The following is a 60,011-nucleotide window of genomic DNA, read 5'->3' as shown; positions in this document are numbered from 1 at the left end:
ATTGTAAAGATGATTATAACCACTCCGAGCAGTGTATATGCCTCTTTTATCACTATTCCAAGTAATTAGATCCTCTACTCCCGGAGAAAGATTGCCTAAAGAAGATATCTCTTTTACAGAACATTCATCAAACAACATCCTGCATTTACTCATGTTCCAACCCCCACTACTATCCATCAGAGTGGAGACACTATCATCAGAGTTCGTAATGTGGTTATTCCAAACAGGCCTCTTGCCATGAATCCACGGGTGGTGAATTTTTGCTAGGCACCCATCCCCTATGGACCACGAGCAGCCTTGTTTAACCAACTGTAAACCCCACTTAATACCTTTCCAGCCCCACGAACCTAACTTCTTAGCACACCAACTGCTGTCAAAGAGGGTGTCCTTTCGAATACCATACTTTGCACTAAAAACTTTGCTAACCATTGTGTCTGTATTCATGATTATGCGCCAGCCTTGCTTAGCAAGCAATGCTTGGTTAAAGAATCTAGCGTCAAGAATGCCTAGCCCCCCATCTTTTTTTGAAGCAGTTAAATGCTTCCAACTCTTCCAGTAGACACCTTTGTTGTCTCTACTTCCCAACCACCAAAATTTAGCAATTATGCTATTAATCTTCTTAAGTAAACCCAGAGGGCACTTAAAAACAGAGAGAACATAAGTTCCTAGGCTCGAAAGAACTGACTTTATGAGCGTAAGTCTTCCTGCATTAGACAGAAAAAGGGAGTTCCAAGCATTCAACCTTTCCTTCACCTTATCCACCATAAATCCAAAAATCTCTCTTTTACTAGCACCAAAATCTGCTGGGATTCCCAAGTAAATTCCAAAATTGTTAATGCTGCAGAAATTGTTAACAGTCTGATCTTCTAAATTCGGGCTAGGAAGAAGCACAGATTTTGTCTGATTTATGATTTGTCCAGAGACCTTGCAATAGATATCAAGTACTTTCTTGAGGTTAGTCACATTACTCTCTTTCCCTTGTAAGAAGAAAGCCGAGTCATCCTCAAAGAAAAGGTGACTAATTTTTGGTGCTCTATGACTTACCTTCAGACCTGAAATGTTACCAAGGCCTTCTTCCTTTCTAATCAGACCCGACAAAGCTTCCATACACAAGATGAATAAGTAAGGTGATAAAGGGTCTCCTTGTTGGAGACCACACTTTGGTTTGAAAGGCTTTTGAGTGCACCCATTGATGATCACAGAGAAGGAGACTGAGCACGCACAACTCATGATAGTTTTTACCATCAAGCTAGGCAAACCAAATTTGCGTAGTACACATTCAAGAAAATCCCATTTTATCCTATCATATGCCTTACTCATGTCAGTTTTAATGGCAATCTTACCTTTCACCCCTTTCTTAGTTAGCCTGATGTTCTCAAGTAATTCATGGGAAAGTAAGATATTATCTGAAATAGCCCTCCCTGGTATGAAAGCATTTTGTAGAGGACTAACCAAGTCATTTATCACCCTCCTAAGCCTATTGGTAATACATTTTGAAATGATTTTGTAGATCACATTACAAAGGCCTATAGGGCGCATATTATCCATACTTTCCGGAGAATCACATTTTGGGATTAGAGCAATATTAGTGAAATTTAATTCTCGCAAAAGATTATCTGAGGTGAGAGCCGATTGCACACCTTTGATAACATCATCCTGTACCCAAGCCCAATTCTTTTGATAGAATCCTGCTGGTATCCCATTAGGTCCCGGTGCCTTCCAAGGCTTCATTGCAAATAAAGCATTCTTAATTTCATGCTTTGAATATGGTTTCGAGAGCCAGTCCCTTTGGTCTTCGGTGAGATGAGCAGTAATACCTTTTAACCCAAGATTAATTTCTAAGGCCCTGTTCTGCGGTATGTTAGAGGTGTTGCAGTCATACAGATCTCGAAAATAGCTAACAGCAATACTACCAATCTGCTCCTGATCAGTAGTCCAATCCCCATTACCATCTTTAATGCCTGCAAGGTGATTTCTCGCCTTCCTACCTTTGACAAAATTAAAGAAGTATCGTGAACAAGTGTCTCCTGCATAATTCCAATTTAATTTTGCTCTTTGCCTCCAATATAAGGCCATGTTCTTAGAGTACTCTTTTAATTGTCTGCTTGCTCTTATAAAATCCTCCATCTCACCCTCTTCTTCCAAGAGCAATTGTGCTTGCAGGAGGTCCTTCTCGAATCCATCCCAATCCCCATTCCACTCACTCCTTTTATTAAGACTCCATTTTTTGATACCTAGTTTTGCCTGTTGAATTTTCCGTGCCAAAGTGTACATAGGTGATCCAGAATGAGTCTTATTCCAATTTTCTCGGGCCACATCTATACAATCTACATAATTAAGGCTCCACCTCTCTAGTTTATACCCACTTTTCTTCTTAACAGGCATGGTGTTGGTTTGGAAAATTATCGGGGCATGGTCTGAAATTTGGATGGCCTGATGGTTGATGATCGAGTGTGGGAAGAGGTTTAACCATCTTGTATTAGCATATCCTTTATCTAATCTTTCAAGAACCAAGTCATCTCCCTCCCTACCATTTGACCACGTGAATCTTGGTCCTTGGAAAATAATATCATGAAAATTATTTTGATCTTTCCATTCATTAAAGATATTTGCCCCCCTAATGAGACAAGAGTGTTGCCCCGTTTTATCAAGATTAGAATCCACTTGATTAAAGTCCCCTAAAATTGCAATTGGCAAATCAGTAAGGGGATTAGTCCATTGATTAAGACTATCCCACACTTCACCTCTTAGGGAAGTACAAGGCTCACCATAAACCAAAATCAATCTCCAATTTCCATCAATGGCATCATTGATGTTTACAACGAGGAAATTGACACAAACAAAAACCACATCAAAAAGGGATTTATCTTTCCAACCTAGCCAAATCCCACCACTTAAACCCCTAGCATCTACTCCTTTAAAGAAATTAAAACCTAGACAATGCAACAATGGAACAATGGAATAAATATTACTAAAATTGATATACTTAATGCAACAATGGAATGGGGCTTTTAGATGACAAATGCTCCCCCCCTCCCCCCCAAATAGAAAAGCTAGCAACAGATTGTTTAGTACAAGGGCGGATCTAGTAAATTTTTTATAGACCGGGCCGAAGTTATAAAGAATTTCAAATAATAAAGTCATATGGAAAAAAAAAATGTGCAAGCAAGGGGAATTAAACCCTTAACCTCCAAATCTATACAACTACTCGTAGTAACTTACCAACTAAGCCTACTATAAAACTTGAATAAACTTTTTTTTTTTACTTATATAATATCAAAATCTGGGCATTTGGGGGGCCAAGGCCCGGGTAGGCCCCCTTGGATCTGCCTATGGTTTAGTATGTTTGTTTAGATCTTTGATCGTTAATATTTGTAAAAATATATGGGTAAAAATCATACCAAGTTGAAATGATGAAAATAGAACAAACCATCCTACATATTCCTTCTCGAATCATTAACACAGTCAAACTTGGCGCACATTGTAAGTTGATACATCATATACAGTAATACTTACAAAAATATTTTTCATAATATTACTTCGTATTTATTTTTATATGTTACTAAAATATGATAGTCAAAGTTAGTATATATAAATGGTGAAAAAAGTCGCATGTATAAACTATTTACAAAAAGAGGGGGTGTTAACATGTACTTCCTCCGTTTATTTATAGTTGCAACACTTTTCTAAAATAGAAATGTCAAAATAGTTGCAACACATTATAAAAGGAAGGTTTTAATAAGTGGAAAATGTACTATTATCTTTATTTAAAACTCATGGCCCACTTGATTATGCTCATATCAACCTCCTAAGTCCTAACCCCATTTTAAGTGCATTGCATCATGTGAGGTCCACTTTTCTTGAATACTATGATAAAGTGTGTGTTGCAACTACTACGTAGTATAAAAGATGGAGGAAATATATATATATATATATATATATATATATATATATATATATATATATATATATATATATATATATATATATATATATATATATATATATATATATATATATATATATATATATATATATATATATATATATATATATATATATATATATATATATATAATATATATATATATATATATATATATATATATATATATATAGATACATACATACATATATATATATACATACATACATACATATACATATATTGATTTTTTTTTTAAATGCATCACTTTACGTAGGATTTTAGGATTTTTAGGAGTGTATTTCCTCAAATAATATATTGAGCATTTGGGACAAGTAGAGGAATAATTTATTTGCTCAAAATACAATGAGGATCTTGAAACAGTTTAGAAGGAAAGCATATGAGAGAAAGTTGTTTTTATTTAATCATTTAAGTAAGGACCATGAAATAGGGAGAATTGCTAAAATAATTTTAAGTGTGGTTTTCGGAAAAGAGAGAAATAATAGTAACAATTAGGGGTGAGCATGGGACGGGTACCCGTACCGTTAATACTAACGGTTCGGGTACCCGATAACCAATATCACTAAAAGTGATATTCATAACTCGAACCAATAAGTTCGGGTACCCGAATTTTTGAAACGGTTATCGGGTATCCAATAAAGTATCCAATAGTGATAATTAAACTTAAAAAATTAGTTATTATGATTTTTTTTAACAGCAATACCACATAATCTTGACCAAATTATTAATAACATTACTAATTATTGATATTAAATAGTGATTATGAAGTAATGTAAAAGTTTAAATATTGAAAAGATAGATTTAAGAGGAAAAAAAACAAAATAATTGCTTATTAGAACGGAACGGGTAACCGTTAATTTTAAAATGATACCCAAAAACCATACCCGATATCAAATTATCGGAACGGGTACCCGAACCGTTATGGTTATCGGATCGGGTACCCTAATTTTCGGAACGGTAACGGAACAGGTTTTCGGGTAGTTTTGCTCAGCCCTAGTAATAATAATAATAATAATAATAATAATAATAATAATAATAATAATAATAATAATAATAATAATAATAAATGTTCTTAAGTTACCAAATATAAAAGTGATGAATTAAAGAAAAAATGGTCAAATAAAACAAGTGCATTGAAAAGACAAAATGAGTATAATATTTTCTCGGTTCCATAATTAAGTGTTTGTGTTAATTTTATTTTTTTAATATAAAAAGATATATTAATTGAATATGTGCTTAAATTTATTTATTTATTTATTTTTTTTGAAATATACTCTATAAACTTAATAAAAGTATTACAAACTACATAAAAAGATCACTAAATTACTCAAAGATGTTGTACTAGCTTTTTTCTTACAAAAAGAACAATATAGACAAAATACATACATCTCCGAACACAGAATTTTATCAGCAATTATTACAAGTTAATACTCCCTCCGTCCCTTAATACAAAGCCTCTTTTTAGCATTTATTCCTCACATAATAAAGAGAAAGAGGCGTTGTATTAAGGGATGGAGGGAGTATGAATTTAGTAATTGATTTGTTAATATAAATGAACCTTATTACTAATTATTATCTTCATTATTTTTTTATTACAGGACTTAGGCCTTGTTTGGTTCACCTTATTTTTGCTAATTTCATCTAACCTGGTCTGGTTTGATCTGATTTGATAGTTTGATTTGACTTAACTTTGACCTTAAGTGTACGATAATATATAAGGAAAAAGTATATCAAGTGAGATCTTGTTAGATTCGTAATAATGTGTAGTTTATTAATATGTAATTTTCATAATTTTTTTATTACGAAATTAAAGATATTTAGCGATAAATAACTGCACATAAAACGATGTTATGATCTGAACTTGTCTTGCAAGGGCACTTTACTACACGTGAATACATCTTATGGAGTTATGGTAATAGTAATCGCAAAATACTTAAGCCCATAGGAACACCCACAGTTCTAATGTACAGCCCAATAACCCATACGTCATTAATTCTAAAATACTATTTCCTCTATTCCCAATTGTTTGTCCCAAACCATAAATTCACGTTATTAAGGCTTTGGCAAAAAATGGTGCACATGGGTTGACACAAATATCAATGAGGAGAGAGATAGAGAGAGTGCAAGTGGAAAAACATGCCAAAAGTATTATGGGGCAATTTTTTTTTAGGACATCTTAAAAAGGAAAGTGAAGCAAATAATTAGAGAAAGAGGGAGTAACAACAAATTAACGCACGACTTGACTTCAGGTCGTTGAAACAAACTGAATATGTTGGAGCAAGAAACGGTAACCAAGAAAAGATTATTGGTAAGAGACAAAAAGTGGTGCACAAAAGGCAAGAGAAAAAAAAAAAAGAAAAACGTTTAATTCAAAAACAAGGACAACAATATAATTCGACCGTTGAAACATTTTCAACCCACTAATAGAAATAAAAACTTTGTTATATACTTTTATCATTTACAACCCCAAAATTAAACATCAGATTAAGGTACTCTTCCTTTCTTCAAAACCCCTCTCTAAAATGGCAAATTCATCAGAAACAATGCCTCTTAAAGAACTAAACACAATTACAATCAGTTGTGAATCACCGCCTTCTCCGAAACATTACCAAAAAATTGAAGATACACAAAATTCTGCAAAGAAAAATGAAGACACCAAGAAGTGTATGCAGAAAACTGAAGATGTACAAAACTTAAGAAATTATACTGATGATAGCTGCAAGTGCAAAGTTTCAACAGGTTTAGGCACACCGGATCGCCTTAAACTCCCGAAACCATTCAAGTATCCTGAAAGGTATGTACCAATTTGTATTACAGAATGTACCTGTGTCAATGCACGTGATAAATTAACTTGAGTACTTGCGGTTTTGCAGAGTTGTGGTTAAAAGCTTGAAAACTAATATTCTTATTTATGTAATTGAATTGTTTTCAATGTCAGGTATACTAGTCCTACAGACAATATATTATCTCCTATATCTAAAGGTCTTCTTGCTCGAAAAAGCCGAAGAGGCGGCGCACTCTTGCCACCTTCCATCATTCAGTCTAAGGTACGTTACATCATTCCACAATCTTACTCTATTGTGGTATGTGGTAATTCTATTGTACGCGTTACATAATTGCCCATTTTTTCGAAATTTCGTACTCTGTATGATTTAATTTTTTTCTTGCTTGCAGATTCAAGAATTACGATCTCCAATTACTCCAAATGTAGAGCAGTGTCAATTGAACACGGAACAATGAATTAAGTGAGTATCAAAGGAACTTCTTTCGCGGTACATTCGAGTTCCAGGCCTGTTGAAAACATTACTTGTACAAGTATTGTATTTGTAACAATTGTACCAGTTCTCTTGTGCAACTTAGTTTTACTTCTTCTAATTAGAACCTGTTCTTTTTAATGTTGCAGTATTATTTTATTGTTGAAACTTTTAAGTTACATATAAATTCAATTCTTAATGATAAGAAAAGAAGAATCTTAATTTAATAGGTGGTCTAAAAACTCTGAATCATATATAAAATGAGAAAATCCAAGTTAATATCTGATAGAAACAAGGAGTGTTTATATCAGGATACGTTCGTCCTTTCGCTTGTAAAAGTAAGGGCAATTTGGGCAACAAATATTGGACGGATTTATAAAATGTACTAATAAACATTGTTAATGAACATTATAATGAAAATTACAGCCAAATGTGAAAATTTAGAGTACATACTGTGTGTTTTTCATTTCTAGTGAAAATTACAGTCTCATAGAGGCTGTGATAAACTTATTATCTTCTCTGTATCATTCCAATTTTATCGAATCTTCTGAGGAAACACGAAATGACAATTTAATAGTCATTCTTGCGTAGAGGCTGGGAAATTTTGTTAATCTTCTCTGCATCATTCCAAATTTATGAATCTTCTAATGAAACGCGACATGATAACTTTACTCAAGACGGACAGCATACCATTGGATTGAACCAACATCTCCATCAACTTCGAGCTCACATACAGATTTCACTAGAAATGTGACTGCATCATCTAGTGTTTCGAATCTAGCAAGGTCGGGTGGTAACGTCTCGTTGGGCCAATTTTCTAGCCACCCTTTAAGCTTATCTTTCAATTCTTCCTCTGAAATAAACTCCTCACTTTTCCCTGGTTCCAAGTACACATAAGTATCTGTGTCCATGTAATTCGCCCTGCGCCGTCTACCTGCATAACTCTGTAAAACACCAAAGTATTTCTTGCAATAAGAATTTTCGAAAGCTATAATTGGCCTAAGAAAAAGAAAATACAGAAACAACATTGTATTTTTTTTTTTGGACTTGCCTTAACTGCATCACTCCTGCATGAAAGCAGTTTGCTATAAGCTGAAGTATTCAGCTGACCAAGACAAGGCTTCTGTGATGAGATTTCCGGGACACGGTGGTAGAACCGTGTGGTTGATTCATCTGAAAGGAAACATCAGAGTGATATTGCTGTTAGAATTCAATTGTATTAAAGAAAAAAAAATATGTTAATGGTAGTTGTTTTGTACCATGAGTTTGAGTGAAGGCTTACAAGAGAGAATTGGATGATTAGTAATGTAAATGTTTTGTAACTGAGAGTTCAATAATCTGGTTATTGGTGTCATTCTTTAGCCTTCAAATCTTGGGTATTGAGAACTATCTGTAGGATGTGTAGTGTTGAAGTATAATTTTAGATGAATGGCTTTAGTTTGGATAAGAAATTTGAGTTGGTGTGTCTTTTAGTGTAGAACATTTGGTGCAATTGATATGTTTGACTAAAATCTAACTTAAAATTATAGGAGTCCTCAAATGGTCTAAACCCAAAACTCATGTTTGGTTGCCTTAACACAATTAAAACTAAGGCCCGTCCTCTGAATAAAAAGGAAAGGTATGAGGTTTGTGAACCTAAACCCGTGACCATAAATATAATTAATTGTTAGAGGACCAACTCGACCAAAAACTTAAGCTGATGGTTGAGGTTTAGCAATATGTTTGATACTCTATCATTAATTAAACTTTACATTAATCACAAATATCCATCCATCATCGCCCCACCAGCTACGGTCTCTCTCATTGCCACCAGGAACACCAATCATGTGGAGGAGTTAAAATCTTGTTTATGTAGTATCTACTACTGCCCCTTTAGACTTGACAAGGTGATATTATATATGTCTTCTTCTACCTTCTTGTCTAGGACCTTTTTGACATTTCACCATAATCACCTCAATTAGATTGGGTTAATTTAGACCAAATTTATTGTGTATGGTCATGGGAAAAATATCTCAATTATGACATTTTCGGAAACAAATCACAACACAAATAATTTCACAAAAAACACGAAATAATTTCAAGTATAAAATCTGGTACTCCATAAGAAAGGATACAAGTTTCCGAAATTGGATATGAATGAAGGGTGTTGATGGTTAACGTCTTAAACCATTTAAAGCTATTATGGAGGTTAACATCAGTAGAAGAATACAATGTACACGAACTAACAACAACATGAATTTCATAATCCAAACAAATTCTTCAAATTTAATTTTAAGACCTTAAACTTCATAATCCAAATGAAAACAACAAGTTTCTTAATCCAAATATAAGCAACAAGTTTCATAATCCAGACGAAAAAAACACATTATATAGCTTAGGAACAATGTTACAGAATGGAACAAGGCGAGCTAAAAAGCTAAGAAACATTCAGCATGGAGGATACTGCAGCGTCTGCAGGCGATGCAGTTGCAATACTGCACCAACAACGACATCCCTCATTAGTAGAAAAATGAGGCATCACAATAATAATAGAAACACCATTCAGATTCCCATCACAGCTTTATCAAGAAATCTTTTCACCCATCCTTCATCCTCTTCGAATCCTATGAATCCTTGTTCCTCAACAATCTTAAAATCCCTTAACGAATGCCTCCAACAATTGATAGGTTGAGATGTATAGCATCCACAGGTTGTCTGAGGTAACTCATTAGTTGGCTCCTTGTAAATTAACTGGAACAAATAAAAATAAATCAAATGAAACAAGAAGTTTATGAAAAAAGATCTCATATGACTATGTTTACTTTGTTCTTATACGTAAAGAGAAATTTTATAAAATTCCCTCATTATTAAAAATAAAACAATTCTAAATAGTACTGACATTATGAAAGGGATAGAATATTAGATATGGAGTGATGTTTTATTTCAAACGGAGAATATTAAACAAGAAAAAACATACCTTGAGCAAAAAATTAGATAATTTTTTTTGGGGATGTGCGTTAGAAGAAAAGCGAGGAGAGAAAAATTCCTTAATGCAAAGAGTCTTTAGCCGAGGACAAAGCCAAAGCATGGCTTCAATGCATCTTGTAATATCAAAACAGCTCATTGAATTAGCACAGGCTACCTTCAACTCGTCGATTTCACAAAGTGGAGACTCATATCTCTGCCTCCTAAGTCTTCCAATTATGACACTCTTCAACATATAAAAGCAATATAATGTTAGGTTCATCATAGTATAGTACAAATAAGAGATCACATAATTGAATCATTCATGAATAGCTAGGATATGATGTACCTCAATTGTTGCTGTCTCAATACATAAGTACTTACAATGCCTTAGTTGCTTGAGCATTCTGATTATACGTACATCCCATGTACTTGAAGGGTATTTCATATTGAGCTTAATGATGATGCTCGAGGGTAGTATTCTAGTTTCTGAACAAAGAGATTTTAAGTTCCATTGCGAGCAAAATGTGAAGTCGTACAGATTTGCACAAGAAAATTCCAACTCAGTTTTATTGAGTTTTAAACTTTGTGGACGGTCTGATGTGATTTGGAGATAATGTTCTAAACCAGAGTTATAGACAATCTTCAAAACACTAATACATAAAAGTTGGGAGAGATGTTGGTTTAACCAGTAACTGGTAAACCGGCATTTTGACAGTTTTAAATCTGATAAACTTGGATAGATGCAGAAGCCCAATTCATCATCAACATTACAACCTGAAATCGACACAATTAGAATCAAGGGGCCGCAAAAATTAATGTGTTTCAGGCAAATAAAGATCGAAATGGTAAATGATAGAGTATTACCAACTAGCTCGATATTTGTTAAAGTTCGACAACATGAGGCTGACAACACAAGCTTACACCGAGCACCAGAATTTTCATGCAAGAGTGAGCAAAGATTTTCTGAGTCGATCTCAAGCAATTCAAAACCGCCGTTACTTTTATGTATAAGATGTTTTAGGTTAGGATGCTGTAAAAGTTGAAGCGATCCATAACCTGAACAGTATGTGAAGCTCAACTTCTGAACTCTGGTGCAGCTAGCTATCAAGATATCAACCATCTCCTGACTCATTGTGACATAGCTTATAGAAAGTTCGGACAATACAGGGAGATTAATTTCATTGACAGATATATCCTCAAATAGCTTGCAACCTTGGATGTATAATTTAGTCAAAGAGTTGAAAGATAAAACAAACTTTGGAACACAGTACAAATCATTACGAGTCGTTTCTGTTGAATAGCCAATGACCTCAACTTCAAGCTCATCAACTATAAATCCGTCCAAATAAGTTGGACTTAACTCTTGTATTGGGGGTATATAGAGCCTTAGCTTTTGGAATGTTTTCCTTTTGCTTATAAAAGTGCTATTGAGAAACTCCATGAACCTCTGCACAACTTCATGGTTTGGAACAATTGTAACACTTTCTAGGAAATCATTACTTTCACTATTAATCGAATCCCTTCGTTTGAGTAGAAATTTTCGTCCAAAGTTGAGGTAGGGGATGTTAAGCCATTCATACCTCCAAGTCTTGGATAAGGTGCTTGTCTGCATGGCTTCTCGCGTTGTTAAAAAAGAGAGTATGTGCCTTCTGATATCAGATGGAAGTGCTGATATACGATCATTTGATTGCTTTATCGATTTCTACATAGAAGAAGTGTAAACATAAACATCAATAATTATCCTTTAATTTATCCGGATAGGTAAACCATCAAAGCTAAGTTTTTAACTAGTAGATAATTCGACTGTAAGAAGAGAAGTAATCATGCAAACCTTTTCTATGTATGAAAATTTTGATGACAATTTCCCATGAAGTATCAGATTTAGCAACATAAACAAGATAATCATATAAACATTACAAGTCTGGCTCGACTACAACTTGTACTAGAGTCCCACTCGAGTCACACCTTAGGGACACTCATAGTTTTAAAGTATAACCACAAAACCTCCATATTCGATTTTTGGCCTTGTATTGTGCCAATCACTTTTATTAGAGCATGCATACATAAATGAATGTAAGGAATTAAGGATTAGGAAATATTAATAATTTTCTCACATTAGGATTTACACATAGAATATATGTGTCCATGTTATTAGACTTTAGGCACCACATAAATTGAATCCTAATGTAAGGCTATATACAAATGAAAGTCTCATTTATTAATGAATTTTATTTAAAAATTAATGGCGTTTGATTGATTAAATGTAAATTTTAAAAAAAGAAAATAAAAAATTGAGGTGTGGTTGATAGAAACTTTAAATTAAATTGGATATTTGATTTAACAGATGAAATGGAATTTTTATTTTAAAACAAGAATTTTAGGTGCAAAAAGACCTTCATAAGGATGGAATAAATCATTTAACAAAAATTAATTAACCTACAAATATCTGCATAAAATATTCAACAATGACAAACCAAATTGAATTTCAACATTTCAAAATTAACTAGTGAGTAGCTCAGACGTTGTCCTGGGTTGCTATTGTTGTAGATATGCAATTGATAAAATTTTTAAAGCAGGCTTTTCAAAACTGCAGTATGTTGTCACTGTCAAACTAAAATTAAATTATTCTTTGAATATTTTTTTTAATTAAACCTTGTATTTTGCACTTATATGATTTTTTTCCCCCTTCATATAAGTGACATATTTGATATTGGCTTAGATAGTTAAATAGTCATATGTGTTATAAGAGGTTGATGGTTCAAATCTCCTTAACCTTATGTTTTTATATGGAGTAGAAATGGGGGAATTGAAAAATCATGGAAATTTAGAAATTGGGGGTTTGTTTGGTTGGCTATAAAACGTAAAATGTGTAGGAATTGCAAATTCATGGGAATTTCCAATTTCTATAAAATGTGGGAAATGAATTACCAAGCCCCCCTTGATAACTCAAAATTCCCATGAATTGCAATCTTCTTTATAGCTAAGCCCCCCTTGGTAACTCAAAATTCCCATGAATTGCAATTTTCTTTATAGCTACCAAACAAATTTATGCAATTCATAGGAAATTGAATGTGGGAATTTAATTCCAATGAAATGCAATTGCTTATGGGAAATAAAATCCCATATCATCCAAACAACACCTAATTCTCTAATTTTTTTTTTTATTTATTTATAAAAATTTGACTTTCTGGTCAATGCATTATATATTTCAATTTTAATATCTTTTATTATCGATTATAAAAGTTGTTTAATTTTAATTTTCATTTTTACCACCTATATAAAATTACATTTAAACTACCTTAACAATTGTTTTCATTTAACGATGAATAAAAGTAATTGATTTTGCCACAAATCATTAATACATTTAATTTGTCGATGATAAAGCTAGGATTGTTTTATCTTTTACAACCTTTAAATAAAATATGTTTTGATTGCATAAAAAAAAAATGTTTTGAATATATATATATTTTGCACTATCGATCACGTTAACGAGCTTGTGGTCACGAAAATGGCTTACTCCCTCCGTCCCCGAAAGAATGGTCCATTTGGGTTGATTACGCGGGTATTAAGAAAGTTTAATAAAAAGAAGTAAAAGTATATTGAAAATATAAATTTACATGGGGTTTGTAAAAAAAATAGAGAGAGAAAGTAATAAAATTACATGGAAAATCAAATTTTTGTATGGGGAAGCTAATTTTGCACAAATATTGTTGTCAATTGTTGGGTGTTTTAATGCAAATGGGTCATTTTTTTTAGACTAAAATTAGGCCAAATGGGTCGTTCTTTCGGGGATGGAGGGAGTATAAAAGATGAATAGGACGAATCGCATATAACACAGTATAAACTTTTCAAAAAATTCACATAAATGGTTTTATGCCTTAATTACCTCTTAAAATCTATTGTAATAAAGTAGTTTTTAACATAATGTAATTATACTATCATAATTTTTTTTTTTGAGGGAATAATTATACGGAGTCCTATCATAATGAGTCAATTACGTATAAAGAAAAATAACAATCACTTAAAATACGGAGTACCATTTTCATAGAATAAATACTTAATTGCTAAATTACTTTTATTGCTTCAAAAAAAAGAATAGATTTAATGGGAAATAAAAAAAGTGACATGGCAGATGAATTGAAGCAAGGTAAAAGGATGTTTTTTTTTTCTTTTTGAAACCAGAAAAAAAAAAAAAGGATGTTTTTCGTTGAACACGACAAATAAAATATTCGTTGATAACCGAGTTCTAATTCCATACATCTACCTTAGATAATTTCATTTAATTGACCATCTAGGAAAAAAATTAGTTTCCCACCATTTAACATATTCATAGATGAAGGCATTTGAACAATGAAAAAAATTAGATAAAAAAAATTTGGCAGTTAACAATAATAAAAAAATTAGTCATCGTCCACCATAAGAAAATTACTACTCCGTACATGATATTGCCTGATGCATGTTTTTTTTTTTAATATGTAAATCAACAAAAGGATCATTTTCTTAATTAGAAAATACGATACAAAGTATTTTAATTAATTTGCTATTATTTGTTAGAAATGCGAACATAATTTATTGTCTATCAATTATTACTCTTATGTATATATAATGACCTTATTTATTGATGTTAATTTATAATTAATAGATAAATTATAAATATCATTCATCGGTTACTAAAATAATTTTTTTTTTTTTTTTTATATTTTAACACCAAAAAAAAACCTAAAAGTGGTTTTTAACAACCCCAAAAAAATTAAATTTTAAAACCAATTTTTATTTATTTATTTTTTTTTTTTTTTACAAATTTGATTAAACCACTTAATAAATTAAGTCCAAGAATCCGTTAAGTGAGGTCCATAGTGCCACGTGTTGCTTTGAATTCGATCTAAAAAAGAAAAATTAAAAAACCTAAAACTACTATTCCCAGCCACCCTAATGCCACCACTGCATCCCTGTTCTCCGACCTTACCTAGCGCAGTCGTCAGCCCTCGCCCCATCGCCAACACACCACCTCCCCCAACCTAACCCAGCCCCACCGGAACCACCCCCTCCCTTTCCCATAACCATACCTACCACACCTGCGCCAAAATCGCAACTTCCTTCCTTAAGACCATGATTTCGGCCACCAATGGCCGAAATAGGCCAGTTTATGCCACTCAACCCCAAAATCGGCCGATTTCGTGGTCGTTTTAGAATTTATGGTTTCATTTTGGATGATTTACATGTGTGGGAATAGGAGGGGATGGATTCCAATATAATGGTCGGGGGTTGGGAGGAGGGTGGGTTCTAGTGGACGGGGCTAGGGTTACGGTGTCGACAGGTTGAAGCATTGCGTGTGGGATGGGGATGTGTTGTTGGTGGTGGTTGGGTGGTTGTAGGTTTTTGAAATTTTCTTTTATTTTAACCATTGTATATCGACACGTATCAATATTGTGGAATCCACTTAACGGATTCTTAGACGAAATCTGTTAAGTGGTGGTAAATTTTTTTTTTTTTTTTTAACTTTACTTTTTGGTGGTAAATTTTTTTTGTCGGTGTTAAAAATAATTTTCAGGTTTTTTTTGGTGTTGAAATACAAAATTTCCAAAACTTTATTTAAAGCGTTTTTTTTTGTTGTTTATATATAATTTATCCTAAATTACTATTTGTAATGTTTTACCTCGCACTTAAATTACACTCTCAAATCTTATTCATTCATTTTGCTTATGTGGTGATTGATTTATTATAATTTATTTTTTGGTCAATGTCTTTGTATATGGTATCTCATTCGTCGGATATTAAGTTAAAAAATTTCATGTGTAAAGATAATCTTTTGATTTAAAAAATCTTAAAGGAAAAATGGAAATGAATAATCCCACCATTGACATTTCTGCTCCAAATAATCCAACCTTTGAATAATCTGGAAACAATCCTACCATTTAACCCCATTTTCTTAAAACAAGTCATTTTACCTAAAACCTATTGAGCCAGTAATTTTTATTTATTTTCTATAAAATTATTCTTTATTCTCTCTTCCCACCTAACCATCTTCTACCATGGCCAATCCACCATACCACCTAGGGATGTAAATGAACCAAGCCAATCAATAAACTACTCGTGTTCGGGCTCAGTTGAAGCTCGCTCATGTACGTTTATTTAATAAATGAGCCGAGCTTGAACAATTTTTGAAGCTCGTTTAATAAATGAGCTTGAACACGAACATAGATATGTTCGTTCAGATAAGTTCATGAACAACTCGTTTATTTATGTTCATGAACTACTCGTTTATTTATTTTCATGAATTTTTGATTATTTACAATTGTTAATTTAGTCATTAAATTTATAATTAAGATTCAATTATTATGCTAATTTTGAAATTTTCAAATATCAAAAGTATAAAGCTCATTTATTGGAGAAACTCGATTATTATTAAGTTCGTTCATGAAAGGCTCGGAAATTGTTAAATGAACCTGGTTCACACTAATTCATTGTGGACCATTAATATTAGGGAAAGTAAGGTTGTTTCATTAAAAAAAAAGGGGGGGGGGATTATTATAATAAAAATAAGATCACTATGTTGAAATAAATGTCATTTTGGTAATATATAGGCTATAAGAGGTTAATTTTTTTAATGAAATATTTTATATACTAGTCAATATGACAAATAAAGTTCACCATGTTAAAATTAGGGTCATAACGTCGTATTCAAGTTCACAATAATATTAAACGTTATACAAGTTTTAATAAAGGTGACTATGTTAAAAATAAGGTTACTATGTTAAAAATGAGGGTCACTATGTTCAATATAATGTCAGTTGCGTGTGTATAAATCTCGGGTCCACAATAATATTATTGTGGACCTGCCGTTTGTGAACATATAGTGTACTAAATGAGCCAAGCTTGAATAGAATTTTGAGCTCGCTTGAAAGCTCAAACTCGCCTAAGTCAAATGAACTTAAACATGAACAAGGTAATACTCGACTCGACTCGACTCGGCTTGGCTCATTTACGCCCCTACCTACCTTCCATGATCACCACCGCATCGCAACCCCACCTGCCCCCACCCCACCGGACCTCCATGGCTTCATCCCGAGATTCCCAATCCATTGGACCATCGAAAACCCACCTCCACCCTCCTCCCTACCCGACTTCTCATACCTTCCCACTTGATTCCCACGTTGTCCAACCAAAACCTCACTCTAGGCCACTAGACCATCGCGCATCGAACCGTAAACCTTCACCGTAGTTCGAAACCCACCGCACGTGACTAAACCCCGCCGATATTGGAACACTTGCGCACAACGACACAGGACCAAAACCCCACCCCACGCCACTTTGAAAATCAAATTAAAACCCACTTTTAGCATCTCTAATTCTCTATTGCGGGGAAAGGAGGAGTGTTTCTGTTCGGCGAGAAATGCGAGGGGATGCTCTCTCCGGCAACTAGCAGGGAAAGGGGGTTGATGTTCAGATAGGGAATACTTTTTTTTTTTATTTAGTTTTTTAATTTGTTTTTAATTTTGTTTTATTAACTAACTAAAAAGGGGCCAATTAAAATATGACATGTGGCATGTTACTCTCTTCAACCGGTTTCCAATTTCACAAACCGGTCATGGGACTGTTTGGAGTAGATGGAGTATAAAGGTGGGATTATTCCGAGATAATTCAAAAGTGGATTTGTTTTGAGCAAAAATGCTAAAGATGGAATTATTATTTTCCATTTTTCCAATCTTAAATAACTATTTAAGTTTTTTATTTTTTTTTTTATTTTTTTTTACCTACGTGGCATATTAGAATAAAATATATAACATTAAAGGATAGTTTTTGGTTTTATTAAATGATTGAAATCCTAAATTATAATTTGTTGTTTTTTATCTGACACTTGAAATTATCTCTCAAATCTATGTGTCAATTGATGTATTTTTTTGTAAATCGAAAATTCTAAATCATTATTTGTGTATTTTTTTAACATAACATAAACTATTCAATCTCATTCATATATTTTGCTTATGTAGCGATTGATTTTTTTAATTCAAAATTTTTAATTGGTAGAAATAATATTTTTCCTTATGTGGCGCATTAAATCATCTTGAAAAATTCTTATGTCTTACACTAAATGCTCTTGATAAATGCATCCTTAATTTATATATATTAGGTAGATTCTTAGTTGTTAAATGATGGGAAAATATAAATTCCTAAATTATTTTATTTTTCGAAGCGGTTAGTCGGTAACTAATAAAATCTAACATATGTTTTTCAACAACATTTGACGTGCCACATAGGCATGGAAGTTTTTTTGACCAATCATAAAAGAGATTTATAATATTAATTAGAAATTTAGAATTAGAAGACCAATCCGTCACATATGAAAAATGAATGAATCGGATTTGAGAGTTTTATATTTTAAATTCCACGTTGGTAAAAACAATGTATAGTGATTGAAGATTTAAATTATTTATGAAAATAAAAATTATCTTTTGATATTAATGATTCTATCTTAACATCCAGCAAATGAGATAATATTTTTTAATACTTATTTAAATTTAAATTAATCCAAGTTCTACATAAGTAAATAATGAATTATGTAGGAAAATTAATCAAAAAATCTAAAATGGTCAAAGATATTTATTTTTAATTACTTTTTTCTATAAATTTATATAAAAAAAATTAATATATATAAAAATTAGAGATAAGGCATCACAAATAATTTACAAAATATTAGATAAAAATAATCGTGCACTGTACGGGATTCAATTAGCTAGCATTTAAAATAGTCTAAATCAAAATTGAATTTATTTAAAGGTAAGAGAACTAGAAAAAATTAAAAAAGAATTCTTACAATATTAATTTTCTTAATACAAGTTCTTACATGATTATGTTTTAGAATAACTTATCAAACTTCATCAACGTTATATTGTTCAAATCTTGCGGTTGCAAATTTTTTTTTTTTTTTTTTTTTTTTTTTTTTGAAATAAAACCAATTTCAACCAAAGAACAATGAATAATAGAGCAATTAAAACTAATCTTTAATTACATAACATCAATGGAAAAATTGCCCCGAACAATCCCACCTTTGGGCCACCCGCTGAAAATAATCCCACCTTTGGATTATTTTTTAATAGTCTCACCTTTAACCCCTCGATCTTTTTTAATGGTCCCAACCAGTAACTTAACTTGCTGTAGCAAGTTACTTGACACTTGTCGACACCCAATTAGTCCAAATAACAAAATTAAAAAAAAAGTTAAAAAAACAATTAATTAATAATAATTAAACCACCCACTAACCAAACCACCTCCCTGCCACCGATCCCGGCCCACCGACCTTCCCAGCCACCAATCCCGACGCGCCAACCTCCCAGCCACTAACCTCGACGCGCCGGTCTCCTCAACCACCAATCCCGGCACGCCAACCCCCAGCCACTAACCCTGATGCGCCGACCTTCCTTGTCTCAAGTATGCTGTTGCCCCACGAATCCGACCACCCCCATCGCTCTATTCAGGCCTCGCAACCATGCACCCCTATCCCCCAATTTTGGCTTTGTCGACATCCCTAGCCCTCCTCTGGCCCGCATTGACCTTCCCTTTTCTTGAATTCCAACCGCGTCGAATTTCGTTGCCTCGATTTCGCGTGTCGAACCTTCCCTGATTCCAGCCGCGTCGGAATTGGTTTGGTGGGTTTCGATCTCCCTCCCTTTTCCTGGTTCGAGTTCAGCCTCCCTAATGATTGCTTCGATTCGAGGAGCTCTGATCTTATGGTTGCAGCAAAACGGCAATCAAAAGGTGGTTGGGGCTGGTGGAGGGGTGGCTGGTGGAAAGGTCGCTGGCTGACTTTTTATATTCTTTTTTTTTATTATTAAAAATTTTGGACAAATTGTATATTGAAAGGTGTACTTCAAACCAAAAAAAAAAAAAAAAAAAAAAAAAAAAAAAAAAAAAAAAAAAAAATTACCTTTTTAACAGGTAACTGGTCACCTGGGACCATTGAAAGCAGATTAGGGGTAAGGGTGGGATTATTAAAAAATAATCCAAAGGTGGGATTATTTTCAGCAGACTGCCCAAAGGTGGGGTTATTACGGGCAATTTTTCCTAACATCAATATACATGGATCAAAACAATACCACAAAAATGAAAAATTATTATCCTCATTGGAAATTATTTACAATAGAGAAAACATATATCATAAAATTAAGTTGGTAGCTATTAAACATTAAATTTAACGGTGAAAAGAAAAGGGCAAGAAAGTTACCATAGCTTTATGACTTGATTTGTCGGACGAAATGCTTTCTGAATGCTAGTTTTATTATATACTTTACGCAACTATAAGCACAGAGAGAGAAAGAGGTGAGAGAATGCAAGCAAATGGAGCTAAGGTAACCCTTATATATATGATGAAAAGTAAGCAAAGTATGGAAATAAATCAAATGATATCATATAAAATAATGACAATTAATAATGGAAAAACAGTATTATGTAACATGTGGCCAGGAAGTTACTAGTCTGGCAGTCTGACACGCGTCAATGTCAAACCTTTTGATGACGACAACATCATTTTCCAATGCACATAAAATTCATGTGCCACATCAAAGATTTTTTTTTTTTTAATAAAAAAAGGCCACTGTAGGCATCGTTCGAAGTTCGCCTACTTAAAAGCATGTTGTGAATATGCTTGGCACTCATCGGAAGTGAAAATTGACATAACGATTAGCGACACGATTAGGGACACGGAAAGTAGGGAGCCGCCAACAAGTTTTTAAGGAACTTGTAAACCGTTCACAAATCATAAAAGGCAACCACGAAAAGGGACAACGAAAGGCAACAACGATTGACCCGTGAAGGTTACACCCCATTCATAATCCATGAGATTACTAACTCCATATGGTTCGGAACCACGAAAGGAGGATCGGGGATGATGGTACGAAGTGAGTCATGGAGTCACATTCGCCCGTATTGGCCTCTACTCAATTCTTATTGTGAAAAGTATTCCTGCAATCTCAATGGCATACAAACAAAGATTCAATTTGCTCCAAACCATTATTAATCTATATTGGTTGAATATTAATGCAACATATTATTCTAAAATATTGGTGACCACTTTGATTAAACAACAAGATTAAAAAGGAACCTAAACCGGCTGTCCAAATTATCTTATTAGTCGTGATATTCAATTACATATTCCCTTTAAACATGCAACATGGTGATCATAATAAATATAAGAATAAACATTAATATTGGAAGCAATTCAACAATAACAACGTTAGTCAAATCAAATAATAACCCTAATCATGATACTAGCAATAAGAATAATAATAAGAGTAATTAAGTGATTAATTACTCACTCTCCGCGTTTCCTTGAATTGCTACATCATGAATAAACTGTTAGTAACTTCAATAAAAATAATAAATCAAATGTAAATTAAATTAAATAAAAAGTAGAGTTGATTTGGTCCAAACCCTCAGTTAATTCTACCTTTCACGCCTTGGTTTAAGTATAGAATTTCGGGTATTGTATGAACTCCTTAGAGTGCTTAAGGGATATAAAATGAGAGAATAGGGTAGCTAGGGTTTAGGCTAGAGCAAGAGAGAGAGAGGAGAGAATATTTTAGGTGTAGGGAGAGAGGATGATTTTTGGTGGAGAAGAGAAGAAGAGAGAATGATTTGATGATCAACCTTGTTGATGATCGAAAAAGGGGAGATATGACCTCTATTTATAGGGAAAAAAGAGGGGTCGAATCAAGAAAAGATAAGAATTCGAATCGGATAAAACTCTTGCGATAGACAGCAGTTTTTACGGTTTTTATTTTTATCATATCTTTTGATCCAGAAATCAGAATAAGATGAATAAGATATCGTTGGAAAGGTCTTGAAGTCTACTTTCTAACACAATTTAAATCAGATTAAAATATTTTGTAGAATAAAATATATGGCCGAAATAGTGGGACGGTGTCAGTTTTGGATAGAGTTTCGTATTTTTTTTATATCTTTTTCGTTATAGCTCCGAATTAATATTATAATATATCATTGGAAAGGTAATTTCAAGATCTATCCAACCATCTAAAAATTAGATATAAACAGTGATGTACGAAAATAATATCTGACAATCTTTGAACGTCTTTCAATTCGAATAGAATAAGGACTTTCAAAAAGAAAAATTTTATTCAATTTCAAACTCTTTAATCTTATCTTTTCAAAAAGGATAATTAAGATCTTTTAGAAGCTTATAGAAGCTTCCAATTAATCCTAATTGGTTTAGGAATGAGATAAAATCCTTTGGACCCTCCACATGATCATTGGGTCGTAGGTAAGGTGGGCTTAGGTTCGGTTTAGACCCAGTTTAGTATTTTGGCCATAATTTATTCGTTATACTCGGATTTGAGCTTATAATATATCGTTGGAAAGATATTTTCAAGCCCCATCCAACTATTTAATCATTGGACCCAGATTATGGACCAAAATAAACTGGTCTAAACGTTTTTATAAAAAGGACACGAAATGAATGATTTTAATGGACACGAAATGAATTATTTTGGGTTTAAAGGCACGAAAAGAGAATTGCTCATAGTCATAGCCATGGAATTACTAAAGTGAGTAACGAAAATCAGATTGAGTTGTAAGTTGTTTCAATTCTCTTTGCACTTTCAATTATCAGATTAATTGCATACTTTGTCGTTTTTTGGTATTAAAAAACACTGTTGCAGTTTATTACTTCCTCCGTTTCTATTTAGTTGATGCGTTTGATTTAGGCACATATATTAAGGAGAGGAGAGAGAGTGATAGAGAATGAAAAAACAAGTGGGGTAGCTTGTAATCCAAGGTAAAAAATTTACCCAAAAAGGAAACGTGTCAACTAAAAAGAAACTTCCTAAAAAGGAATACGTGTCAACTAAAAAGAAACGGAGGTAGTATAATTTTTTTTCTTTTATGCCTCCCAAAAGTAAGTACTCTATGAGAAAGAAAAAAAAAATGAAAGAGTTAATCTCAAAGAGGAGTAATTTTTATTGTATTGGGAAATTAATTATACGAAGTACTGTATTATTTACTGTACAATTTAAATAAAGTAGTTTGAGTTTTGGGTTTGATTTAAAAATGTAAATTATTTCATCTATGATCTCTTAGAGATAACTTTAATATTTACTAGGGCCTAATTTCTAAGTTTAGAACAGGGCCCCTAAAATGGTTGGGACGGCCCTGGTCACTCCTCACATGACGGGTAGCTAGTCTATCCATCATAGCTAGAGAAGAAGTACAGACCCTCCACAGAAAAAATTTTAGATTTGGTGGTCCCTGAATATTCCAAACCAATCTCCACCTTTTCCCATTTGCCTCATCAGATTGCTGAGCCCAACCCCTCGCATGACCCATACGTCCCAAACAATAACCCGACTTAATGGTATACACCCCATCTTTAGTCGGCCACCAATATAGTAAATCCGATGAATCATGAAAACTAAGTGTGATTGCTTGAATGACACTTGCATCTGCTTCATTTAAAACTTCATGTAACATCTCCCCCTTCCAACTTTTTTGCTCAGTATCAATTAGCTCTCTCGTACATTCAAGTTTGCAGAAAACTCCAAGTTAGGATTAGGAACAGCCACCGAGTTCTCCCCAGGCATCCATGTAGGGTTTTAGGTACTATAATGCGGAATTTCACGAATCATATTCGTTCGCACCTAAACAGGATCTACAAGCATAACACATAAAGAATCACATAATACATACCTTTGACACGTGATTTCCACGTTGCAATTGACTACCAATTAGGGAGAGAATAGAGCCTCAAGCGTTGCTCCTCTACTTAGTTCACGGGATTCGAATAAGTCGTCCACCAATACTATATTGGTCTAGTGAAGGAGGAAAACTAAGATCACTACCTTTGCGAACAACCGGCCACCACCACCACCGTGAATGCACCGCCGACGCACACCAAGGAGGACGGACGAGAGTGAGAGAGAGTTTGTGATCAGGGGTTGGCTTGTGTTTGCTAATTAGGGTTTGATCTATGATCACTTAATGTTATGTTCAACCCTAGGCGCCTATTCTATTTGTAATCATATTACAACTAGACTAGGAAGCAAGCCCAATCCACCTAAACTCTTCCATATGGCCGATCACCTAGAGGGAGAAGGCCTATCATGGGCCTCTTCCTCTTATGCTCAATCTAGGCCATTTGTGTGACTTTATAGGATCCGTTCAATTCGGGTTTTAGGCTATTTTACTAGCCTAAATATCGTAAGTACCTCAGCTATGATAATACAACGACCCAAGAGAACGAACTTTATTATCTTCATAATTTAATCCATTATATATCTAGTAATTACACTTGACGAAGACATAAATCCTTCAATGCATCGCTCCAAACGTTAATCATGCTTCCGTCCCCATCCCTCCACTATAACCCAACAAGTAGCTTAACAATGCTTTCGCCCCTTATGTTCTCCTCCAAACAAAGCTCGGATCAAAACCCATATGCGATGATAGGAAATCCCCATTTTTACAATATTTGGCTTTCAATACTTAACACGTAAGAAAAGACTTGTTACACAAAAGTTGCCACCCAGGGGCTTGATTAAAGACTTTTACATCCCTAAACCCCATTCCTCCCAAAGATTTCGGCAAGCAAAGCTTCCCCCAACTAACCAATTGCATCTTACGTTCCGTTCCTTTTGCACCCCACCAAAACCAAGCTAACATGGAATGAATCTCATCAATTAAACGTGCCATATCAAAGAATAAAACAACATAACTGGGTTTGATTAATAAAAAAGTAAAATTTTGATATTTTATATAAATAAAGGTTGTGTGTACTTCCTTCCTTTTTTAAAATTACATTAAATTCCTAAATTGATCATTTTTTAAGTGCATCATTCTCTTGCTTAAGAGTTTTTTTCTTCTTTTTATTTTATCTCTCTCCTTACATGGTCTCCATTTCTACATTTTTTTTAAATTATTAATTTTCTCTTAACTTCCATTCCTTTTAATAAAATAATATTATTCCCTTTGTTTAGTATAAGGTTATACTTTGACCAACATATATATTGTCTAATTAAATAATAAAAGTAAATGAGATTATTGATAATCTCTGAACTTTTATTTTGTTACTTGATTGTTTGAAAATTTTGACTTATACAAACAAAAAAATCTCAAAATTTCTCTTACTACCCAATCAAATAAAAGTTTTATTTTACTGTCAAAAATAAAATTAAAAATTAAATTTTTGACCAATTAACGAGTTCTATCTATAAATTAGTTAGTGGGGCCTACACGTTAAGCTTTTCCTCATAATTCACACCATTTTTCCTCTTTCAGTTTTGTACCTCAATTTAAGCATCAAATTAATCTCATTCACTCTAGTTATAAAAAAAATAAAAAATAAAAATAAAAATAAAAAATAAAAATAAAATAAAATAAAATAAAAAGACATTTGATACGGGATTTTTAGGAGTATCTGCAACGGTTTTGAACCGTATAACTAGTGGGCCTAGCCAATGAGGAAAATTATTTGCTACGGTTCAGAATCGTAGCAATTTTAAGTTATTTGCTACGGTTATTTTATAAAAACCATAGTGTTTTTGTACTTTTTGCTACGTGTTTCTTTTTTAAAACGTAGCTTTTGCTATTTTATGGCTCCACAGTCCACACATTAGAAGCATCTCCCTTATGCTTGAACATCTCCATATCACACCATCTCCCTAATCTCCACACTAAGACCAAAGTACAACGCTATTTTCAGTTGCTTAATCCAACGTTTCGAGTAAGAATTAATCTAACACGAAATAGTCAATACCATAAGATTAGGAAAGGATAACAGTAATGCTATTTGATAAATCATGAAGATAGGGCGTCACAAAGTCACATGGATTTAAGACTATTATAAAGAGGAGCAAATTAAACCACAACAAAAATGAAGTAAAATTAATTTCATAATCTTGTGTCCTCCGTAGACAAAAAATCTCAAGACAACTATCACGGCATCACAAAACTAACAATCAACATAGGCCACAATAGGTAAAATTCTGCTTTACGTCCCTCAACTAGTTTTCAATTTTGAGTCAAAAAAACAATCCATTGATGCATTTGTAAGAGTGCAACCCAGCCTTCTTACACCTCAACGCCAATTCTACCAGCCACTTGATCAAGATCTCGCTGGCCACTGGATGTGATTTTCCTTCCCCTGCAAATAAAAAAGTAAATGTCATTAGACTCTCAAGACAACCAATTACATCTTCGATGAAAGAGCTCAAATAATAAAACCAATGATGAGATTTAAATCCATAATGTTGGTAATGCTAATATCAAGTAGCTTGAATTGGTTGTATTACACTCAGCTTGTTAAAAAATGGCACACTGAACAGCCATGCTCTGAGTTACCAGCTGATTATAATAACAAAGAACAGCTTACCCTTTAGGATCAATTTCGACAATTTTCACTTGCTCTAATTGCTGAAGAATGTGACGAGCAACAGAACCACTGCTCTTGCAGAAATGAGGAGGGCGACTACCGTTTCTCTTGCTTCCTCCATAAATCCTTCTGAATCCACCAACACCAAGTCCACCCCTCAAGTAGATTTTCCTTGCCATTGAAGCTGCCAAAAAGAAGAACAATTAACAACTACCAAAAAATACAAAAAGTACCCAAGTACAATACAAATATCAAATTCTTCAGCAGATACGAGAATTTTTACACACAGCCTTTCACAATCTTACTGTAGTAAAACGTAGAATTTTTATTTTGTATAGAAGGAAACATATAAGATATTGGAAAGACTAAAAAAGCTACAAAAGGTGTAAGCCAACCTTCACTTCACTGGAAAAAATGCCAGTAGTTAATCAAAAAGCAAAGCATCAACAACCATCATTATCTACTCACGGTCTACTACTTCATATTACCTATCATGCTACCACACTTTCACAACCCACATGATTTTAATCACTTGTCATGAAAAGAAAACCTCTTTAGCTCTCCACTTATGAAAGGTCAAGCTGATACAATAAGCATTGCGAATAGACGTAAGAGCGTGAAGACCTTGCTACACCATGTTAATAAAAGTATGGATTAAATAGAAAGTGGCTCCTCTTGTTTTTTTCACAAGAAAATCAATTCACAACGAACATGATCAAAAACTTATATATCCATCAATTCAATGCCTTCTGTGCACTAAAAAAGAACAAGTAAATAATGGTGACCAACAAATTTATTACCTAAGAGAGAAGAAAAAAAGGTATCATTACTTTCTCCAGCAACAACAGCTTATCCAAGAAACCAACAACACACCGTTCACTAGGCATTATCAATTTGAAATTCTACATTCACTTGACAGTAATAAGCCAAGGAAGGAACAAACCATACACTCAATTATGTTTATCACACGTAGATTCAAATTTTCAATCTCAAGAGACAAGCAAGTGAAGATTCCCAGAGAAAATCTGACTTACCAGCTCTGATGTAATACCAGTCGGGGTCGTATGGAGCAAGTTCCTTTAGCTTACCAGTCTTGACGATGTCAGTCCAATGAGGCAACTCCATCTACAGAATGCAAAGAACATATAAACAACCTATCAAAATCTAGCTTTACGTCAAAGATTGCAACTTTACTAGCATCTAATGCCATAAAAAATTTAGCAAACTGATTTTTCACAATTGCGAATGGGGCATCATTATAAGCAATAGCATCGAATATCATTCTATCGTATATCATATCCAAAGTATGCAGTAAAATAATAGCTAAACTCGCCTCACTATTGTATCATTGATACTTATTATAATCTCCTCCTGATGTATACAAATTAGCAACTTATGCCATTCTATAGTATTAGAAAAACAAAATGCAAGTCACCCAAATGGCTAAACTTGCCCTTATTAAATCATATTCGCCTCTTTATTTTAATTTACTTCTTATGTTTCAGATTAATTGCGATATTAGAGCGTAAATGACAGAAATTAAATCATCTAATGCTACATTCTACAGAAAAATACCCCATTTCCAACCCAATATAACTCGGAATACTCCAAACTAATCATAAAATTTCAAATTAATCAAACAGAAATCCCTAGAAAACCAAAAATCATACAAAAAAAAAAAACATAATTATGGAAAATTGAAGCTCGAATCTTCAACTAATGTGCGAACAAATTTCCTTAATCAAAACTCAATCACAAAGTATAAAATTAACATTGAATCGAAAATCATGATTTCAAAATCAATAAATTCGATAGCAATAAAGAAGAAGAGGAGAACCTTGCCGGAGCGCTTAAGATGAGCAGCATAAGCTTTGACGAAATCGTGAGGAGAAACATCTTTAACAGTTTTGCCGGCCTCCATTGTTGTTCAGTTTGTTTCTCTCGCAGCTGCTGCAGAAGAAATGGGGGGCAAAGGTGAGTAAGGCTTTATTAGGGTTTTGTTTTGGTTTTTAAATAAGACACACAAACCTCTATCTCGTTTTATTGGGTTCTTCTTCTTATGGGCCTAAGGGTACACTTCATGTTTAGTAACCAAACCGTAATACGGAGTACTTGTTTAGGGATGGCAATGGATCCTGAACCCGTGGACCGGACGAATTCGGGTCTGGTTCGGAAAAGAATGGATATGGGTATGGATTTAAACAAAATACATGTACCCATACAAAAAAAAAAATACCCGTTTATTATTATTTTTTATTCTTTTAATATTGATCTATACTACAAGAATAAAAAACAGAATAAACGGATAAATAAAAAAGAATACCCATACCCGTATATATTAAAATGTGCTCCTAAAATTGTATATGTGTCACATGTACCCCTTCTTACATAAGTATCACGTCACATCATCATTTAATAAATCATCTTAGTTGGAAATGAAACTTGCTTTATTAATTCACATTATAAATAAATGGATCTTGCTAACGAGCGCCCCGGGCGTTAGATAAGGATAAATTATATTGGTTGAAATGGTATTAAGTTAGGAATTCATGACAAAATCATGCGTCGTTCGGTGTAATTAATATTAATTTTACTTTAATATTTGCAATTTAATTCTCTTATCTAACGCCCCAAGGGTGCTCATTAGCTTTTGCCTAAATAAATACATAAACATATTAAAATGTACAATTAAACTATACACAAAAAAAAAAAAAAAAAAAAAAAGGAAAGATACACTTTAATAATTCCAACTATGACGATTTACTTCTAATAATCCTAACTAAGGTTTATATTATTATAATCCCGACTACGGGGTCAGTTTTCCTCCAATAGTATTTAGGGGGCGTTTGGTTCGCGGAATATAGGAATGATGTATGGGTTTGTAATGACTAAAACCTACCGTATGTTTGGTTGTCAAAAGTATGAATTTTAAACCCATACCTCAAACCCATGAGGTATGGGGTTTGAAAATCTTGGGGGTATGGTGGGTTTGGCTCATTCCATTCCCTTAAGTATCAAATACATGGCATTAAGGGGATGAGATTCTATTCCAAAATTGAACCAAATACATAGTATTAAGTATCAAGTTTCAAACCACATTCCTGATTCCAAACCCATACTATTATGCTAACCAAACGCCCTCTTAGCTGTTGATTGCATGGATAGGTATGATATTTATTGTTTATGTAGTGCCTTGATTCTATTAACTAACTTTTCAAAGTGTAAATCTTATTGTTATGAGAAAATTTAGTCAGTAGTAGCTAGTCCTTATTGAGAAAAATCCAAGTTTATCTCCTTCATAAACAAATTATGTTTATCAAATGGCAAAAGTGTAAGTAATTCAACAACTTTTTTTAAAGATCGATCCCACAATAGTTGATTTATTTACAAATATGCTATGATGACTAGAAAATGGATTTGTAATAATTGATTTATTTACAAGTAGGCCATGATTTGGCAAACTTGTTGATTTATTTACAATTTTGTCATTTGATAAATAAATTTTGTTGATCAAGGAGATAAACTGGGGCTTCGTTTGTGCTTATTAGTAGCAAGCATATGCGATTTTTGCTTTATCAGAAGAGGTTGGAAATTTAGAATGGATCAATCCTAGGCTGGAAAGTACAATTAAAAGCTACGGACTTTGACAAATCCTGATATATAAAGATAGACCATTTTGTAGCCAACCTACCCCATCTTTAGGATTAAGGCTTATTTGTAGGGATATCCTCCAATTCTTCTTATAGCTTCTAATAGAAATGAAATTTAGTGAGACATTATAAACTTCCTGAAAATTTAGTGTGCCCTTTAGTGGGAGAGAGTGTATAATCACCTGTAACTCTTGAGTTAGAGACTATCTAGGATGCCAGATTCTTATCTATTTTCATGAGCATAGGCATGATTTGTCGAGTTGAGTATGTAATTTCCATAATTTTCTCGTGTGTTACTATATCCGATCTTTGATGGACATTAATTTATTACATTCATAGAAAGGTTTGCATGATTATTTTAGTTTTTATAGTTGAATTATCCGCAGGCTAGATTAGATAACTTATGTAGCGTACTTTACTTGTTTATAAAGTTTAATCATACATATTAACATGGTTCTCTTTATGCTCCGCTTTCTACATAGATTTCAGTCTTGACACCCAATATGGACCAAATATTAAAACTCCCAGAAGACACAGGAAATCACATACTCTCTTTCCTGACAACACGAGATGCTATTCTGACAAGACTTGGAGGCATGATTGGCTTAGCATCCCCTGCCTCAACTTGGGGCGATGCTAGAATTTGGACGATGTAAGTTACCGACTGGCCTGCAAAGATGATCCTGATCCTGATGATGCACTAGAATTCCTAGAGTTTCTTGACAGAGCTGTTATAAGCAAAAGGCCAACACTTCAAAAGTTACACCTTTATATACCTCTAATATATAGCTTGCATTCAAGAATTGCTTCTTGTTTGGAAAAGTTGATAGTTGACGAGCTTGTAGTTGATATCATTGGTGTTTTAATAATTTCTAAACTTAGTTGTTCATACTAATGGAATATTCAGGGGTGCAAATTATCTAAGTATATGGTATATTTGTAAGTGAAATTAATCTTTCTCCATTGCGCGAACTTTGTGTGAACCATGTCATAATGGATCAGCAGATGGTCGAGAACCTAGTAGCTAGCTAAACTGGTGTTGAGAAGTTCTGCATCAATGATTTTATTGTAGTATTTAGCTGTTGATTGTGTAGAATAGTGTAATTCTCCTTACCAGAAGCATTCTCATTAATTCAATATATATAGGGTTTACAATCTAATCATGAGATTACCTAAATTACACAAGGATATATCTTTACAGAATATTAACATGATAATATTAATATATTATCTAACACACCCCTGTAGTCGAAGCGGGAGAAGGTCGGACGCTGAGACTGTCTCTAAAATCTAAAAAGAGTTGGCGCGGTAGCCCTTTTGTGAAAATGTCGGCGTATTGAGAAGAAGACGAAACATGTAAGACTTTCACCTCACCTAGAGCGACCTTGTCGCGAACAAAATGAATGTCTATCTCAATGTGCTTTGTACGATGGTGTTGTACCGGGTTGCATGATAAATACACTGCCGATATATAATCACAATAGACCAACGATGCCTGTCGAACAGGGCAATGTAGCTCAAGAAGAAGGTTCCGTAGCCAACATAATTCAGAAAGAACATTAGCGACGCATATATATTCTACTTCAGCACTGGATTTGGACAGAGTAGCCTGTCGTTTAGCAGACCATGAGACAAGATTATCACCTAAATAAACACAATACTCGAAGTAGAGCGCCGAGTGTCCGGGCATCCGGCCCAGTCGACATCTGTGTAAGAAGTTAGTCTCGTAGGAGCTGAACGATATAAATGTATCCCATGATCATAAGTGCCTTTGATGTATCTGATAATACGCTTTAGAGCGTTAAAATGAGGTTCCCTAGGAGCATGCATAAATAGACAAACCTGCTGAACAGCATAAGAAATATCAAGTCTGGTGAAAGTGAGGTACTGGAGTGCACCTGCAAGACTTCTGTAAAGAGAGGAATCCTTCAATAGCTCACCATCGTGAGCGCCGAGCTTGGACTTCGTGTCAACAAGTGTGACCACGGGTTTGCAACTGTCCATCTTAGCCTTGTGAATAATTTCCTCTGCGTACTTACTTTAACAAAGAACCATAGAATCCTTCGTCCGGGTTACAGAAATTCCCAAAAAAATAGCTCAACTTACCCAAGTCAGACATGTCAAATTCTGACTTTAGAAGAGCAATAATGTCACACTTGAAAGTTTCAGAGGAAGCTGTATGTACAATGTCATCAACATAAAGCAAGAGATATGCAACATTAGCACCATGTCGCAAAATAAAGAGGGAATTATCACATTTGCTGCACACAAAACCAATCTGCAAGAGAAATTTAGCAAACCGTTGGTACCATGCACGGGGTGCCTGTTTAAGGCCATAGAGAGATCTGTTTAGCCGACATACATAATGAGGAGCATATGGATTCACAAATCCTGGAGGTTGATGCATAAAAACCGTTTCTTTGAGATCACAATGAAGAAACGCGTTTTTAACATCTAACTGATGAATAGGCCAATCTCTGCCCATAGCAATACTCAACACAGTGCGAATAGTAGCTGGCTTAACAACTAGACTGAAAGTCTCATCACAATCAACACCAACCTGTTGAGACTTGCCATTCACAACAAGTCTCGCCTTATATAATTCAAATCACCATTGTCTTTGTACTTGTGTTTAAACAACCACATACAACGAATAATATTCACCCCTTCCGGCCACGGAACAAGGTCCCAAGTATGCTGTTTAGTAAGAGCATTAAATTCCTCATGCATGGTGGCATTCCAATTATGGTCAAGCATGGCTAATTTCGGGTTTTTAGGAAGAGGAATTATAGCAGGAACCGTAATATGAGCTTGATATTTGGGGTTCGGTTTGAAAATACCGTCCTTAGCACGAGTTGTCATAATGTGGGAAGGCTCAATAGTAGCTCTAGATGGAGGAGAAGGAACCGGGGTGGGGTTGGGTAATGACCCAAACTGAATGGTGGGTGAAATTGGGGAGAAAGGAGTAGTAGGAGAGGTTGGTGGACTCGGCAGGTGGGTCCGCGGCTGGGCCGCGGCCTGCTGTTCACTTCCGCGGCCCACCTGCAGAGTAAACTGTAAAGGGGGAGGTTTGGGCTGGGAGAACCGCAGTGGGCCTGCGGTGGAGAGCTGAGTGGTCGCGGCCCACTTGCTGAGGGGAGAGCTGGTCCGTTTGGTGAGAGGGGTTTGTGGGTTTTGGTTGAGGAGTTGGGCCTTGTGTTTGGGGTTGGTTTGTGTTTTGTGGGACTTGGGCTTGCAAGAGAGGGAGGTATGGATCAGGATACTCTAAGAATTCATAATCAATTTCTTTGAACTGCTGAATATTCGAGAAAGGAAAAATACTTTCAACAAATGTAACATGTCGGGAAATGATTATTTTGTTAGAGGAGAGATCATAGCACAAATAACCCCTATGATTAGATGGGAAACCCAAGAAGACACAAGGTGTGGACCGAGGTGCAAGCTTATTGGAAGCGGTATCACTAAGATTTGGGTAGCAAAGACAACCAAAAGTACGAAGATGTTCATACGTGGGACACCTACAATAAAGAACCTCAGTTGGAGTTTAATTTTGTATGGTTGTGGAGGGAAGAATATTAAGAATATATGCAACCATAGACACAGAATAAACCCAAAAAGATGGAGGTAGAGAAGCATGGAAAAGGAGAGTGCGAGACATATTGTTATTGTGCGAATTATTCTTTCGGATTTGCCATTTTGAGAAGAAGTTTTAGGGCAAGAAAATCGAAAAACCATGCCGTTATCCACATAAAAATTTTGAAAAGGTGAATTATCAAATTCTCGGCCATTATCACTTTGAAAAGTTTTAATGTCCCTTTTGAATTGGGTTTGAATATATGCTCGGAAATTAATTAAGGTGGCATAGACTTGAGATTTATATTTGATAGGAAACACCCAAAGATAATGAGAGAAATCATCAAGTAAAACTAAGTAATATTTGTGACCCAATTTGCTAAAATAGGAGATGTCCATAAATCCATATGAATAATATCAAACGGTGAGAAAGTAATAGAAGTAGATGGCTTAAAAGGAAGCCGTACATGTTTTCCCAAAGGACAAGAATAGCAAAAATGAGAATTATTTCTCTTATTACAAAGAATGTAGTTATTTTTCCTAAGAAAATCAAAAACAGGATTGCCGAGGTGTCCAAGCCTATGATGCTAAACAGAAGAAGAAATTGCAGCAAGAGATAGATGACTATTGTCATTGTTGCAGAAATTGATGAGAAAGGATAGAGGTCCCCCACACTATTGCACCTTGATAGAATGGTCCCCGAAATAAGGTCCTTCACAGAAAAACCAAGAGGGTCAAACTCGACAGACACGGAATTGTCATAAGTGAATTTTCTAACAAAAATTAAAATTTTAATCATGTTAGGGACATAGAGAACATTTTTGAGGTTGAAAGGGGGGTTAGGTGTAGGGGTAGTAGAATTGCCATAACCATTTATCGGAATGCGTTTGCCATCACCAACTAAAATAAATTGAGGAATGCTCAAATTAAACAAGTTAGAGAGTTTACCCGAATCACGAGTCATATGAGAGGTGGCCCCCGTGTCCATATACCAACCTTTGTTCGGTGGTTGTAGACTTATTGAACTGTAAGCTTGACCCAAGTCGGTAGGAGACATAAGCTGCCCATAATTGAAGGTTGCTGCTGCCCATAGCCACAGTATTGGGCCTGTTGGGTTGGGTAAGGGCAGGGTGGTGAAGCCCACTACCCTTGCTGTTGTTGTGGGATCCAGCAGGGTTGGGCTCCCCATTGTGGGGCCTGTTGCTGTTGGGCCAAGCTGGACGGCCCAGAACCTTGCTGCTATTGCGAATTGTTGTTGTTTGAACCTCGTCCTCGGCGACGCCCTTTCCCAGACTTGGTGCTGCCACGGCCACGGCCGCGACCACCCTTGGTGGCGCCGCGCTATTCGTCTGCTGGCGGTTGAGGGTTGCTGGAGTTGGTCCCAGTTTGGGCCTGCGAGGTTTGGGCCATAAAGGCTTGACCTTGCTCCTTTTGTTTGTCCTTCCTAGTCTCCTCCAATAAGAACGTGGATCGCGCCTTGTTGAAGCTCGGAGTTGGTTCGGCTTGTGAAACTATGGCAGCCACAGTATCATACTCACCCTCGGTGAGTCCGGCAATTAATTGCATAACCATCTTTCGATCGGAAACCGGGCAATCAACGTTGGCTAGTTGATCCGCAAGAAGCTTAATTTGCCTACAATAATCATTCATGTTAGCATAATGTTCAAGCTTCGTGTTGGAAAAATGCTCTTCTAGATAAACAGCCCTACTATGCTTATTATCATGAAAAATCTCCTCGAGATGGGTCCATATATAGTTCTAGAACCGTGGCACCCGGTTTCATGATTGTTTGAACAAGGTCTTTAGAAATGGTTCTGTAGATCCAATTCTTCACAATTGCATCAAGCCTCTTCCATGTTGCATCATCAATCCCCGTTGGTCGAGACACCTCGGAGTCAATATGATCTTCAACGTTATACGCACAAGAGTGAATTTGAAAGAGTTCTGCCCATGTAGCATATCGTGCTTCTTCCTGATCAAGAGTTACACTCAATAGGTTTTTGATGTTTGGAACAGCAAAAGTTGGGTGAGTGTTAGGGTTGTGTGGAGGAGAAGGAGGAGGAGGGGTATGAGGGGTTGCGTTGTCACCAGCCATGGAGGTTGACGGCTGACCGGAGGTGAATAGTGACGGCAAGAAAGGGGTCTAGGATCGTTTAAGGTTTGAGAGAAAGAAAGGAAAACCCTAAGAGGAATCTGATACCATGTAGAATAGTGTAATTACCGGAGGCCTTCTCATTAATTCAATATATATAGGGTTTACAACCTAATCATGAGATTACCTAAATTACACAAGGATATATCTTTACAAAATATTAAAAAGATAATATTAATATATTATCTAACAGATTGCATGGATAAGTATGATATTTTTTGTTTATGTAGTGCAATCAACAGCTAAATACTACAATAAACTACTCATAGCCATTTTTTAAACCAGCATATTTCAATACCAAATTTGCAATTGAAAAGAGTATGGTGGAAGAACTAAGCAACAAAAACCAGCAGTGAATAACATAATTTGTAACATCAAAGCACATAAAGATGAAAACATTAGCAGAAAAATTAACCTACAACTATAAATTAACCCAATTTGAAGTAATACAAGGAAGAGAAAAAATAAATATGAAATTAAGCCATAAAAAAACTTGAATTAGAAAGAGATATTTACCAGATTTTGACTGTTTACTTTTAACCCATCTATACTGTATATTAAAAGGCGTTCCTTTTAAAGGAACGGTGCCACGTGACACTCTTCAAAGTATGTGTACCTATGTCACAATTCCATGTCATCATCCAACATATATGCGCAACGTAAGCTAGCCACTTCATTTAACAAAATAAATTATGCTTACAACAAGATTCGAACCCATAACCTCCAATATACATAAGTAATACTTTTACCATCTCAACCAACTATTATTAATGTTTCAAGTTTCACATAATATTATAATATTCCTTTCATTTATTAAGTAAATTAGAGGTAATATAATTCATTTATTTTTCACAAGATTAAAATATAAATACATATGATGTAAAAAAAAAAAGTGACATCCAAGGCAATGCCCGAACCACTACACACACTAACTACACAAATAGTCCAACATAATTGTTAAATTAAAGTAAGAAGTACACAAATTAGCAACTCGGGGCATCGCCCGAGATACACACTAGTTAAAGAGGATGAAATGTTGTGGACAAGTGTTAGAGTAATTTGGGATGGGTGACTTTGAAATCAAGAGTGTGATTTTCTTTAAAAGAGAAAGTGTGGTCATATTAGGGAGATGATAGAATCTTTTTAAACTCCACTATGTCGACAAATATAATTGAAACTTTGTACGAGTAAGAAAGGTGGTGTTACATTGTGACGGGTATAGTTGTAGTTTGGCGAAATTTGTTATAGGATTTTTTAGATGTTAATACCACAAAAAAGTCATAAAATGGATTTTAATACTACAAAAAAAAACTTTATTTTAACACCAAAAAATTTCTAAAAAAATGACTTTTACCACCACTTAACTTGTTTATGGATGAAATCCGTTAGTAGGATCCACATTGCTTACGTGTCTAGAAAATAATAAAAGAAAATTAAAAAAAAAACAAAAACCCTAAACTAATCAAGCCACCCCATCCCCATCGCCGTCCACGGTCCCACCCCAACACCCCCGTTGCCAGCCAAATTCGCCGAATTGTACGCTCCTTCAGCTCCCTTTCCCCCTCACTGAAATCGACAACATTGCCCCAACGGCCACCAAAAACGAGTGACCGTTTTTCGAACCACCCAAATCCGCCACCAAAAATGGAATCTAAGTGTCGGAAATGACCGGTTTATGGTCGAGATCGACCACTTAGGCCTTAAACCGGTCGTTTTTTACCGTCAGTGGCTGTTGATGCTGGTAGATTTTGGGTTGTTTGAAAAATGGCTGCCCATTTTAAGTGATCGTTGGGAGGTTTTGTCAGTTTTGGGGAGGGGGAAAGGGAGGGGATGGAGTTTAGGCAACTAGGGCTGGGAATGGGAGTGTTTGTGTGGGGTAGCGGCCGGTGTCGCCGTGTCGGCGGTGGGGAAGGGGTAGGCTGGGTTAATTTAGGGTTTTGGTTTTTTTTTTTAATTTTTTAAAAAACTAATAATATGATGACACATGGCACAATTGACCCCATTTAACGGATTTTTGGATTGAAAACGTTAAGTGGTAGTTAATCAAATTTTATAAAGAATTTGTGTTAAAATAAAAGTTTTTTTAAGTATTAAAAGCCATTTTTTTCGTTTTTTTTGTGGTGTTAAAATCTACAAAATCCTTTGTTATATGCACCCAGGTGTATCGTACACCCAACTAACCTAAGGTTAGTTTTTGCTCTTCATTAAATGATTAAATGAAAAACAATCATCAAAATGAGAATAAAATAAATACTCATGGGTGTGCGGTACACCCGGGTGTATATAACAATTTCTCTGGGTCAAATGACCAAATTGGAAAATAAAAAAGACCCTTAGGACAGTTTCATAAGAAAAGTTAACTTTAAGCGATTATTTGGTAAATAAAATTATCTCAAGCGACATTTAACCCAAAAAAATACAAAAATTTCCAACAGATTATTCCAAGTACTTAATTTAGTTCGTTTTTCGTGGTTTATGAAAATAACAATTTTAAAAAAATGTTAAATATCAATTTTCACTTAAGTTTCATACCCCCCTATTAACGAAATGTTTTTAAAAAGGGGTAGGAAATAAATTTGGTATCGGGATTTAGCAAAATAAAAAAGAAGATGACATAGTAAGTCAAAATTTTTAAAAGGAAATATAAATTTAAAAGCACAAAAACAAATTGAGTTATAAATTTTAAAGAGTTTGTCGGAAAACAATAGTTTTTTGGTATAAATTTTGCTGGAGTTTAATGTTTTTACCAAATTGCCGAATATGGTTAGCTTTTTTTTTTGCCAAATTGTCGCCGGAGTAAGTATTTTTTACCAAATTGTTGTTATGGGTTTTATTTATTTACCAATCTGGTCAATTGGCCTTGTAAGTTGTACTCTCTTTGTATTTTATTACTTGTATTACGGAGTACCCCTCTATTTTTAAATACTTGCTCCATTTCTCCACGCACGGAATTTTAGGAGAAATTGGAGAAAGTAATTAAATATGGAGGTAATGGGTTGGTGGAAGAGTAAATAAATTGTAAAAAAAAAAGTGGTGAGAGAATTGGAGGAGAGAGAATATGAAATTAATAAAGTATTATTTATGTTGGGTTCACTAGATGAGATAAATGAATTAAATATTGTAGAAACTTTCCAAATAAGAATATGGAGCAAAAAATGGCCAAAAATGGAAAGTGAATCAAGTATTTAAACACGGAGGGAGTTTTATTTTCTTTTGTGACCGTATATTATTACTTTGTCTGCTTTTTATTATTATTATTATTATTATTATTATTATTATTTTTATTATTATTTTTATAGTTTGACTAGTGGACTTACCAATGCACAACTTTAAATTTTGTTATCTTAATTAAGTTTACATTATAAAAAGTTGATATTTGAAAACTATGCTTTGAGACGTTTTCAACAAACATTCATTGATGTTTTATTTTATATATAAAGCACAAACAATGGTCAAAGTAGTGCATGTGAATATTGCTAAAGTTAAATGAGGGCACTTAAATAAAAATGGAAGGAGTACTTGTTTAATTTTCTGGTTTGGAAACTTTTAACAATATTTTACTATTTTCTCCCTACTAGTGATACCCTCACATTATTTTATTAATATTTTTCATATTTCCTCTCCTTTCCACTAAGCAACCCCATTGGTTGTCCAATTAAGGTGGGTATCAAAAAAGTGAAAGAGAAAAGGTATTAAAAAAATCAGTATATTCCCTCAAAAAAAAATACATATATTTGATAGTTTAGGAGAGAGAAATCTAATGACCAAGTCATGGCCTTAACCATTGGCCAAGGGTGGGCAAACAATATATATGTGCCACTTGTCATGGTATAAGTGTACTGTCATATTTTTATTTCCGTAATTTTGTTGAATATTTATAATCATAAAAAAAATAGAGGGCAACCAATGTGTGTATATGGACATAACTATGCATGATGATTGGGCATTGATGTGTGTTAAGAGAGAGATATTAATAAAAAAAGTTGATGACCACCATTTACTTGAGAAAACAATGACTTTGCTCTTATATCTACTTTTGTTTTTTAAGAGTTTTTTATTATTTTTTTAACTAACTTACTTCCATCATAAAATACAACTCAACCTAAAACTCTGTGTACGAAAAATTGAGCAAGTAATAAAATACATAGAGAGTAAATATCTAACCTTAATTTAGAGGTGATTATGGCTCAGGTCGGTCAAGTCGAAGGCTAAAAAAATCAGTCCGTTAAGTTGGATTTGGTTGGGCCAATGTCGAGCCAAAAATGGTTGCTCAAAACACGAATTTTTTTTACCAAGACTAGCAAGCATTTTGGGCCATTTCGAGCTGGGCTCAAAACACCAAAAATGGTTGCTCAAAACACGATGCTATATTTTGTTAGAACAAATAAAATTGAACCTTGAGGTGATCTTTTGAAACATCAGTCTATTTGATGGGCTATATCTTATCGTCTTCAAGTCTTTGTGGGCAAGGGTGCAAACATCTTGTTTTTTTCTTCCTTTAATTTCAAACAAGTAGACAAGAATGAAAAACTCAGTTGCAGCTTCAGTTATTCACACAAATCTAGTTTGTATGAGAGATATGATTATAAAAACATTTCTTATTATTCCTTGGAAAAATCCTTGAATTCAGCAAGCAGTCTAAGTAGGAAATTTTTATTATGCCTTAGCAAATTTATATAACTAAGTTCATCTACATGAATTTATTATGTGTTGTTTTCATCGGAATGCAATTCTAAGTAGAGAATTTTTTAGCTTTTAACAAAGTTCCTTCATGGTACCCTCTGCACACAAAAGACTCAAAGAGCATATATATTTCCTTGACTCTAGGATTTTTCAAAGGCTTAGGATATATGAAACTACGGAAGTATTGAGTCTGTGTTGAATAATGATTTTTTTTTTCAATTCTTTGGTAAATAATAAGGTAATTCCATTTCTTTGCAGCACACTTTTTTTAACCTTATCGTCTTTTTCTTTCTTATTGTAACTTATTGGTATAAATCATACCTATTTATCATATTGAATTTTCAAGGTTTTTAATTTTTTTTGTGTCTTTAATATCTCTGTTGCAATATGCAATAAAGAGCAAGAGCAGCTAGAGAATGTAATCGTTTTGACCTACCATATTTTATTGATTAGATGCCATTTCTGAAAGTCCTCTTGATGCTAACAATGGAATTGAAATTCTTTAGAAGGATCTAAGAAAGAAGGGCTAGATGTAAGATCCTGAATCTTGATGTGTTTATTTCATTCTTCTATTGCTGACTATTTGTAGCTATTGTTCACTTTGCGTGTGTACATGCTTTGAGAATATTCATTATGAACCTTTTTGTTCTCGTTTTCATATAAATGTGTATGATATATTAGTTTCCATTGTTTATCTTTTGTCAAGATTCATTTCCAAGCACTTTCACCAAGGGTTGGTGAAATTTTTCTATGTTTTCCTTATTTTTCTAATTTTTTTTTCTCCAAATTGCTTATGTCGATATATGAAGAATTGCAATTATTTTAAAATTTTTCATTGCATAAGCCAAGATTTATGGATTTATTGTATTAACCGATTAGATTTATTTGTTTATATGATGTAGGTTTTGGTTGATGCGTGCTAAAAGAAAAAATTGAATTAGGATGATACAACAATGCCTTGGAAGTATTTCCTGATAAGTTGATTTCTTATCTCAACTTCTTGCAATGACTACCTTTCATCTACGACGTGTTTGCAAAAGGTGGTATCACCTCATAAATAACTTTGATTTTAACATGTAACATCTTGAAAAATTGAGAAAATGCAGCAGGAGCATATCACTTATTCTTAGGGAGAATAAGTTTTTTCTGTAGATTTTCGGCTGCTGGATAAAGCAGATCAACCATCTAATTTTATATCCTATAGGTTTTACTGACATTAGAGGTTCTTAAATTGGTTTGTTGCTCTTGTAAAAAGACAAAGACTTTGCAAAAAATTTTGCTTTAATATGTGAGTTTGAGAACCTACCACATGCAGGCCTTGAGTTTTTCCCTACAACCTTTCACTTCTTCGTTATTACACTACCGATGATTATAAGGTAGTCTCTGTGTTGTATTTACACAACATTCTATATAGAAGTTTTATTGAATATGAAATTTAGGTTTATAGCCTGAACACAAAAAGGTGATGACCGATTGAATGATTTCCATACATTTTTCCTCATCCTTGCACTAGAGTATTTGCAAGTGGCGCCTGAGATTAGCTGGCTCATTCAAGTCTTGAATTATATTGTAGCTCCTATTTGCTTGTGGTTTCTGATCTGGGGGTGGAGAACTACAGGATTGTGAATTGGTGATACAACAAGGTTTTACGGGAACAAATATTCATTTGAATCTAGGAATAATGTTAGGAGGATATCTTTGCTTTTTCTATCATTAACCTAAGAAAAACGTGGATACTTGGTAGATAATTGATTATAGTGTAGATTTGTAGACTAAAATTTTTTCCATATCTTAAAAGAAAGTACCTAAGGGCTTTAGTGCATGAAACCTTTAGCATATTCATGTGATAGTGTTGAAGTTCTTTAAGAGCAAGATAGCAAAAAGATTCATTGGTATAATAACATGAAAATAAAGATTATAAAGTATTTTGTAATACATGGTCTATCGAAATCATTTGAGACTGTCGTATGCTTAGGAAGCCTTGTTGAGACAAGCAATGCTGCTAGGTTTTAACGTGTCATCTATTGTATAAGAAATCGAGAATCTTAATACACTTAAAAATAGAAGAGGTATAATTGGTAAGTTTATATCCTACCTTGCCATTGTTTATATTAAGATGATTTATCATTAAGATAGTTTGTTACAGAATGGAACGTTCTTGTGAAGGTTTTGAAGGAATAAGGATAGAGAAGGTAAGATATTGGAATCATTCTACATTATTTTATTGCCATGTTTTGAAAGATTCATCTTTCTTTTCCGCTTTATTTCCTGATTATGGTCACTAGCTTAGGAATTTAAGTTCATATGGTAATCTATTGTCCTATATACCAGTATACATCTTCCAAAAAAAGGTGGTCTCGTGTATAATTATACATTCCATTTTAACAAGGTTTCCTTATCTTCCCTTACTCTAAAGTTGGGCCTCACAAGTCACACCCATCTACGTTATTATTTTCTTGATTTTCGACTCTTCATGCCATTCACTAATGAAAATTATAATATGGGTAGAAGGATGTAATATTTTCTACTATATTGTTGGATAGGGGTGTCCGTTCGGTTTTCGGTTTGGATTTAGTCCAAATCCGATCCAATCCGAAATATAATTCGGTTTTCAATTTTCCAATCCGATCCGATCCGAATTTCTCTCTTGATCCAATCCGAATTAAAATTCGGTTATTTGAATCCGATCCGAAAATCCGAATTATAATACATTATTTTTTAGCGTCTAATACGATCATAAAAATAAAGCTTTAACATAAATAAAAGTCTTCAAAATCATGATTAAAATAAATATTTCAACATCAAGCCATTAATTAATAATACAAAGTCTCCCTAATTTATTTTATGTAGAAGTAACTGTTTGACATAAACTTCAAAAAACATATTTACACAAGCTTAATTTTACAATTCGGTTTTCGGTTTGGATTGGATCCAATTAGGGTCAATTCGATCCAATCCGAAAATTCGAATTTTCAAAAAATCTCAATCCGATCCGATCCGATTTAAAGTTTGGATCCGATCCAAATTGATAAATCGGTTTGGATTGGATTGGATTTCGATTTTTATCCGAATTATGGACACCCCTATTGTTGGATCACTTTGCTTGGATGATGTGATGCTTGTAACTAAGGATCATCATCATTCATATATATAAAGTATTTTTACCAGCTTTTGATTTTATTTCATTCAATTACATTGCATATTATCGATGGAGAAGCATAGAGAGTGAGGGATAGCTCAAGTGGTTAGAGCTCCCCTCCCGGTTACAAGAGATCTTGGGATCGATTCTCATCATACGCCCTTGTGGCTCTCTAAACACCAAAAATAGAGCTCTTTTAGATAAGTAAAAAGATATGTTTTTAATCAGTTTTTACTCTATTGGTTTACTTCTATTCGAATGTTGTTTACAATTGCTAATGCTTAGATGTTATAATCTTCTAAGTTTAGTTAAATCCATCTTTATCTAATGTAGTACAAGTAAGTTGCTAAAACTTGTTATGATAATAAATTTATGATGATTCCTAAGAATTAATATCACTTTGTTTTGGAAAGTATCAATTTCAATAGAAAAAAAAAACTAGTTATATCAGTTGATCTTAATTTTTTCACAAGTTAGTACTTAAGAATTTGGAAACACGCTTATTTTTCGATATTTATCACAAATTAGTCAACTTAGCTAAAGTAGTTTTGCCCTTAGAAATGAGGGAAGGATAAAAAAAATCCCCATCTTCAAAACCACACCTACTTCATATATTTTAACATATGGTCTTAAAGAGAAACACATACCAACTACAATAAGTAATATGTAAGTAGAATTAATATATACTATACTAATTTGCAATAATATATAATAGAAACTAAAATCAAACTCTCATATTTACAAGGAATTTTTGTTTTTGTAAGTACATGTTGTTGAAGTTTTATAGGACATGCATGTCCTTCCAACTGTGTACTCCTAATTGTAATCCAAATTAATAACTTGACTAAAATTCAGAGTATACATTATTGAAGTCTTAGTAGATATGCGTCTCCTAATAACCATATAATTCCATATGTGTAATTAAAGCTAGTATCATGACATGACAATAAAGGGTTGTTTGGTCCTTTAAATTACAATTGATTGATATGAAACTTCATATTTGAAAGGTATAATGGATATTAATCTTCTGTAAGGTTGTTTGGTTTATGTATGTTGATATATGCAAAGGTTTCTATATCTCATGCCTGAATGGGCTTAATTGTGAATCTTAGGAAATGAGATGGTATGAGAATTAGAGAGATGTGTGGTTGAGCTTGAACTTTTTTGGTTTGAGAACTCATGTTTCAAAAGTTTACCCAACCAATTTAATGGATACAAACTCGTCATCCCAATCCATTCCGAAAAGATTTAATCAAATGTTGCACAGCATCTCCTTGCATCGATGAATATATAAGTCAGAGGCCCTCTCACTCAACATAGAAAAAAGTGGCAGCAATGTCTATCGAAGCTTCCAATCATAGTCTTTTTGATCATAATTGAAGTTGATAGCAATCACCTTCTCCTTTTCTTTGTCTTTGATTTCCTGCAAATTCATGCATCAAAAGCTGGTTAGATATTTTCTTAGTGATATAATAAAATTTTGAAATTATTTATAAGATTTGTTTAAACAAATTTGAGTGCAAACTTATGTAAAACCCCATCTTATGGTTTAGCTAAGGTTAGTATTTTCCCTTCAAGGCGAAGGAAAAAAAAGAAACCAATATTGAAAGAAAACCTTTACATATTTAATGAAAAAATGATAAATAATAATAATAATAATAATAATAATAATAATAATAATAATAATAATAATAATAATAGTATAACATACTAATCATTTACTTACAAAAAAAAAAAAAAAAAAAAGAATACCTCTGGCTGTTTTGGACAAATAATTCAGGTAATTCACTGATTTGATCTTCTTACAGCCATGAAATTAATATTTCGTTTTTTCTTCTTCATAGTTCTTACTTTAAGCACCTAAATAAAATACCTAGGATAAGAAATTAAGAATATGATATGACTTATACAGCTTAATGCAGAAGGCAATATTTATAGGTGAAATTTTTATTTCATACAATTAATATTTAAGTTTCAAAATATTTGATGTATCTTTCGATAAGGAAATTGAGATTTCTTGTACACTAATCATGTAAATAACATATGAATTCTACTTATGTCAATAATTCATACAACCAAATATCTTTGATATGATTTATTAGGTTGATTTTTTTACCTAATTGAGAAGATTCTTTTTCTTTGAGCCTTAAACTTTAGGATTGCTTTTAGTACAGTAAAGATATAAGCATGAAAATCTTTTGTGATATCTTTTAAAAAGAAAATTGAGATTACTTTTAATTATGTATAACATGTGAATATCAAAATTAATAGTGGTTCTTAGGTTTATGATTCATGAGGTCATACAATCAAAGTAAAAATCACCAAATACATGGTTGATTCTTTAGCTATTTAGATAGATTTAAAATATACTCCGTATTTACTTTGATATATATGCACTGTATTTACTTTAATATGCATATAACATATCTATATCTAAATTGATATAATTATTTATATTTTATTTTTTTACATATAGAACTCTAAAATTAATGTATTATATTATCCCGAGATACACCGAGTAAATTAGAGGTTCAAAGAAAAGTATAGGAAGCCCAAACCAAAATTAGTATAGTAGCAAGTCCCTATCAAAATGAATGAGACTATAAAAAACTATAAATTTAATTTTCAAGCTAAGAGATTCAAAGCGTAATTCAAGTAAAATCACATTATTACCTAGCTCTCTTTTCTTTTATCTTGCTTGTTAGTAATTAGTAATATTGGATAAAATTTACCTATTTATTTCATGAATTATACCATTACATAGAAAACTATATATATGCTAAAAAATAATAGCCTTTCTACCATTATTCAAGAGTTGTTCATTCAGTATTAAAATGCAATTACAAAACTAACTAGGGTCACACTACACCAAAATTTGTCAAAATCTACAAGTAATTAAACAAACTATCAAATAGGTAATGATCACAATTGTAATATAAACAATATAAACTTTCCACGTAATATTAATGTATTTTATGATTCAATGTTGATGTATAAAAAAGTATAGAATCTTCACCTTCATGTAAATAGTATACTTGTTATTTCGCCAGGTAAAATTCTAAGCAAAAATTAAAAGAATAGACAATTAAGACTTTACTCAGTAAGGGGGGCAACTCATCTAGCTTTGAAGTTATTGAAAATAAATCACAGTTATTTTCCGAAGATAAAGCTCTGATATTTTCTTACAAACTTCGAGAGAAGAAAGAAAAAATCTATGAACCATAGAGAAAACAAAACTAATGTGTTTTACAAAATGAAGTAAAACAATAGGAAAAATTCAATTGCTTGACTTGTCTATAAAGGGGTCCGTAAATTTAAATGACAGATTGAAGTAGTTTGAAAACTTGTGTAACGTTATGAATTAGGATCAAAATATAAATAAGAAAATTTATGACAATTTAATTAGATTCTTAATCTTACTTTAAGTAATTATATATGCCATGCGTGTTTAGTTTTCTAAATCCGACATAATATATGTCACATACGCGCCTCACTTTATTTCGAATCAAATTATGTAAACTCTTGCACAAAATAGACGGATTAGATATTTAAACACATACTCATGTCTGATACATGCATCCAAATCTTATACCATCACCAAATATTTTTAATCTCATGAGTAATTTGATTTTTTCTTCCTTTTATTTATAAGGGACTGGCCTATGTGTTGTGACTACTATAACACCCTCCATTTCACAATGATCTTACTTCGAAAGTGCATGTATGACAGCGCATTTCTACTCGTTCACGAATTAGATAAGACCTAATAAAGTGACTACATAGAGTTTTATATGTTAACAGTAATTTAGAATAATTTACTCATCTTATAAATAATTTCAAGATTCCAAATAAGAAGATTATTATGAGAGATGGAGGGAACACTTTATTACTGCAATATATATACACCGTAAGTACTTTGTATAAATTTAATAATTATTGCAAAAATTCCCTATAAAGTCAATGTAATATAAACCCTTTAAAGATGATTTTTCCTTTCTATGAGAAATTATATACGTAGTATAAGTCTAATATAAACCCCAATCACGATAGTCGAGACTCTTACATTGGTATGACACTTGGAAATTTCATTTTGGACAAAAATTAGATCAAATTGGCCTTGTCTTTAAAATTTTAGCCAACTAAGAGCAATACAGGTAAAAAGCAATTAAATTAGGTTTGACATGCATTTCATCGAATAATATAGTTTGTTTACATATCTGTAATTCTCAACTATAAACAATCGTTTATAATGTTAAACACAAGTATAAAAACAACAGAATAAATTTATCATTTATGAATGAATTTAGAGAGCTTAGTTTTGAGAATCAAGCACAAATTCTGTAATTTAATTATATAAGTTAGGGATAAAGAAAATTAACTTACAGTTGAAGAGGAAAACAAATTACAATTGAAAAGACTAGCTAGGTTTCTGGTTGGTTTAGTTATATTTTCCATATAAAACTGCAGTTGGAGACACAGGACTGTGTTATACATGGAACAAAAATTGCATATTATGTCCAACTTAGTCTTATAAGTTATTCATGTGCCATCTCAATTGTGTATTCAATCATAAAACATAAAACAATAGTTAAAGTGATGCATATAAAAGAAACGGAGGGAGTAACAATCAAAATTACAATTTACAGCCCTAATGGGTACACTTCATATTCAGTAACCAAACCGTAATACGGAGTACGTAATACAAAGTACTTGTTTAAGGCTGGCAATGGATCCTGAACCTGTGGACCAGACGAATTCGGGTCTGGTTCAAATCTTGTGCAAAAGAAATGGATATGGGTATGGATTTAAACAAAATACATGTACCCATACAACCATATCCGTTTATACCTTTTTTTTTTTTATTCTTTTAATATTGATCTATACAGAAAGAATAAAAAAAAAAAGAATAAACGGATATGGGTATACTTAAATAAAAAAAAACATAAAGTCTTATATAAGGCAGGCCACACCATGTGGCCAACCATTATAGGAGTTACTTCGTTAGTGTAATATGAGATACTAGGTCAGTATTACAGGGGTTACTTGGTTAGTGTTATGGGGGTTACTCGGTCAGTGTTACTGGCCGGGGGTTACTTGGTCAGTGTTATAAGGGTTACTTTGTTCTTTTATAAGTGTCACACGGTATGACCAGCCACAAACAAGATGAGTTGAATAAAAATAAAATTACCCATACCTGTATGTATTAAAATGTGCTTTTAAAATTGTTTATGTGTCACGCGTACCCCTTCTTACATAAGTATTACGTCACATCATCATTCAATAAATCATCTTAGCTGAAAATAAATCTTGCTTTATTAATTCACATTATAAATAAATACAGGTCGGGTCAATTTCGGGTCAGCAAATATTCGGGTCGGGTTGCAAGGCGAAATTCTTCCAGAGTTGGCATAGACCTCACTTTGTAGAAAGAAGGTAAAGGGTCAGTTCGGTAACCCCATCAAAGGATTTTGGGAGACCGAGGATAAGAGTGAGAACCAACCGCTGATTGTTCACCGGAGCACCGACATTGGCGAGTTGGTCGGCCAGCATTTTCACATGTTGTCAGTAGGCGGATACATTGGGGAAGGTTTTCATCTCAATATTGGAGAATTGGCCTTCAAGTTGAATGGCACAAGAACTCTTGTTGTCTTGAAATATATCTTGCAAGCGATCCCATGCGAACTGAGCCATAGAACCTGGCTCAAGAATGGTGTTAAGATGATCACGAGATATTGTGCCATAGATCCATTGTAGAACAATGGCATCAAGGCAAGACTAGAGGGCGGGATTGTCAGGTTCATCTTTCTCATCTGACAGAATAATGTGGTCAAGGACTTCTTATGCAGCCCCTTTCCATCTCCAAGGTGATTGGGATGAGGCTTTTGATGTTAATGACATGAATTGCAGGGTGAAATTAAAGGCAGACGATTTGGGTGGGTCAGTTGCCATTGGAGAAGCAGATAAAGGTGGAAGAGAAGGAGAAGAGGAGAAGGCAGAGAGTCGGAGAGAAAGTAGAAGACCTAACCTAGGCTGATACCATGTAGGAATGAAATATGTGACTATTCTACTCATTACTTCACATTATATATATACAAGTAACCTAGGTAATACACAAAGCCTAGGGAATGATTATATAATTATAATAGTAGCCTAATATAAACATAATCTAAAACTCTAATACCAGTTAATAAGAAGAGGATTAATCAATCTTCTGATGAAAATATGGGTTATTTTGAAAAAAAAAAAGAATAAATTATGTGAAAATATGGGTCAATTTTGTAAAAAATATAGGTCACCTTTATGAAAATATGGGTTACTTTTGAAAAAAAAAAACCCTAGTGAGATATGTATAACTTTTGTGAAAATATGGATCACTTTTGTTAAAATATGGGTCACTTTTGTGATGGGTCACTTGTGGAGAAAAAAAAATATTAATGTTACACGTGTGAAAAGCTCGATATACGGTAAAATTATTGTAAACTGGGGACATGCATAAGTTTTTGGAATGATTTGCCAAACAGGTGTTAAAAAAATAAATTATTAAAATAGTGTACACTTAATAATATTTCTCAAAGTAGTGTTCATGTAGGTTCGGAAATTACAAAACTAGGAGTTAATATTGCTTCGTTTAATTTTAAAAATCTAAATTAAAAACTAGAGTCTCAAAACTAGTTCTTTTTATTTTCTTTGACGGGCAAAACTAGTTCTCAATTTGTTGACCCATTTTATTCAAGTCGTGAATATATGGGAACATATAGAGCAACTTTTCATCCTATCCCTGACAAAGACTACTAAACACATTATATTGGACCAAAAGTTATTGCCGATGCTAGTCTCAAGCGTAGTCTCGGACGATCTCCTTCCCAGAGATTACGAAATGAGATGGATGAAGGTAATCGAGCAAAGGTGACATGTAGTGTTTGTCGACAAAAGGGACACAATAATAAAAAATAAAAAAAAAACTTGTTCATCTAAGGTTTGCTAATTTTTTAAGATAATTTTCTTATATGTATATATAGTTTTTCAAACGGAATTACTTTTCTTAATAACAATGCTGCATGTCTACTTTCTAACAGATCAAATGGAGCTTCCAACTCTACTTCTTGGCCAACATGACTCTTCAAATTTTCATTGAAGCATGAGCACACATCTGTACGTTGAAGGTTGTTCGATCATCATCTCCAAATTCATAAAAAATGGTGCTAAATTGAGTTTTTTTTTTTATTTAGCTAGTATGACATGTTATGAGTTATTTTGTAATAAAGTAATAACATCTCCAAATTGATATTGCATTGTAGAACTAGCCATTGGTTTAAAGAATGGTGATTGAGTGCCCTTTGATAATTTGAATCCGACTAAATAATGCATTGTGTATCACGTTACATACACGTTTTTTGACAAGATTATAGGACAAAAATACTAGAAATTTCTAAACATTTATTAAAAAAACATCGTATTCATAATCCATACTCTGGTCAAGATACCGTAATCATTAAATATAAATAATTTGATGGTATACATATATATTTGGATTGTATTAGCTAATAATTTTTAGTTCCTAGCTTTGTAATTTCCGAACCTACCTGGACACTACTTTGAGAAATATTTTTAAGTCAACACTATTTTAATAATTTATTTATTTTTAAAACCAATTGGGAAAATCGTTCAAGTTTTTTTATTATAATAAATTGATTATATATTTTATCTTTTATTACAATATCACAATTATAGAAAATTTTATATAACACAATCTTTAACAGTAAATCAAATCGATTTATTATTAGATGCATGTATATATCACAATAACACAATAATAGGAAATCTTCTATAGCACTATTCTTTAACAGTGAATCGAATTGACTGTTTATTTGATGCAAGCATCACAATAACAGGGAATATTCTATAGCACTATTCTTTCTTTTCTTTTATTTTTTTATTTTGTGTTCTACCCGGTTCACCCTTTGGGCTAATCCGGATTTGGGGATCAGTTCTGGGTGGTTAGGTTCCAGTCCCCTTCTAATTGTTGTTGCGGGGGATCGAACATGGGTCCTCCCTACCAAGTGTAGTCCCAATCACCACTACACCAACAACCAATTGGTCTATACACTATTCTTTAATAGTGAATCAATTGATTTTCTATTTGTTGCACGTATCACAATATCAAAATATTTGTCAAATATTGCGATACGTGCAATAAATAGAAAATCAAATTGTTATAGACCAAAGTATACAAATAAACTTAAATAACCCAAACTTTTTATTTTTTGTTAAGTTTGAATAATTTCTATAGTATAATATAAATAAACTATGAATATATGTGTTTTGGAGCTACAAATATATTTTTATCCCAGCAACAAATTATGGTTCAGTTAACGATATTAGGGTCTGTTCTTATTTACTGAATTGAGTTGAACTGAATTAAACTAATTGGAGTTGAACTGAATTGATATAAATTGTTTATGAGAGAAGGAAATTAGGAACTGAAACTAAATTGAATTGATTGGAGCTAAACTGAACTGAAATTAAGCTGAAGGGAACAAACCCTAGTTTAAAGTCCTACCAATGAGCATGTAACATGTAGTTATACAACATCTTTTGAATGTATGTACTTCAAAAGCTTATTAATGAAACAACTTCTTTGGAAATAGTGTTATTAATTAGACGCAAATTTTTTTTTTTTTTTTGACGCAAAGATGATTTATATATGATTTAATGTTTTTTTTCCTACGTTGAAAATAACAACCATAAAGATATTTTGGTATGATTTGAATGGTGTTTTTCATACATTTGTTAATTTTGTTTACATGGTGGCAAAATATTATAGGTATACTGCATACAATGTTCACTATTTGTAACAAGATTACATATCTATAACTATTAAAAGCGAGAAGTTGGCAAGTTGGAAATCCCTTAGTAATAGTGTAGTGACTTTTTTACCCCTCAAAAAGTACAATTACGATTTTGCTCTTATTTTGCAGCTGGTGATCTCTTGGCTCCCACTGTTCTCTCTGCCAAAATGCTTAGGTTGTGATCTGTTGGCTGTTGATTGCTTGGGTTTGCTTTCCCCCATTATTCACTTTTCCTCCCATCCTAACATTTTTTGACCTTCATTTTTCACCTTTTCAGTTTTCCTCCTCTTCTCCCCTCTCTTTTCACGTTCATAAGTTTTTTCCCATTTGGGGAAATTCAAAGCTAGAGTTAGGGTTAGAAATTTCCTGAAATCCTCCTTTAATCTTCCTGCAATTCGAATTGGAATTAGGATTCCCAGCAATTTTAGCACTACCCATTGTTTCTCTAGCTACGCTCATCAGTTTTTTTCTCTTCCATTTTCATCTTCTCTGCTCCTCCTCCATTAAAGCAACTTCAGAGTCTCAGAGGTAAGATGGTTTAATTTTAATTATTTGAATATCAATTTGGCTATCTAAGTGCGATTATTTAATTATTAGTATAGTCAATTTGGGGTTTTTCGCTTACTGAATTGGCAATTTAGCACCGACAATTCTGGGTACTTGAAATTCTCCCCCTTTTTCTATGATCTGGATTTTTGCTTTTTAAAGATATAGATCGAGTTTTGAAATTCTTTTGGTTTAATTCTGGAAATTGAGGTTTATTTTTAACTTAAATTTTCGATCTTTCGTGACTCAGGGTTAGGGTTTTCGTTCGGGAACTTTTTTGGGTGGTGTTCAAATAGTGAGGGATCTGACCAACGGCTTAGTAAGAAGTTTAGAATTAATAAGCCGATTCTACTCGCGGGTCTCACCGAGGTTGATCTTATGCGGGATGCTGAATTAGGGGAGGTAATTGCTTCTATAATTTTATTTTATATTATTTTTTGCTGTAATTTCAACTGAATTCTTAATTTTTTATTTTATTTTTTGCTGTAATTTTATAATAAGGGCGTGTTCGGCAAAAGTAGCTGTGTGGGTAGCTGTTAGCTGTAGTAGTAGCTGTCAGCTGTATACCTAGCTGTTAGCTGTGAATATTTAAATATTTTAATAGTAGTGTTCGGTAAACTAGCTGTTGAGTCTATATAATTTAATTTAATAAAAAAATTACTATTTCATTATTTCATTAATTATAATTATATTATTAGTCAAATTCTTATAACAAATTTTAAGGTGTGGTTTATAAAATTAAGTACACAATTTCTTGATTACTATCAAATACATTTGAAAGGACAATGTACAATCTATCAAAATAATAAATAAATAAAATGAATAAGTGTATACAAATCGTTTTATTACAATAAATAATTACGGCGTCTAGCTTTCCATAAACTATCAGCTATATGGTCACGAATGGCCTTCATTTCAGTACCATCACCTTCTCTATTGTCACAATTTGATCCAACATGATTAATATCCGGCAGCTCGAATGATGGAATAAAATCTGGGTAATCCTCCAACACTCTAAAAAGGGGATCAGTTGGTGAATTAATTCTAATATAGTTGTGTAGGGCAAATGTAGCAACCACCATTTGTATTTGTTTCTCAACACTGTATTTTGACATTTTGATAAGTATCTTCCATCTCTGCTTCAAAACTCCAAAAGATCTTTCGATACAACATCGAAGGGATGAGTGCCAATGATTAAAAGTTTCTTGTTTATTTTGAGGAGGTACATTCTCAAATTGTGACTTATGATACCTCAACTTAGGATACGGTACTAAATATCCTCTACGATCTGGGTATCCTTTATCAGCCAAGTAATACTTACCTAATTGCACCAAATCAAACAATGTTAAATATATATTTATAAATATTATAAGAATTTATTTAAATAAACTTTATTATAATTACCTCTTAAAAAATATATAAACTATAAGCATACCTTGAGAAGGAGTAGGAAATTTCATCTCTGGGGTTTTAATTGCATGAAGAAAAACACGATTATCATGTGCCGAACCTTCCCACCCCGCCGATACAAATGTAAAGCACATATCAAAATCACATGCAGCCAAAACATTAAATGTAGGAATTCCTTTTCGCCCTCTATAAGGCATTTGTTGGGCCTCAGGTATACATGCCTCTATATGTGTGCCATCAATACATCCAATAGCGTCCTATTAAAAAAGTATAATGATGATATATATATACATAATTATAAATAAATATAAATATATATAATTAGATAAATCATTACCTTAAAAAAAGGCATATATCTATTATCCGTGGCAATTTTCGCTGGTACGCCTTTAAAACTAGGATCATAGGGTCTTATAACATCATGCGCAAGCCCCTTTACCTTTCTACTAGAGATTGAGTAGAGAACTTCATGAATAACTCTACTTATTGTATCGCCGGATCGTTGAAAACGCTCACCCAAAACTCTATTTGATACCCCTTGAGCCAGTGCATATAATAAAATGCAAACTTTCTCTACTATAGACATGTTACCACTAGCTTTCAATCCATATTTTGAAGATAAGTCGTTACATAGTCTCAATAATAATCTTGGCTCCATTCTAAATGCATTGACACATCGAATAGGATGACCATTTAGCACTTCCCTTATCCACTTTTCTCCCGTAAAATATGAAGTCATACACGGTTCCTTATAGATATACTTACAATAATAAGTATATATTAAAGATATAGCATATGCTATTGCAATCCAAAATTTACGCTTTCTATCGTCATCAATGTCCATATCTGTAATTACATTTCAATAACAAGTGATGAAACAAAACACATAGATATAATATATATATATATATATATATATATATATATATATATATATATATATATATATATATATATATATATATATATATATATATATATATATATATATGTTAAACTAAATTTATTAATATTAAAAAATGAAATTAATTACATGTACCAACACTATTATTTTAGGAGCAAATAATTCGAAATAAAATTTAGTAACAAATAACTAATTAAGCTACTTATTTTAAACATATTGAATGATAAAAATCGAAACTACCTAAAAAGATCTTATCTAATTGTCTTTATTCAAATACAAGTGTTGCAACCATCTAAGCCTACTCTCATCATCATCCATATTCAAAAACACCTCTCTTTTAGTTTGATCTTCAATCACAGAAATAGCATAAAACCAAACATCACAATATTTCTCTAAAATATGGTTTTGTACCATAAGATTGAGAACTTGCATGGCACTAGTAATTGTGGATGAGGATGGTTGAGTACTTGCATTAGGTGTGCTACTTTGAGCCATAAGCTTTAACACACTCTGTCATTTCACCAATTTTATGAGACAACATTGTTGATCCTGCTGATTGTCTTCTCTTACGCTTCATTTGGACAACATTATTCTTTGTTATAGGTTGCTTTTGGGCCTTTTTAGAAGCATGAGTACTAGCATTTGCACCTTCATTAGTCACTTGTAAAGCACCACCCGGATTTGGTAACACTGAATTCTTAGCTTGTTCCATAAAATTTTAGAAAAAATTATCATTCATTAAATCAGATGTAAATTGGTCACTTTGAAAAAAGTTACTCCCATTTTCCGGATTTTCTTCATGCTCTTCATCATAATTCTCATGTTCTATGTTTTGCTCTTCAATATTAATAACAGGGTCTGTTGAAGGCGCATACACATTATCCCCTGTAGCACATGAATCTTCAAATAAACTATCCCATTTGTTTTCAAGCTTTGCACTAATACCCTTATGACGAAATTTTTTGAAATCTGATTTCTCCTACAAATTCATTAAAAAAAAAAATCAAATTTAAATATGTCATATAATTCTATTTTAATGAATAACAGAATCCTATTTAAAATTTAATGTGTACACACCTTAATTTTTTTGATCCCACCATTCATTCGAGGCCTCAATTCTACCAGATTGCGGATTCCATCCTAAACCAGTTTCTTTTGATTTCAAAGCCTTCCAATGACGCCAATCTTTTCTCATTGTATCATATTTATGCTTGCAGCTATTTGTATTTATAAACACCCATCCAATTCTTTTTTCAACTTATGTTTGAATTTCCTTCCACTTAAAAATTGTGAACGACCATTGTCTTTAATAAATTGAAGGCATACATCACACAATATCATCATGTTTTCATCATTCCATTTGAAAATGTCTTTAGTTGCCTCCTGTTTACTAGATGAAGCCATCTAGTATAAAACCCAAATTTATTAATATATATTAAATTTGTATAGTATATGAAGACATACATGCTACCTTTAAAATAAGTGTATCAAAAAGGAATGAAATTCTTCCTTATTCCCATTGATTAAGATCATACTAAGGTTATAGACATAGCTAGCATAACACTAGTCTTAAATCTATGTGATCTATATGAGTACAACTGTACAACATTCTAGTTAATTATCCAATATTCTAGCTAACATATGTTACACATAACTATCTACATACATATAGATATCTTATTTTATCTTGTTCCATTAATTGATGACGTTGCTTAGATGAAATTGTATTGGTCTTTTACAAAAAAAAAAAATCCTGTTTTTCTACTCTCTACTTTGTCTCCTCCAAACTAGGATTTAATAATTTAATCTTAGCATTTAGAGACCACCGTAGTACAAGTACATAATTCATAACTTGATTGTACTTTGACTCATATAATGATAATATAGATTTCTGAAATAGCTAATCAAATTCAACTTACAATTCAATAATATTAGGTGGTAGAAATAATAAGCATTGATGATGAACTTTATTAATTATATTTATTGTTTTTTTTTTCCAGTCACCGGCTAGCAATTTGTACAGAACTTTATTAATTATAATTGTATTTATTGAATTGTCTTTATCATGGAATATTACTTGTGCTAAGCTACGTTACTTGAAGCTCAATCTAAATCTAATTCCAAAAACCTAAATAGAACCACAAGAGTTTTTTGTAGACCAAATAGAATATGAATTCATACCTTAATTCGAGAAAAGCAATGGGATATGAGAACCACAATTCGACCCGATGCTAATATCTACAATAGGAAAAACATACAATAAAGCTTAATTCATAATACTAGAAACCAATAATTTAAGAAGACATATAAGAAGACAAAATTTACCAGAGAAGCAATGCAAAGCTACGTCTTTTGTGAAGGAATGACAATTTTATTTTTTAAAAAAAATGATTTGAAATGAAGAATGCAAAATAGAATGTCAGATCAAGTCATATATAGGGCTATATAATATTTGAACGTTAGACATGAGATAATCATCAAAACAAATTTCAATGTTAAAATTTTGATAAGTATTAAAAACAGTATTTCAAATTTGAAGGATAAAAAAAACAGATTGGATTTTATTTCCTAAAATTTTGGATAAAAATTCTATACCTAATTTTCAAAAAATAAATAAATAAAAAATGAAAAAACAAAAATAACAAAAAATTCCCACAGCTAATCCAACGTTAAAACTTATAACTTTTGGCAAAAGCTACTTAAAACACTAAAAGCTACTTTCACCACTACATTGCCGAACATGTCTAATTTTTATCAAGTAGCGTTTTGACCAAGTCAAAAAGCTAAAAGCTACTCAAAAGCTACCTAAACGCTGGTGCCGAACACGCCCTAATTGGTGTTGATTTCTCGTTCATTCTTCATTCACTATTTCTTATTTTCGTTGTTTTCTTCAGACGAGGATTATTGATAGGGATTGGGTCGGTCTTCGGTTTTTAGGGAGTCACATTGCGCAGTTCTTGAAGAACGGTCTCTTTGCAGTTGAGGTACTTTCCTCTTTCGAATTTTTTGGTTTTATTATTGGATATTTGAATTTATATGTATTTTTTGTTTTAGAATTATGAAATTAAAATCTGGGTTTGAACTTTTGTTGGGGAAGATAGAAAGGAGAAATTTTCCATTGAAGGGGCTTTTGGGTTTCTTAAAGAGATAAATTGTGCCTTTTGGGTTAAGTGGATATGCGGTAAGAAAGAGACATTTTAAGGCGCTTTAGAATGAGTTTTCGACTCGAAAAAGTATCTGAATTCATGAATCAATGCATTGAACCAGGTCGGATGAGTGAGTTTGTTTTCAATCATCGAATATCAAATTCACAGTCTAGGGTTCTTAGTTTTCTTTTTCAGTTTAGTCAGTGTAGAGTTCTTCTAAGATGGATTAGTGAGCTAATTAATAGTCTTAATATAGGGTTTTTAATTGCATGTTTTTGGAATTTTCATTGCATATGTCAATTTTTTTAGGTTTTGTTTAAATTGTTTGGTCAAAATTTTATACATTGATCTTTACAAGAGCACACAGATTTAACGTGGATACAAGGGTCATATGTGGAAGTGAGGAAATTTTCTTTGTGTTTTTGTTAGGAGTTGATATGTTTTTTCAATCAACCTTTCTTATTTACTCTTTGAAGTACATTGGTGCAGGACCAAACAAAGGGATTTGTCAACACTTGGAGAACTACTCATGGTTACAGTCCTTGCCAGAAGTTACTGTAAACGTACCCATTCTACTTGGGACAAATTCAAGGTCCATCTCTTATGAGATTAAGAAGAATCACTTGAAAGTTGGTCTCAAGGGCCAGCCACCTATTATTGATGTAAGCTCTCTTTAATCAGATTGATCCACTTGTTTTCCTTTAAACAAACTTAGACCTTCTTTTTTTACCTGTATTATTTATTATTTCAGGGTGATCTCTACAAGCCTGTGAAGCCAGATGACTGCACACAGGTAATTTGGACGAGAGAGTTACTGATAGGATCCAAGCAGGGTTAGTATTTGATTTATACATTCCGCGTGATAGAGAAACAGATAAACCTAAGGGTTTTGCCTTTGTAGAGTATGAAACAGAAGCTCGTTCGTTGGTCTCGTCTTTGCGTTCTAAGTCTAAACCCGATGTTCTTCAACGCACTAAAAAGGTCTCTTTCTTTTCTTTTTATATTTTTTTTAGGGTTAATTTGTTGTATTTTTTTAACTGATATATTATTTGCATTGGTAATGTTCAGTTTTTGAATTGGGGTTGAAGGTTTATAGTAGGGATAGCAATTTGTAGGTTTGATTGGATAATGATATTAATGCAAAGAGTGTCCTGTTTCTCAATCTTGTTTGAGTTTATGGTGATTTTGATTATGGGTGTATAAGGGGTCGCAAAGGGCAATTGTCTCTCTTTAGTTTCAATTGTAGAAAAGCAACTGCATATGCAATATATGACAGGGAAATAATGATAGGTCTTACGTTGCATATATACAGAAGGAAAGCAGCTAATGAGAACACAACAATACAAAGTAGTATTAGAGATTTTGAGGTGCTTGAAATAGGAGAGCTTAGTGGCTGCAAGTCAATGCAGGGAGTTTATTGTAAATAAGAAATTATTTT

The 60,011-nt window shown here is 33.1% G+C and overlaps 4 protein-coding genes across 4 annotated transcripts; 1 reads left to right on the top strand and 3 right to left on the bottom strand.

Annotated features, from left to right (window-relative positions):
* The first annotated feature begins 6,423 nt into the window (after positions 1-6,423).
* Positions 6,424-7,572, top strand: LOC145595285 (uncharacterized). The gene is made up of 3 exons (XM_081651670.1): positions 6,424-6,740; positions 6,885-6,993; positions 7,121-7,572. Exons 1-3 carry the CDS (start codon positions 6,469-6,471, stop codon positions 7,184-7,186), a joined length of 447 nt encoding a protein of 148 aa, XP_081507796.1. The 5' UTR covers positions 6,424-6,468; the 3' UTR covers positions 7,187-7,572.
* A 48-nt stretch (positions 7,573-7,620) lies between these two features.
* On the bottom strand, positions 7,621-8,706 carry LOC145595284 (protein CHLORORESPIRATORY REDUCTION 7, chloroplastic-like). Its single transcript, XM_081651669.1, has 3 exons — positions 8,483-8,706; positions 8,252-8,373; positions 7,621-8,144 (listed from the first exon to the last, which is right to left on the bottom strand). Exons 1-3 carry the CDS (start codon positions 8,553-8,555, stop codon positions 7,869-7,871), a joined length of 471 nt encoding a protein of 156 aa, XP_081507795.1. The 5' UTR covers positions 8,556-8,706; the 3' UTR covers positions 7,621-7,868.
* A 17,309-nt stretch (positions 8,707-26,015) lies between these two features.
* Positions 26,016-28,517, bottom strand: LOC145595281 (small ribosomal subunit protein eS19z-like). Its single transcript, XM_081651666.1, has 4 exons — positions 28,359-28,517; positions 27,556-27,646; positions 26,522-26,705; positions 26,016-26,293 (listed from the first exon to the last, which is right to left on the bottom strand). Exons 1-4 carry the CDS (start codon positions 28,440-28,442, stop codon positions 26,221-26,223), a joined length of 432 nt encoding a protein of 143 aa, XP_081507792.1. The 5' UTR covers positions 28,443-28,517; the 3' UTR covers positions 26,016-26,220.
* Positions 28,518-35,085: 6,568 nt separating this feature from the next.
* On the bottom strand, positions 35,086-35,839 carry LOC145594284 (uncharacterized). The gene is made up of 2 exons (XM_081650618.1): positions 35,518-35,839; positions 35,086-35,435 (listed from the first exon to the last, which is right to left on the bottom strand). Exons 1-2 carry the CDS (start codon positions 35,837-35,839, stop codon positions 35,086-35,088), a joined length of 672 nt encoding a protein of 223 aa, XP_081506744.1.
* Between the last annotated feature and the right edge of the window lie 24,172 nt (positions 35,840-60,011).

The sequence above is a fragment of the Chenopodium album genome, chromosome 19 (genome assembly GCF_948465745.1).
Source record: "Chenopodium album chromosome 19, dcCheAlbu1.1, whole genome shotgun sequence".
In the NCBI taxonomy this organism is placed as follows: Eukaryota; Viridiplantae; Streptophyta; class Magnoliopsida; order Caryophyllales; family Amaranthaceae; genus Chenopodium; species Chenopodium album.
This window is presented reverse-complemented; position numbering and strand designations above follow the sequence as displayed.

Bases quoted from the DNA above. Each gene is read 5' to 3' on its own strand.
- LOC145595285 (XM_081651670.1), top strand. From the start codon at position 6,469: ATGGCAAATTCATCAGAAACAATGCCTCTTAAAGAACTAAACACAATT. The intron at 6,741-6,884 runs GTATGTACCAAT...TTTCAATGTCAG, and splicing joins CCATTCAAGTATCCTGAAAG to GTATACTAGTCCTACAGACA. The intron at 6,994-7,120 runs GTACGTTACATC...TCTTGCTTGCAG, and splicing joins CTTCCATCATTCAGTCTAAG to ATTCAAGAATTACGATCTCC.
- LOC145595284 (XM_081651669.1), bottom strand. From the start codon at position 8,555: ATGACACCAATAACCAGATTATTGAACTCTCAGTTACAAAACATTTAC. The intron at 8,374-8,482 runs GTAAGCCTTCAC...GTTTCCTTTCAG, and splicing joins TAATCATCCAATTCTCTCTT to ATGAATCAACCACACGGTTC. The intron at 8,145-8,251 runs GCAAGTCCAAAA...GGTGTTTTACAG, and splicing joins GCAGGAGTGATGCAGTTAAG to AGTTATGCAGGTAGACGGCG.
- LOC145595281 (XM_081651666.1), bottom strand. From the start codon at position 28,442: ATGGAGGCCGGCAAAACTGTTAAAGATGTTTCTCCTCACGATTTCGTC. The intron at 27,647-28,358 runs GTTCTCCTCTTC...TGCATTCTGTAG, and splicing joins ATCTTAAGCGCTCCGGCAAG to ATGGAGTTGCCTCATTGGAC. The intron at 26,294-26,521 runs GTAAGCTGTTCT...TTTTATTTGCAG, and splicing joins GTCGAAATTGATCCTAAAGG to GGGAAGGAAAATCACATCCA.
- LOC145594284 (XM_081650618.1), bottom strand. From the start codon at position 35,839: ATGGCTGGTGACAACGCAACCCCTCATACCCCTCCTCCTCCTTCTCCT. The intron at 35,436-35,517 runs GTGCCACGGTTC...CTGTTTATCTAG, and splicing joins TCAAACAATCATGAAACCGG to AAGAGCATTTTTCCAACACG.